The 72,089-nt window shown below is 33.9% G+C and overlaps 1 long non-coding RNA gene and 1 pseudogene across 1 annotated transcript; one reads left to right on the forward strand and one right to left on the reverse strand.

Moving 5' to 3' along the window:
* Positions 1-21,337: 21,337 nt before the first annotated feature.
* On the forward strand, positions 21,338-21,982 carry LOC141512248 (casein kinase II subunit beta pseudogene; annotated as a pseudogene).
* An 11,224-nt stretch (positions 21,983-33,206) lies between these two features.
* Positions 33,207-39,287, reverse strand: LOC141511757 (uncharacterized). The gene is made up of 3 exons (XR_012475389.1): positions 39,239-39,287; positions 33,654-33,715; positions 33,207-33,334 (listed from the first exon to the last, which is right to left on the reverse strand). It is a non-coding gene; the product is annotated as an uncharacterized LOC141511757 (long non-coding RNA).
* Positions 39,288-72,089: the final 32,802 nt, after the last annotated feature.

Below are 72,089 nucleotides of genomic sequence, written 5' to 3' on the forward strand. Positions count from 1 at the left end.
TTTTGAAATTTTGCCTGATTTGTAAAGTTTTATTTTAAAAAATAAAGTCTATTTAAAAATAGAATTATTTTAGTTTTGCTTTCTTTAATCTGATGACTAAAATTAATGGATGATATGATTGATGATTTGCTAAATGTTTGCCTGAATTTTTTTTAATTTAATTCCATGTGAATGTGATATAATGAGATGTTGCCTGGGTGTCAAAAAATAATTAGACAACTTTAGCTATATCATAGAATTTGTTAATTTGAGTAACATGAAGATCTAGTTGTGAAAAGTTTTAAAGATTAATGTGAAGATAAAAGGAAAAAATCTCATTGGTTTGTATAAATGACATTATTTATTCTCTGATGAGTTACATCCTAGGTTGCTAAAAGAACTAATAGATCTCATTTTTGACATGTTAAAGAGGACCAGGAGATTCAAAGTCAAATGTAACCCTATTAAAAAAAAAAAAAGAAAAGAATGGTTGGAAGCTATAAATTGTAGATCAGTGAGTTGGAACTAGTGACATTTAATCTAGAGGAAAGAAAGCATAAGAAAGAAGCATCTATTAAAAATGCCCACTGGCACTAGGTATTTTACAAGTATTCTCTCATATGATCCTCACATCAACCCTGGGAAGTTAGTGTTATTTTTATGTCCATTTTTAATTTGAGTAAATTGAGGTAGACAGAGGTTGAATGATTTGTACAAGGTCACAGAGCTAGTAAGGGCTTGAGTTTAGATTTAAAACCAAGTCTTTCTATCTTGAGAGGGAAAGAAAGGAAAAAGGAAAGGAGAAAGGGGAGGAGAGGGGAGGGGAGGGGAGGGGAGGGCAGAGAGTAGGAAAGAGGACAGCAGAGGAAAGGAGAGGAGAGGAGAAGAGAGGAGAGGAGAGCATAAGAAAAGGAAGGAGAACAGAGGAGAGGAGAGAGAAAAGAAGAAAGCAGGAAGAGGAAAGGAGAGGAGATTAGAGGAGAGAAGGAAAGGAAAGGAAAAGATCATAATAAACATGATTAATACCATGGGAAAAATTTTCATATTGTCCATGCCTAAAAATGTATGGGTGCCTCTGTTTCAGTATTTTAGATTCATTGTCTCCCTATCAAGAGGTGAATCATATGTTTCACTTTCTGTCTTTTGAATTTGTGGTTTATTATTGAATTGATCATGGTTCTAAAGACTTTCAAAATTGTTTTTCTCCATAATCTTATTACCACTGCATAAATTGTTGTCTTCATTCTATTTTGTGTCAGCTCATAAAGGTCTTCCAAGTTTTCTGTGAAATTATTCATCTCATCATTTTTTATGGCACAATAATATTTCATTACATTCATGTACCATGATTTATTTAGCCATTCTCCAACAGAGGGATGCATTTTGTACATATAGCCGTCTTTTCTTCTGTCTAATACCAATGCTGTTAAGTACATAAAAGATGAGCAATATTGGTGTGGAAACACATTTTATAGATACTCATTTGTTTGTGTGTATGTATATGAACCTTTTGATATCAGGAGTTGACCTGGTATACAAATTTCTTCTTTGCAATTTATATTCTTAGAGAGCTGTCTAGAGAGTTGAGATTCTAAACTATTGACAGTCTATCCAGGGTCATAGAGTCAATATTTTTCAGAGACAGGACGTGAATCTAGATCTTTCTGATTAAGGCCATCTTCCTATCCACTAGACGGTGAGGACATTCAAACTGAGAAACAAACAGATAAAAACCTACATACAGACACATGCCACAAATAAACATAACTCCCAGTAGAATTAAAGCTAGAAGGAGCCAGAAATAGTTTAAGGGGTTTTTGTTTGTTTGTTTGTTTAGGTTTTTGCAAGGCAAAGGGCATTAAGTGGTTTGCCCAAGGCCACACAGCTAATTATTAAGTGTCTGAGATCAGATTTGAACCCAGGTACTCCTTACTCCAGGGCTGGTGCCACCTAGCCGCCCCCTAGTTTAGGGTTTTTTGGTACAGTTCTCTGAGTTTATAGATATGGAAAGTGAGGTCCCAAAAGGTTAGGTGATTTTTCCAAGGCTAACCAGGCAGTAAAGATCAGAGTTGGGGCTACAACCCAGGTCCTTGGATTTCAAATGTGACTCTCTTTCTGTTGAACCCGTTCATCCTCTCAGATTTGTCACAAATAATTAAATATGACTTGAATACTACTTAGCTACATAAATACATAAATTATAATAGAAAATGTCATTTAAGTGAAATAAAAAAGTATATAAAATCTAAGGACCTGGCTCACCTTATTTTCCCCCCATTTTTAATAACTACTGGATGAAAACTTGGCTTGTTTCATTATTTTCTGAAGCTTTTTAATTTTCAAAGACCCAGATTCTGGCAATACAATGGTACATTTCCCATGTTTACAATATCCCTCCTGCTGCTGCTTCTGCTATTTGCCCAAACATCACTTCATCAGGATAATAACATCTCTTTGAGTTCTATAATCCATACAATGAGTTATGAGGAAAATAAAACTCTCCATCATCTTCACAAGGTCTTTCTGAATTGCCCCAGGAATTCCCCTTCTATAAGACATCAGTGATAACTGGGATTTTACCTGGGACAAGTTCATTTGAGGGATATAAGACATGATGGAGTAGTGGAGAAGGACCTCACTGGAAGATGGGTTGGTAAATCCCTGTTTTCATCCATCCTGTTTGGTGTCACTATCTGCTATTGCCGGGTCAACATATTGCAGCTCAGGAGACAATCAGATAATGGGTATAGTACAGCCCGTGGACAATAATCTTGAAATAGTCAAGGCCTTTGCCTCCAGGAAACCATAAAATCAGATCTGGGGCAGGAGCAGAGGAGTGAAAAAGTATAGATAGAAATCCTCATTGGAAACTCTTATAAGGGTGGTCCTCTATGCCAAAGTCCATTCAAAGAATGTAAATCTTGTCTCTTTTACCTTTTTTCCTCTATCCTTGCTTGAGGGATATATTAATTATACTATGGTATGTCTTTGTGATCTATAGTATCTACCTAATCTATTTCTGCATCTGCCTCTTTCCATGACATCATCTTAACCACTTGGTCTTACTGTTTACCTGTCTATACTGTGAAGCAGTCCACATGAAAGGGCACCATCTCTGACGGCTCCCAAGTGCTAAGCCTCTTAATTCATATGGTTAATATGGAACATTATTTATTCCTTTTTCCATATTCATTCTAATTCTTTATATGAAATGGAATGCACAGTCTATTCAAGGCATGAACATGGAAAAACTAGCCCAAAAGACAATTGAGGCATAACAGAATGTTTCATTTCAATGAATATAATTCAAAATTTGTAAATAAAGTGACCAGAAGGATATATTTTGGTTTACCAAAACTATGAAAAATGTTTGTTTAATTTCACATGAGGGAGAAAACACTATTGTGTATAATATGATACAACCATAGTAATTTTAACCACAAACATTAAAAATTATTGGCTACAAATTCTAAATTGCTGGATAGTAGAAGTTGTAAATCAAATGTCTACATTTTTTTTCCTTTTTCATACGATTTCAGAAAAGAATTTGCATTTGCTACTTTCCTAGTTCAAAATTCAGAAATATCATAATTTAAATCATTTGCAGGTTGACCCAGTAATATCAGATAACAACCCCAAACAGGATGGATGAAAAAGGGATTTATAGACAGCTAGGCAAAGAGACAGAGAGATGATAATGATGATAATTATGATGCTGATGATGAAGATAGATATGGATATAGATAGATATGTCAAGTTATGATTACATATAATATATGCATACACAAATATATGTACACACATTATATATATATACATATATATAGTCAGATAGTCAGACCTAATCAATATTCACTTTGATTGTTTTCCATTGTTACTGAAAGTGATAATAATGAAAAATATAAATAAAATATATATTTTTAAAAGTTCATTATATTCATGGATTCTGTCCTCCCTCCCTCGGGCCATAGAAGAGGAGTCCTTGTGTCTGAATAAGATTTATTGTTATCCTTGATATATTTCACTCCTACTTCCTCCAGAATTTGGCTTCAGGAGTCATTTCTTCTCTCAAGCATTAACAATTGCTTTGCCACTGGCTCCTTTTTATCATCCTACAAACATTCTCGGATCACCCATAACTTTACAAATAAAAAAAAGTGTTCCTTTGGTTATTCTAGCCAATCCAGGTATTAGTTCATCTCTCTCCTTTTCACTACTATACTTTTTGGGGGAAAAAGTTACTGATATCCAAAGTTTTTAAATCCCCACTAACATTCTGATCTGTGTAGGGGCTTAAACAAAGCATCCTCTGAATATAATTTGAACTCTAAGATACTATTAATTCATAACTAGATTATAAAATTCTTGAGTTCAAAGGCATTCTAACTCCTTTAAAATTTCTATAATCATACACTAACTTGGACGGTCTTGATACTGTTTTCTCCATAATTAACACATTATTTTGTACATAGGAGGTGATCAATGAATCATTGCTAGGGACAAAGATGGACTAACTAAGGGTTCTTGTCGCTCATTAAGTATTTAATCAAATCTGTTTAATTATTGAGTTGAATGAATATATTAGTGATTTTCTCTTGATCAGGAGAGCACAATGAAAGGAATGTGATGCTTGGAGTCAATTAAGATGAGTTCAAACAACTATGGGACCAATCCTCTACAAGTCAAAAAATATAACTTCTGTTCGCTCAGTTTCTTCATCTATAAAAAGGGATAATTACCCCAAATTCCAGGGTTGTTGTGAGGATCAAGCGAGATTATAACTGTGGAGCACTTAGCATGTAATCTGGTTCATAGTAAGTACCATATAAATGTTAAATTTTGGTAGTATTAAATATTATTATTTATTCTAAAATTTAAATTCATTTATACCCTTACAGAAAATAATTCATTGTGCATATATAGCCAAGAAATTCACTTCCCCTATACATAGCACCCTGCCCCCATCCATCCAAATTCATGGTGACAGAACGTTTCATTCCAGCATATCATCAGCTACCACATATAAATCTATATTCCGTGAAATTTTCTTTCTAATGAATATTTTTAAAAGATCTCTTCATATCAGTTGGCTATTTATGAGCCAGAAACCAGAAAAACAAACAACACAGAAAAAAACAGAAAAAAATCCTGCTGCTCCAGGTACTTCAAATTAAAAAAAAGTAAAAAATGCTTCCTTGCTCCACACAATGCCCAGATATTCAGAGCTGACATGACGATTTTAATACTGTAGCTCTCACACTAAACTGAGTTTTTATTCAATCTGAATTATAGATGATAAAAACAAATTTCAAATGTCCTACTTTTGTCAATGTCACATCTCAAAATGATTTCCACAGGACCATTTTTCAACTAGTGTTTCATATTTTCTGACTTTTAAAAAAATATATTCTTCAGGGAATATGAAAGTAACCTTTTTGCAATGTGGTTAAAAGTTGAACATGAAATAAACAAGAATTGAAAAAAAGAAAGAAAGAAGGAAAAGTGGCAGGTTAATACACTAGTATTTCAGCATTAGAAATATAGGCTATAATTTTCAACTTGTTTCTGCTCTCAGATGAAATGAGTTTGGTGTTCAAAGGTCATTTATCCACCTTAAGAAGACAGCTCACAATTCTCCACAATTGGAGGGTTTCTCCCAGAGGTGATGGACAATATTATAATCCAGTACAGAGTCAAGAGGAAATATACTGAATGATCCTTTGTGTGATTCTTGTCAAACACTTCTGTCCTGTCTTTTGGAGAAGAATGAAGCCCCCACAACTTCCTGTCTCTCTCCTGATTTAAAATAAATAAATAAAATAAAAACAAAACAACAAAAGTCTAGCACATACTACATTAAATTGTCTAATATATTTCAATCCTGGTACAACTGATACACAAGTAAGACCATCTGGATTAATTTATCTTTGTTCTGACTCATTCTTTCAGTGCCTCTGAAAAAGATTAAATTTTATTGATTTTTAAGTTAATGGTATAGTCTGGTAAAAACTAGTTACTCTCCTCAGAAATTTGCTAAACCTTATCTTTCTTTTTTTTGGCTGCTATGAATTGAGTCTGAATAGAGTAGAAGACCTTCTAATTCACCAACAACTTCTTTTTAGTCAATGCAGAGTAACTCTAGAGGAGAATGTTATGCCAGTTTTTGAATATGTTCCCTGAAACCAAGGTAAGTCCTAAAGAAGTAATTCTTGTACTGTTTGAATTATTGGTTCCCTCTTATCATTCATGTGGGTATTGTGCATATCTCCAAACTCCATGTGATATATGTCTATAACTTTGACTATGAATTCACTTTGATTTGATCTATTACATTAAGTTGCCTCTAGTGAATTAAAATAATACGTTGAAAGTAAGAATACTTATGAAATAAACAAAAAAAAATGAGTGAAGAGCGGGGGGAAAGAAAGGACAAATTGGATCAGAAGCCAGTGAAAAGAATACTGTATTTGTAGTCAGCTTCAAATTCCACTTCTGCCATTGTATGAGATTAAACAAATTATTTAAATTCACTGATCCTTGATTTCATCATATATAAAATGAGGGAATTCAACTAGCTAACATTTAAGGTGGCTTCTAGTTCAAATAAATGTGCTTTGGAAGATAGACAAAGATGAAGATTGTTGATTCCCCTAGCTTGCCAAACATTAGCCCTTATTCTAATAAGAAAATATTCACTTACAGTGTAGTAATGTTCAAGTTAGAGAAGTACAGAATAGTTCCACAGTATGGAAAAAAAAGACCCATACATGGACGAGAAGTTGGTACAGATGGTTGAAATTATCTTTACCACTTTCAGTAGCAATTATTGAGCCAACTACACTTGCATTAATCCCATATGCAGTGTCAATTCAACTTGTGGCTTCCACTTCAGTGAGAATTCCTCACTGCCTCTGTATAAACCAAATCTATGAAGATATCAAAGCTATGTAGACTAGACAGACAGACAGAAAGACAGAGAGAGAGAGAGAGAGAGAGAGAGAGAGAGAGAGAGAGAGAGAGAGAGAGAGAGCAGGAAAAGAAATGTGTGTATATTCATAGATAGACATATGTATATCTGCCTACACATATGCATATCTGCCTTTTTTGTGTGAGTTTTTTGTTTATGGTTTAAACTTTGTGGCACTATGTCATGAAATAGATTGAAAAAGGATAATTGTTTTCTCATTGAAAATATTTTTCTTTCTTACTACCATAGTTCCATTTCAAACATTTGTACTAGCTATAATGCCAGACTTTGTATAGAGAAAGCATTCTTTCAGTAAATAAACTGAGTCACAAAAAGATGAAATGATTTACCCAAGACAGTATGATTAATTAAAGATAGAACTAAAATAAAGCTCAGACATGTTGATTCAAAGTTGTACTGTAACCTTCCTAAGAGAAAAGAGGTAGCAAATACAAAGCAGAAAATCCACTATCACCAAAAAGTATGATCTTAACAAAGAATTTTTTTAATTCAAATGCTAAAACAATCCTCAATAGTTCAGTCTCATCATTTTACAAATTGAAAAACTAAGGTCAGTTAAGTTGACTGATTTACAGGATAGTCACAGAAGTAATGTGATAAAGTCAAGATTTCAACCTATCTTCTGTAAATTCAGAAACAATTTCCTTTCTTTCTACCACTATTCCAACCTCTCTGTAGTTATTGAAAATCTACATGAAAATAGTTGAGTTCTTAGTTTTGAAAAGTATTGCTTTATTCATCAAATCTTTTTATAGAATGATTCCTGTGTATTTAGTGTTCTCATATACAACTCTGTTCAAAACTCTTATGGGAAAAAGATTTTTTTTTCCTTTTTCTGATAAAAGTTGATAGTACATGGGCAAATATCATTTTTAATATAATGGCATGACTACCATGTTTCTCCACATTTCCTTAATATAAGGACATTCTTTATTGGTTTAAAATATCCATCATCTTATGGATTTAGTACAATTTTGAGACTTGCTAGAAGGATCTTTCATTCATGTGAATGCATACCCACTCCATTATTGTTTGTGTCTCTGATTGAACATTAGAGAATCTCAACATACACTCAGTGTTTGAAATAAAATTTAAAATAACATATGCAGTTAAATTATTTTGACATTTTACCCTGAGCACAGAAAACATGATGATTCTGGAGGGTTGAGATTATAAACCTTTTAAGAAAGAGATTTGCTTTATAACAGAAATATTGATATAATCATGGCTATAGCACTGGAAAACAGTACCAGAAAAAGAAACTGGAAATAAACAAAAATATATTACATAGGAAAGATATATTTCAAATATCTGGGGCACAAAGAAACTTTATGCAACAAAGTATTGCTCCTATTGTCTCCAAATTTCCAATTGAATCCAAACCCATAAGCATTTATTAGGTGTGGTAGCATAAGGAAACGAAAGACTAAATGAAAAACAGTCCCTAAACCAAGGAACTTATCCTCTATTTAGTTAATAGGAGTTATAAATAGTTGAGTATAGAAAAAACAATTTGATGATTTCAGAAGGGAAGGAGTTCTAACAAACAAAGGGATAGAGTATAACCAGAATGATATAAAGATTTACTATGCTACATCATCATGCATTTATACAATTCAATCTGATCCTACATCTTTAAAAGTTATCATTTATGTCTGAAGTTCATAACCTAAGGTCTATAAGTTTAACAAAATTAGAATATATTTCAATATAATTTGATTCCTTTGTATTTCTATATATTTCATTTAAGCATTTTAAATATTATACTGAGAGAAGGTTCATAGGTTTCAGCAGATTACCAAGGGATCACAATGCAAACATAAGTTAAGCACTTCTAATTAGGTGATTATATACATATTTATGAAAATATGTGTTCATACATGTGTATATACATACAAGTACAAATCCATACATGAATCTGGCATACATGATCTTGGCATAGCAAGTATATGAATATATGATGTGTTACATGTTTCACATGTTTGTGCCTATACACATTGTGTTTTGTGAATTGCATGTAAATATTCATTGCAATCTATGTTCCTATGATTGCATGTTTTATTTACATGTATGTGTTAGATACTGCATTTATATACATATTTAATACATGTTTATATATTTAGATATGAATTTTCTTGTAAATATAAGGAGATTCTGTTGAGGAAATGTCTCTACTAATCCTTACTTGTTCTGCAATTCTAACTTTAGCTGCTTGGAGCAGTGAGAGATTGTGTCTTGACCAGGGGATTCACAGTCAAGATGAGTCAATGTTGGTTTTCCTGATCCTGAGGTCAGGTCTCTATCCATCAAACTGAGTGCCTGGTCAAATCATCCATATCTAATGGGATGGGACTTGACCTGGGATTTCACTGGTCCAGAAAATTGCCATTGAGGAACCTTGCTCTCACAATTCCAGTTACTTCTTTCTCTAAAAATTTCTAGGTGAAAGGCATGCCCTAAAGGATTAGGGATTTGAGTGATTGGCCCCAGATCACAGAACTAATAAATGTCAAAAATGGGGAACTGTAACCATGATCTTCCTGAGTCCAAGAAATACTCTACCACCTACACTGTGTCTTCGCTTATGTGATTATTTATATTGTATAGTTGAAGCAACTTATAGTGCCCAGGTTCACTTAGCCTATGAAGGCCTATAGCTGATTTTCAACTCCGATATTTATGATTTCATGCCCAGGGAGCAATTCATTGCTCTGCCTAGGTGTCTCAAGGCTATGACAGACAGATAGGTAGATAGACAGACAGACAGGCAGACAGACAGTTATAGACATGGATATAAATAGAGATAAAGAGAAAAATATATGTATTGATAGATATAGATATTGATATAGATATATATGCCTGTATATATAACTAGATCTAGCTATATCTAGAGATATATGTATATCTATAGATATATCTAATAGATCTATATAAATATATATAAATATAGATGCAGATATATATATATGTTTGTGTGTGCATATGTGTATGTAGCCATATATGCAGTTATTTGCATATTATACCATATTTATAAACATATTATGCATGTGCATATTTATGTGTTCATCTTTGCCTCGTATGTGTATTGTGTGTTTGTACATGTGAACAAATATGCATATTCGTGGCTGTTCATATATAATGCATATATATGCATGTGCACCTATATCTGCAAATGTCTATATATAGATCCGCATATTGGAATATAAGTTTATATATGTGCGTGTGTATATGTGTGTGTGTGTGTGTGTGTGTGGTGTGTCCATATTTTTTACTATAATAGTCCAAAGTATACTTTTCAAAATTATTGTAATGCTAGTTTCTTCAGGTATTTTAGTTCTTTGTGATTTTTTAAATCCTTTAGAGTGGTATAGTACTATGCAAAATGTGGTTTGGATGAATTCCTTTTAAGTTGAAACATAACATGGACTCTAAGTTTCCTCAAAGTTCTAAAATTTATAATCCTCACTGTGATTCTATTGATAAGAAATGATCTGAAGTTCTTTTATTTTTTTCTTTTCCTCACTCTTTATGGTCTTTTCCTTTCATGGTCAATCAGGGAATGAATTAAACCTGTCAGATTTTATAGGTTTAATACATTATTGGTGCCATCCTAAGTCTGCCATTGTTAGCAAAGGAAAAATTTCATTACATTTAGTCCTAAGGAAAAAAGATGAGATATACCACATAATGTTGTGTCAGCTCCTCTCTCCTTGGGAACTCTAGACATGGTGCTGTGCACAATTCTTCCCTCCAGCATCCTTTAAATAGGCAAGGACTTCCAGAAGTTAATGCTTTTGTAATGTTCTTAAACAATTTTTTCATAAATTCAAGCAATTTCAATGAAATCAAAGATGGCCTGCAACAGAGTCTGCTGGAAAGAATATCATTTTACCTATAAATATATTTTGTACTGTCTCCTCTTAATAGTTTACTCAATAGCTAAAAGTGCAGAATTTTGAAATATCTATTTAATCTAAGACTATACTTAGAACAAGTTGGTTCATTGTGGTATTCTCAAATTGTTACTGTTAAATCCTATCTGTGGTTTTAAAAAAGAGCCACTTCTTGAAACACTTTTTTTCTCTTATTTTAAAATTTTCTGAATGAGTTCTTTTTTAAGTATTGACTATAGAGTTCAGAAAAGCAAATATATATGAAGAAAATATTTAGCAATAAGAGTTGATCAGTGGCTGAAAAACAACTCTTTTAAAAAAAATATTGCCTATTAAAAGCAGTCAGTGACCACAAAAAAAGCTTTTTTTAATCATATTTAACTTTTTAAAGTAGTCAGCATCTGGAAAAGAAACTGCTTATAAAAAATTTTAATGCATACAGCTGCTGAGTATTTCTTGGGAGTGTTATATTTAAAGCTGAAATGGGAACATCTGGGGTGGGAAGTCTTGTAAAATAATCATTAATGTTCTATTTCATATGTTAAATATTAAGGCTATATTAGTCTATATGGTCAAGAAAGAAATTAGTTTAAAACAGTTGAAGTAGCTCGGGGAATCAGAAATTGTTGGATAATTTCATCAAAGGTCCATAACACAACAGACAACATTTTGGAAGAGAATAAGTCAATATCCAAAGGTGTAAGTAGTGACAACTTTATACTCAAACTTGTTTGTGATTAAGCCAAAGTCAAATACTTTCCTCCAAGAACTGTTTTTGACATTGTCATTTAATAGCATTGTAGCCAAGCTGTTGTTGTTTTAATGATTGTAATTTAAAGAGTTTGTCCAAATGGCGGTTCTATTCTTGCTCCTCAATCCTTTTTGATGGACTCCATAGAACAGCATTTATTTTAACTTTTTGATCTTAAAACATTCTTACAATTTTAAAATGTATTGAGAACCCCCTCACCTCAAGTACTTTTGTTTGTATGAGTTATAGTTATTGCTGTAATTCTTATTAGAAATTAAAATATTTTAGAATTATTATAAAAATATTTTTGACCTTACAGACCCCATGAAATGATTTTAAGGACTTCCAGACAAAAGAATGAGAACAACTGCCATAGAATATTTTACCAATATCCTGTTAAATATGTGATATCTTTGTTTTCTATAGAGACTAAGAGGAATGGTTTCTGGACCCAGAGGAAAGAGACTGTGCTTGGAATCCTGCCCTAATTATTCACTAGCTATGTAACCATTGGCAAGTTACTTAACCTCTATGTTGATTCATCTATAAAATGAGACCCATAACACTCATACTACCTCCCTACCTCACAGAGTGGCTGTGAAGGAAAGCACTTTTAAATCCTTACAGGTCTATCTAAAACAGGAGTTAATATTTTGTTTAACATTCTGTGGTATCATGTTCCGCAATGTGATTGAGAATGATCAGTATGGTGAGAAGAATAAAAGTCATGTTAACAAAGACCCATTAGGGAGATAATAGAGAGGAAAATCCAATTCAAGAATATGTGAGACAAGAATACCTCTTAGGTCTCTTCCAAGTTGGCTTATTAAATGTTCCATCTGTCATATGATAAAAGTAACTTGGAAATAATGTTATTAGTATTATTTCTGTAGTTAAAACATAGTTAAATATATCAAAAACATATGAAAACTGGATTTAAATAATAAAAAATACATTACTCAATTCATGTCTTCTAGAACTTTCAAGTTAAGATGTTTCTGGTCTTTTGCCTCAAAATCTAAAGTCTCTTCTCTGACTTTTTATGAATCCAACTTCCTAGGTCACAGAAGAACCCACTGGGCACTACTGACTATTTTCCTGATATATTCATTACCATGATGGGATTTCTTGATCAAAAAATAAACTCATAACCGAAAAACGGTTATTCACCCTCTAAACCAAGAAATACTTTTTTTAAATGTAGCTTCCCAACATTCAATTGCTGTGGCTAACCACTGCTGAGTGAGCTTGACTGAAAAATGGCCTACATTACTAGTTGTCAGATCAAATATAAGTCAATGCTAAAGGAAGATCCAGAGATTTTATATAATTATATATATTTTATACATAGACATATATACATGCATACATATGTACATATATATCTATATGTATATATAGATATATTTCAGAATGGAAATAATACTTTTTATTGCTGCTGAAAACAACTACATATGCCAAACACATTGGAGAGCTAAATGAGAACTTAATAAAAAATAAAAGGTTTAAAGGTCCTGCAGTAACATGGAGCCATGAGTTTCCTTTGCTTTTCATGTATCTTACATATTTTCCTCAATACCACTATACATAATTTTATACTCAAATTTGATATGTTTGTTTAATGATATGTGAGGGAATGCATCCCAAGTATGGAAGACAAATGTGTTTTAGTTTCAATTTTTACTTTTGACACTCTTTCTTCAGAATTGATTGTCTATTGCCTTATTGTTGATATTAAGTCCATCAGTGGGGGGTTGTGAAATGTATAATTTTTAAAATGACACATATCACAAAAACCCAATAGTAATATAACCACCCACTATAAGACTCAAACTGATGTCTATGGCAAAGGGTTATCCAATCCTTGATTGACAACCTCTGGGAAAGAGGAAATCCACCCCCTTCAAAGGGAATGCTTTCTAATTTTGACATCTCTATTTATTAGTTCTTCTTTATGTCAAACCCAGATCTATTTCTTTTCAGTCTTTATATATTACTTTGACTTCTGGAGCCAAATGGAACAAAATTTATATTTTTTCCAAGTGATAGTACTTCAAAGAATTTAAAATGCTATCCTCCTTAAGCCTTAATTTTCATTTGTAAACTTGAACTACTTTATTGATATATTTTGTTTGAAATAATATACTTCCCCCTGTAATGTATGTGCATTGTAGATATGTATATGCACATGAATATATAATTCCATAAATTATATAAAAATAGTATTGATATAGATTTTGCAAAATACCACATATAGCATATTCTAGCTATCCAGCACCTCACTAATCTAGTCTATTATAGATTTTACATTCAGTAAAATACATTATGTATTATAACTCCTGACTCTAGGTCTGGCACTCTATCCTCTGTGCCATCTTGTTGCCTTTTCTGGTATATAATTGGTACATTTTAATAATTGTCTAATACCTGATTCATTCATTGATTCAGGTATAGTCTACAGGTGAGATCTTTAGATAAAAGAATATAAATGATCTAGGATCATTTTTTGATTTCTAGAAAGGCTGAACCAATTCATACCTAAACCAGCAATGAAATAATATATCTCATCTGCCTTCTCTCAAATCTTTCCCATCCTTGACTCCTTGCTAATTTGTCTGGTAAAATCATAACCTAGGACTGGTTTAATTTGGATTTTTATGATAATGGTTGTGAAGCATTTTTTCAAGTAATTAATGATCATTTGTATTTCTTCTTTTGGAAACTACTTCTCTATCTTTTGTGACGTCATCCTGTTCCCACCAAAGACACCACTAACCCATACAAAATATACCTGATTTCTTCAAGAGATATTGGGGATGCAGCTAGGTGGTGCAGTGGAGAGAGCACCATCCCTGGAGTCAGGAGGACCTGAGTTCTAATTTGATCTCAGACACTTAATGCTTACTTGGCTGTGTGACCTTGGACAAGTCACTTAACCCCATTGCCTTGCAAAAAAATTTTATAAAGATATTAAAATAGTATGGTTGACAAACTGCTGTCAATCTAGAAGGAGGCATAAATGTTATGATATACTTCTCTATCCTTAATCTTATCTTTAATATTTGCTTTTTATCAAAAATAAAGACAAAGATGGAATTTTCATCAAATCTGGGTTTCTCACAAACATGGAGGGCTAACATCATGATAGTCTAAAAAATATCTCAGATATTATGGACTTTGACTCTCTTTTGTCAAGCTAACTCTACTTTGAACCTATCTGCTACTAATTCTCTCTTTCTAGACTACTCCATAGTAGAAAACTGGTATGTCTCAGGCCTTCAATAATTTGGACATCACTGGTCTGTTTCCAAAAACAGTAATATCCGAGGTAGAAAGCCAATTGAGGACAAAACCCTATCTTCTTCCTATGGAATCCATGATTATTACGGGTCATTGATTTTCTGTGTTATAGAAGTAACAACCAATCCATTAACTCAAACCATCAGCTAGAAGAAGTGATGAGAGTTTTGCATATTCCTGAGTATTGCATGTATCTCCATAATCACAGCAACAAAAATAATAATAATAATAATAATAATAATAATATCAGCAGTTCATCTTTAAATCGTACTTCAAGACTTGCAAAGCACTTTAACAAATTAATATTATTTTAATTAATTTGTTCCATTTTGATTAATATTTTACCATTTATTTCATCCTCATAGGAATCTTGGAGAATAGATGCTATTCGTATCTTCATTTTATAGATGAGGAAACTGATGTAGACAAAAGTTAAGTGACTTGCCTAGGATAATACAGGTAATCAGTGCCTGAGACCAAATTTGAACTCAATTCTTGCTGACTCCTGACTCTAACAACTGAGAGTTAATGACAGCCTTTTCCCCAAAACATCTCTTCCCCTATGTGTCAGTCAGTGAGCTCTGTTGTGATGTTTCCATTCTTATTAAGATATCTACATTTGCAAGCCAAGTAGAGACAATTTGCTTCTGTCTGGCAGATAACTGATGTATAGTAAGTTCTTATTAAATTACTGATTAAATAAAGGAATAAAAAAGTAAAATAAAAATAGAAGAATGGTATTAGGATAGGTCATAAGACTGAATTGATCAAGGATTTGGAATGTATCAGCCTTACCCCTAGATGAAGAAAATATTTAAGAAGACCAAGTTATTCTAAAATTAAATTTGTTTTTCAGCCATGTCTGACTTCTTATGACCCTGTGAACCATACTTTCCATAGAATTTTCTTAACAATGATATTGGAGAGGTTTGCCATATCCATCTGCAGTCAAGGCAAACAGACATTATATGACATTCCCAAAGTCACACAGGCAGTAAATATATAAGTCTAGATTTCAGCTCAAGTCTTTCTGATACCATGCCAAGCACTCTATCCACTGAAGCTCATAGTTTTTGGTAAAAGCATTCTGGAGAAGAGTGGAATGAGCTCTTTATTTGGTGTCAGAGGACCTTGGTTTAATGTCAAAATCTGCTTCTTGCTAATTTTGTGATCATAGATCTGTCTCCTAATATCTGAGGGTCTCAGTTTCCTTACCCATCTATTGAAAAGTTTGGACTTCATGACTTCTAAGCTCCCTTAAAAAAATATCTCTGTTCTTATACTTCAAAGTCTGAAAGCACAAATTTGGTCTAGTTTCCAAGAGATGAATAAGGTTTAGTACTAATATTTAGTTGAGGTAATGATTCAGTCCTCTATTTCTTAAAAAAAAAGACAATCAAAGAAAGTTTACAAATGAAATTGTAAATTCATTTTAATCAAAATTCACATAAGAGTATTTGCAGTGGATACTGGTTTCAGTTCACTGAATCACTACTCATTTATTGGCTTTCACCAAGACATTTTCTAGTACTGAAAAATAGCTAACATTTATATAACACTCTTATGTTTGCAAAAGGCTTGAAGTATATCTGCTCACCTAATTCTCACAGTTCTGTGAGGTTGGGTCTATTGTTATTTCCATTTTACAGATGATGAAAATGAAGCTCAGAAGTTAAAAGATTTTCCCAGAATCATATTGTTATCTATTGTCAGAGATAGATACAGATAGAATTAAAATAATTCTTTTCAATGGTTCTGAATTGTACCTAAGTCTACAGAATTTCTATTTGACCCTTCAAAATAGAAATATCTCTACCCACTGCCACACACTCCCCTCTCTTATATAGATAAACTTAGCACATTTTTGAGGTCTTCTAGATTAGATTCACCAAAAATGGAACTCACCTGAGTGATGCCCTCCAAGATAATGTGAGACTTTTAGGTCCCCAAAATATAAAATCGGTTTAAAATCTTCTTTGTGAAGAGATACAAAAGATTTAGATACTTTTATAAGTGCAAAACACTATTTTATAGCCTTGAATAGTTGCCTCAGAATCATTGAATTGGAGAGCTACCAATTTCCCAACAAATCAAAACACTAAGAGCTCCTGGAGGCAGCATGTTACAATGGAAAAGGACACTGGTTTTAGAGTCAGAAAATTTGACTTCAGGTCCTGTTTTGTACACTTGAATGACCATAAGAAAATTGATTACCTCCTCTCAGCCATTTTTCTTCATCAATAAAATGGTGGGGTAGGGAACCTCAATAGAATATTGTCCTATAGCTTAAGGACCTGTGGTAATGAGAAGGGAAGTAACAACCTCTCTGGATCTTGCAATTGTCTTTGTGCATATGAATGAGAAGTACTTGTTCAACTGTCTTCCATGTTTTGAAAAATATGAAAATATATTTAATATGATAATCAGACCTATATCAGATTACTGTCTATCTTGGGAAAGGGAGAGGAAGGGAGGAAAAACTTGGGATTCAAAATCTTACAAAAATAAATATTGAAGGGGAGGCTAGGTGGCACAGTAGATAGAGCACTAGCCCTGGAGTCAGGAATTCCTGAGTTCAAATCCGACCCCAGACACTTAATAATTTCCTAGTTGTGTGGCTTTGGGCAAGCCACTTAACCCCATTGCCTTGAAAAAAGCTAAAAAAATGAATATTATAAACTCTCTTTACATGTAATTGGAAAAAAGATAAAATACCATTAATTGAAAGGAAAAACAACAGACTTCCAAATTATTGTGGGAATTCCTTTTAGGTGGGAGATGGTGTGTGGCCCTTTTCAACTATTAGTTCTTTGATCATTTTTATGACCTCATTCCTATAGCAAAACAAAGATTTGATTTTCTATTTCTGATTCTTAATCCAACTCATTGATTTTTCTTAACAATTTCAAAATCATTTGAATTCTTTATCCCACTTTCCCTGTTTCAATTTGCCCTCCAGTCACAACTGCACAGTCACACACACACACGCACACACACACACACACACACAGAAACACAGTTCCCAGCAGCAAATTAAAATAGGAAGGATAATGCATGCTTCCTTTTATTTGACTTTTGGGTACTAATTACAACTAGTTTGTAATTAATTAACCACCCCTGGTGCCTTCTTACAACCAATCAGGCAACAACTTTATTGTAATGTCTTTTATGATCAAAGCAATACATTCAGTAAAGATAAAGCTATGACATTTGCTATCACTCAAAGGTTCCTATTGAGAGGTTATACTCAATTTCCAGTGGGGGAATCATTTAAATTAATCAAGATTGGTCCTAATTTATACATTCAAAGTCTAAATGGATTTTAAAAGATTGAAAGTAAAGATGGAAATGAACCTACAGGAAATTTAACATTTAAAACTTATAATCCGTGTATTCTCAGGCAAATCCATAGACGTCAGTTTCTACATCCATCAAATGAGGGAGTTGGCCTCTAATGTCTATAATTCTATAATCTATGAATTTATTGAATTATAGGAAGCAAATCTGTAACAGCTGTACTCCAAAAATAGTTATAGAATATGCAAACTGTTTTTTTTTAATTGAGTAAAGGGTACTTCCATCTGGGACCAAGGTATCCCAAGTAGGACAATGACCCCTGTGTTTATTGAGGAGACAGATTTTATTTATGAAATGTCACAGAATCTAGATTAGAATGAAAACACTTGGATTTTAATCTGGTCTTTGCTTTTTGGTGACAGTGAGGAATTAATTTCACTTCTTTAAAAATGAGAGGATTGGATTAATAAATGCTATCCCTTTCACTTATTGAACTATAATTTAATGAACTTCTAGGTAAGATGTATATCAGTGTAGACTAGTCATGTTGAACTCAAATAGAAATGGGGGTCATTTATTCATATATACCATATATGAGACATTTGACTGTTTGAAAAATCTATGTTTTATTATATGTATTAGTTATGCTCAATTTTCCTAATTATATTTTAATCCAGTTCAGGCTTCATTATCCCACAGAACACATTTAATACTTCTAGTGAAGACTAGACTTATAAGGACTGTTTCAGCCATTGCATTTTATGTCTAAAGTCTAGCATGGTTTGACATATTGTAGACATTTAACAATCCCTGTTTTTTTATTGAATTTCTTGTAAGATCAATAATATCACAGACCTTTACCTGAGTCACAAATCCTCTCAATTACATCCTCAAGCAGAAGGGCCCCACCTGAAGTCTTCCAAAATCAGGGAATATACAGTGTTCCTTTAATATTCAAGCTGCTGTATGCATTATGAAGTTCTAGTTATGCAGATTCATACAATCAATGTAAGAATCTCAGAATCTGGGAGTTGAAAATGCCCTCTTAAGTTTTAAAATCAACTAGTACCTGCATAAGTTTTCTCTCAATAATACCCCTGATTTAAGGCATGGGGACCTGAGAAGTAGCAAAAAGGAGATGGTATCTACAGTGGAAAACAGAAAAAAAAGATGGGGAAGGAATTCAAAGGATCAGAAAATTAGAATTCTCCTTGAGACACCCCTGCAGATGACAACAGAGGGCATTTATCTTCTCTTTGCATGAGACTTTGGTTAGAATCCAACTGCCAATCATCCAACTGACATTCAAAGGCAGCTGAGAAAATTATGTTCATATAATTTTAAAAAAGAGTTATGAATAAACAAGCTCTTCCTCAAGTGCCCCAACAACAATCAGCAGGCAGCAAATGGGCGTTTCATCAATTAGTCAGTCAGATAACATTGTGCTAATTACTAAATAGGAAAATGTATTTTAATATTTCAACAGTGTGAGAAAGACCATTATCAGAGTCCATGTTAACTATTAGTTGAAACTGCTAATTTCTTCACAAGCCTCCCAATTCAGGGTTCTCAGGAAAGCACTTAAAGTCTGTTCTTAAGAATGCTCTTCACAATGTTTCTTCACAAGAAAACTAGAAGATGGTGAAGAGAAGCCAGGCACTGTGCTAAGGTTTCCTGGCTTTTCCTCAGGACTAAGCCTCTTAATAGAATTTAGATCTTCAAACCCCAGGAAAAATAAAGAACCTAAGAGAAGAACATCTACCAACAAGGTCTATCTCTGGGGAGCATGGGTGAGCTGGGGGCAGAGAGCAGAGAGCCAACTGGGGCAGTGGGAGAGCCAAAATAACCTAAGAACAGCTCCATTGGCTGTGTGAAGAGCAGGCGGGAGAGCCCCAGCATGGTGACCAGACATCAATCTGATCAGCTCAGCTGATCTGGAAGACCAGGTCTTCAAGCCCCCTTATTTTCAGTAGAGTCCCCATGTTTCCAGTTTACTCCTCCCCCATCCCTGTGGGAAAGAGGGACTTTTCCCAGAATAAGTACAGTAATAGTCCCCCCACCACCACCTCCCCAGGCTCAGGTGTGGGCAGCAGATCTCCCTCAGGAGTGAGTGAAGAATAAAGAGGTTAACACTGTAGCCTGAAAGCCCAGCACAAATTGTTCAAGGATAATTCAGAGCCTCCCTGCTCCCTCCACCTCACCCCCAGACCTAGGGACACAAATTAAGGTCACAGACACTCCAGAACCAGAACTCTAGAACTCTAGAATTCCTACTGGTTGGCCTACTTGGAGTTAGGTCGATGAGCCAGCCCCTCCCCCAACACAAGATCCTAGGAAAATGAAGATAAGCCAGTGAGAGAGTCGGGGTCCATTGAAAGCTACCTGAAAAACAAAGATCCTAACTCAGAAAGGGCTAGAACTTCTGAGGGTAATATGAATTGGTTTCCAGAGTAGAAAGACTGCTTTGAAGACATAAAGAAGGAGTTTAAAAATCAATTGGAACAATTGGGGAAAGAAATGCAAGAGAGAATTAACACCCTGTACCAAGAAAACAAGTCCTTGGAAAATACAATTGAGCAAATGGAAAACTCCTTTAAAAATAGAACTGACCAATTGGAAAAGGAGTTGCAAAAGGTAAATGAAAAAATTCTTCTCTAAAAAAAAGATTAGAATCTGTGGAAGCTAATGACTTCATGAGACCACAAGAATTGTTAAACAAAACCAAAAATATACTAGAAGAAAACACAAAATGCCTCATCGGTAAAGTGGCAGGCCCAGAAGAGACAATTTAAGAATCATTGGGATTCATGAACACATTGAGGATATAAAAAGACATGAATTAGATATTTCAGGATTTAGTGATAGAAAATTTCCCTGCTATCATGGAACCAGAGGACAAAATAGTTATTGAAAAAATACTTTGAGATTTCCTGTACCTGAGCTTTTCCTACTTTCCCACTCTCCCATTTCTTTTCCCCTTTCCCTTAACCCTTAAACCCCACTATCACTTTTCCTGCCATGATCAGGTCCACAACCTTAACTTTATGGCTTTGTGGCTGCTGCTGCTGCCATCCCTAAGAGCAAATTCTCCCTCTCCCTCCCTAGCCTGGCCCAGTAGCTGATGTAAAGATGAGTAGCTCGGAGGAAGTATCATGGATCTCCTGGTTCTGTGGGCTTAGTGGCAATGAATTCTTCTGTGAGGTGGATGAAGACTATATCTAAGACAAGTTCAATCTCACAGAATACAACAAAGGTGCCCCACTATACACAGACACTAGACATGATCCTCAGCTTAGAACCTGATGGAGAGTTAGAGGTCAACCCCAACCAGAGTGACTTGATCGAGCAAGCAGCTAAGAAGCTATATAGACTGATTCATGCCCACTACACCCTCACAAACTGCAGCATTGCCCAGATATGAGAAAAATACCAGCAGGGAAACTTTGACTGTTGTTCCCATGTATATTGTGAAAGCCAGACCATGTTACCCATTGTATTATAGACTTACCAGTTGAGGCCATGATGAAGCTGTACTGCTCCAAGTGCATGTATGTTTTCATTCCCAAGTCATCCAGGCACCACCACACAGATGGTGCTTACTTTGACACTGGTTTTCCCCACATATTCGTCATGGTGCATCCTCAGTACAGACCCAAACAGCCTGCCAACCAATTTGTGCCCAAGCTGTATGGCTTCAAGATCCACCCTATGGTATATCAACTGCAGCTTCGGGCAGCCAGCAACTTCAAGAGCCCTGTCAAGACCATCTGCTGACTTGTCTCCTCCTTTCACCCCAGGTTGTGACACCATTCCCCTTACCCTCCAGTACATACACACACTTTTTCAGAACCCCTAATGGTTTGAAGTTTAAATTAAGAAGTCATTATTGTGGTGGTATGGTGGGAGCAAGAAATAAAGTGGAGGAAAAGGCAAAATAAAAAAAGAATATATTGATCTCCTCCTGAAAGGTATTGCAAAATGAAAGCACCAAGGAATATTGTGACCAAACTCCAAAATTATCAGTTAAAAGAGAAAACACTGAAAGCAGTCATGAAGAAACAATTTTGATACCAAGGAGCCATAGTAAGGATTACACAGGACCTGGCTGCAACAACATTAAGGGAACAAAGGACCTGGGATACTATATTCTAAACAGCAAAGGAGCTTGGAATGCAGCTAGGAATCCACCATTTGACAAGACTGAACCTTCTCTTCCAGGAGAAAAGACGGACATTTAACAAAATAGGAGACTTCCAACTTTTCCTGATAAAATGACAAGAGCTAAATGGAAACTTTGGACTTCAAACAGGAGACTCAAGAGACAAAAGAAAAGGTAAAACACAGAAAAGAAAAAAAAAACACTGCTATCCAATAAGATGAAACTGTCTATATTCCCACCTGGGAAAAAGATTCTCATAATTCTTGAGAATTGTAACTCTATTAGAGAGAATATAACTAACTAGAAGTAATGGGCATTCATGGCTTGTCTGTGACTCTTATAGAATGATTTAAAAACAATATCTCCTTTAAAAGGGAGGCAGTAAAGAGATGGGAGGATGAAGGAGATTAAATGGGGAAAATCACATTACATAAAGAGATACAAAGGACCTATTGCAGTAATGGGGAAGAAGGGAGGAGGTGAGAACAGCCTGAATTTTACTCTCATCCAATTGGCTCAAAGAAGGATTAACATACACATTCAGTTAACATTCAGTTAAGAAACTTATCTTACCTCTCAAGTAATCAAAGAGGAAAGGGGGTAGGAAAAAAACAAGGAACTAACACAAGGAAGGAAAGGAAGAAGGGGCAAAGGGAAAGGAGACAGAAAGGGGGAAGGAGTTGAATATAGGAGGGCAAATACACTGAAAGAGTGGTATTCAGAAGCAAAATATTGGGGAATATAGATAAGGTGAAAAGGGGGGGAGTACAAATAGAGGGAAGATAGCATGGAGGGCAATAAAGAGTTATTAATTATAACTTTAAATGTGAATGGAATGAACTCTCCCATAAAATGTAAGTGAATAGCAGTTGATTAAAAACCAAAATCTTACAATATGCTGCTTACAGGAAATTCATCTGAAGCAGAGAGATGCATATAGAGTAAAGATAAAAGCTTGTTGCAGAATATATTTTGAATCAGCTGACGTGAAAAGGACAGGGGTAGCTGAAAAAATAAATCTCCTTAAAAGAGATAAGGAAGGAAACTATTTCCTCCTAAAAGATACCATAGACAATGAAGCAATTTCAATACTAAAAATGCATGCACCAAGTGGTAGAACATCTAAATTCTTGAGGAGAAACTAATTGAGTTACAGGAAAACACAGACAGCAAAAATCTACTGGTGGGAGATCTCAACCTCCTACTCTCAGATTTAGATAAATCTAGCCATAAAATAAACAAGAATTAAATTAAGGAGGTAAATAGAATATTAGAAAACTAAACATGATACACCTTTGGAGAAAATTGAATGGGGAAAGAAAGAAATCTATTTTTTTCTGCAATACATGACACTTACACAAAAATTGAACATGTATTAGGGAGTAAAAACCTTATAATAAATACAGAAAGGCAGAAATAGTGAATACTTCCTTCTTAGATCAAAATGCAATAAAAATCACTTGCAATAATGGGCCAGGGAGAGATACACTTGAAACTGATTGGAAACTTAAAAAAACCTCATTTTAAAAAATGAATGAATCAAATAGAATTAATCAGATAGAATTAATTATTTCATTGTGGATAATGACAATAATGAGACAAGATCCCAAAACTGCCAAGGCAGTTATTAGAGGACATATCATACATTTAAATGCTTTCATGAATAAAAATAGAGAAAGAGAAAAATCAATGAACTAAGTATGCAATCAAAAAAATTCGAGAAAAACAAATTAAAAAACCCAATTAAAAAATAAAATTAAAAAATCAAAAAATCCCAATTAAATACTAAATTAGAAAATCTAAAATTTAAAGGAGAAATTAATAATATTGAAAGCAAGAAAACATTTGAGCTCATAAATAAAACCAAGAATTTGTTTTATGAAAAAAACCAACAAAATTGATAAACCTTTGGTTAATTCGACTTAAAAAGGAAAAAGAAAACCAAATTGCTAGTATCATAAATGAAAAAAGTAAACAAACCATTAATAGAAATGAAATTAAAGTAATAATTTAGAATTATTTTGCCCAACTGCATGCCAATAAATTTGATAATCTAAGTAAAATGGATGAATATTTACAAAAATATAATTTACCAAGGTTAAATGAAGAGGAAATTAAGTACCTGAATAACCCAATCTCAGAAAAAGAAATTCAACAAGCCATCATTGAACTCCCTAAGGAAAAATCTCCAGGGCTAGGTGGATTCACAAGGAAATTCTAGTAAACATTTAAGGAACAGTTGATTCCAATTCTATATAAACTCTTTGGAAAAATAGGTGAAGGCAGAACTCTATAATTCCTTCTATGACATCAATATGGTGTTGATACCTAAACCAGGAAGAGTCAAAAGAGAAAGAAAATTATAGACCAATTTCCCTAATGAATATAGAAGCAAAAATCTTAAAGAAAATCTTAGCAAAGTGTTTATAGCAAGTTGCCACTAGGATAATATACTATGAACAATTTTTATGTATGCCAGGAAAACAGGGTTGGTTCAATATTAGGAAAACTGATAGTATAATTAACTATATCAATAACAAACCTAACAGAAATCATATGATTACATCAATAGATGCTGAAAAAGCCTCTGACAAAATACAGCACTTTTTCTTACTAAAAACCTTAGAGAGTAAAGGAATAAATGGATTATTCCTTAGAATAATGAGTATCTATCTGAAACCATTAACAAGCATTATATGCAATGAGAATAGGCTAGAGACATTCCCAGTAAGATCATCAGTGAAACAAAGATGTCCATTATCACCACTACTATTTAATATTGAATTAGAAATATGAGCTTCAGCAATAAGAAAAGGAAAAAAATTGAAGGAATTAGAAATGGGAAGGAAGAGGCAAAATTCTCACTCTTCAGGTGACATGATGGTATAACTAAAGAATCCTAAAAACTCATCTAAAAATTCGTAGAAACAATTAGCAGCTTTAGCAAAGTCACAGGGTATAAAATTAACCCTCATAAATCCTCAGCATTTCTATATATTACTAGCAAGATATAGCAGCAAAAGTTAGAAAAAGAAATTGCATTTAAATTAACTTTAGTCAATATAAAATACTTAAGCATCTACTGGCAAAGCAGACTCAGAAACTCTATAAAAACTATAAAACACTTTTCATGCAAATAAAATCAGATTTAAATAACTGGGTAAATATCAACTGCTCATGAATGGCCAAGCTAAATAATAAAAAAGACAATTCTACCTAAATTAAACTACTTATATAGTGAGTTACCAATCAAACTTCCAAAAAACTACTTTAATGAGCTAGAAAAACTTGTAACAAAATTTATATGGAGAAACAAAAAGTCAAGAATATCAAGGCATTTAATGAAAAAAGTGCAAAAGAAGGTGGCTTAGCCCTACCACATCTAAAATTATATTATAAAGCATCAGTCATCAAAACTGTCTGGTACTGGCTAAGAAATAGAGTGGTGGATCAGTGGAATAGACTAGGTACAAAAGACTAGGTATAAAAATAGACTAGGTACAAAAACAGGAAAAGATTATAGCAATCTGCTATTTTATAAACCCAAAGAGTTCAGCTTTTGGGATAAAAACTCTCTCTTAGATAACAGCTGTTGGGAAAATTGGAAGTTAATACGGCAGAAACTTGGATTAGACCAACATCTCACACCTTAAACAAGGGTACAATCAAAATGGGTACAGGATTTAGACATAAAAGACAATATTATAAGCAAACTAGAGACCAGGGAACAGGTTACCTGTCAGATCTATGGAAAGAGAAACAGTTTATGACCAAGGAAGAGAAGGAGAACATCATTAAAAACAAATTAGATAATTTTGATTACATTGAAAAGCTTTTGCAAAAACAAAACTACTGTAACCAAGAACAAAAGAAATGTAGTAAATTGGGAAACAATTTTCACAACTAGTATTTATGACAAAGGACTCATTTCTAAAATTATTATAGCTGGGGCAGCTAGGTGGCACAGTGGATAAAGCACCAGCCCTGGAGTCAGGAGTACCTGAGTTCACATCCGGTCTCAGACACCTAATAATTACCTTGCTGTGTGGCCTTGGGCAAGCCACTTAAGCCCATTTGCCTTGCAAAAAAAACCTAATAAAAAAATAAAATAAAATTATTATAGAGCACTGAGTCAAATTTACAAAAAAAAAAAAAAAAAAACATGCGATTCCCCAATTGACAAATGGTCAAAGGATATGCAAAAGCAATTTACAGATGAGGAAATCAAAGCTATCTATAGTCATATGAAAAATTACTGATTAGAGAAATGCAAATTAACCCATCTTTGAGTTACCACCTCACACCTCTCAGATTGACCAATATATTCAGGAAGGACAATGAGCAATGTTGGAAGGGATGTGGGAAATCTAAGACACTAAAACATTGTTGATGGAGCTGTGAACTCATCCAACCCTTCTGGAGAACAATTTGGAATTACACCCAAAGGTTGTACATAGAAAGCAAAGGAATAAATAGTTGGAGTACGTTTACTAGGTCCATACCCTGAAGAAAACCTTACAAAAAATGATAGATAGAAGCAACTATTGTATATAATTGGAAGACAAATAATGTACTAAAAAGAACCCCAAATTATATATATATATATATATATATATATATATATATATATATATATATATATTACATTTGCAATAAAAATTGGTTCAGGTTCTCCAAAACCTTCTTATAACAATGATATTTATCAGAACATGCTAAGATTACACAATATATTTCATATAGAATTAAACATCAGTGTATCTAAAAAAAGTATTATTTCTTTACAAGATACTCATAGTTCTGAGAAGAACATAAGAGGTAACGTAGTTTGACCTCTTCATTTTCACACTGAAGGAAACTGAGGCGGTGTTAAATGTTTCCAAGCTCACAGAGGCAGTAAATAACAGTCAGGATTTGATTGTCTGATCCCCAAGTCAAGGCTCATTGCTCTTTATCGTACTGCCTCCAGGTATGTCTCTTCAACCTCTCTTCATTGTGATAACTAATTTCTTTTGCATCTGAGGAAAGAAATTATTTTATTCTTTGATCACTGTGCTTTACTCAGTTTCTTTTAGACATAACAGTCAACTTTTCAGGGAAAATTTAACTGACACTTTTTCTATTAGCCTTGAAGATGGAGTTATAATAAAAACAATAAAAGAAAAATCTGTTTTAGTTATTCTAGGGTCAAGAAAAGAAATGGCAATGGAAAGAATGGAAACCTGCTTACAGAATGTAGGTGGGGACTGTACTGATATGATAGCAGAGGACAGAAGGCAATTTCCTGAATCCAAGGTAAGTGATGTGGTAAGATGCCTTCAATGAAATCATAATACATGGACATGAATAACAAAATTTCTTATCTGATGGTCATTTGAAAAATCAGGGATAATGGAAGAGGTCAGGAGATGGGTGAATATTCTGAGTTTTAAAAAAGTTATAACAAGGAATTCATCAACTTAGAGGATGAGCAACTTGATTTTGATTTATATTAAAATCCTACGGGGGCAGCTAGGTGGCACAGTGGATAAAGTACCAGCCCTGGAGTCAGGAATACCTGGGTTCAAATCCGGTCTCAGACACTTAATAATAACCTAGCCGTGTGGCCTTGGGCAAGCCACTTAACCCCATTTGCCCTTGCAAAAAAACCTAAAAAAAATCCTATGGAGAATTATTGAAAGATAGGTTTTGTTTTATTTCAGAGAAGCCAATCAGAAGAATCCTGAAGCATTTCTATAACTGATAATTGCATAACAATCTTTTTGGATAAGATTATTAGAATGGTAGAAAAGGAAAACAGCTAATATAATACCCCCAATTGCACCATACTATTTTACAATTCTTTCTTCATGGACAAATTAGAAAGATGTGGCTCAGATGAAAACACAAATTGATTCAAACCAGATTTAATAATATGACTCAAAAAATAATAATTAAAGAGACCGTGTCAAGTGAGAGAGAGCTAGGTCTCCTCCCACTGTAGACCTTTACAGGCTACCTGACTCCAGACAAATCATTTAACTTCTCTGAACTTCAGTTTCATTATCTGAAAATGGAGATTGGATTTCATACAATTCCAATTCTCTTACTGACTCCAAGCCCAGCATTCAATCCATTATACCAAGTCTTCAAGCAGAATATAGATGAACCCTCATCAGGAATTTTGTGAAAGGCATTCTTATTAAAATACCCATTGTACCATCTGTTGTTCCTTCTAACTTTATTGTTCTATGAAAGACTTCATTATATTTTTACTTATTTTCGGCGGCATACCTCTGCAGAGAGGTCTACTAACTCAAATGGGGCTTTATACAATTTAGTGTGAACATGGCCTGAAATTCAGACATACTTCTTAACTTTCTTGAGCCAGTTTCCAAATGCTCAAATGGTTATTAAGTGGGGTTGACCCCACTTAACAAGATCAAGTTTAAAGATGAACTGATCCTAAGGGATCAGTTTTAAGGAGAATTGAGCCCTGATAATCAATCATGGACTTATATCCAAAATAACTACATCATCCTTTCAAACATTATTCAAACAATAATATACACACACAAGCACACACACACATACACACACATATACACCCACATACACATACCTACACATAGACATGCATAACATAATTTCCTATTGTACTAAGCATCAGCCGTTCTATATGATTATTATATAGGTAATGATATATCATTATCTATATGATTATCATACCTGAACTAGAAGTACAGAAAAAATTTTCAACCTTCCCCTATTTCCAGGCTTCCCACATCCTGCCCCTAGGATTATCTTGTGGCTGCTGCTAGCACCAGCCAGTACATAGACTGTATACTCCAAGGCAATGGTTTTTGAGTAAGAGTTCTCCCCCACTAAAACTCACACATAAACACAATCACAAAGACAAATTGTACACTTGTCTGTGGCAGTAGCACAGAATGAGCAGGTCTGCATAGGTTGTGATCTCCTTTACAGTGATTCATTATGTTTCTCCTTCTTTCCCTCACCCACAGTCAACCCAACTCAGTAAAGTTGCCAATTTCCTCAAATTGCAAGGTGCAGTAAGAAACTAAAAGTTGTGAAAAGATTGCAAATTTCAAAATTTATGGAACTTGTTTCAGTTTATATGCTTCTTGATCTATCATATCTGATAGCATCTTCCTGGTTATTAACTCCGCCAGAGTTGGAAGTAAGTACGTTGGTCATAAGATTTATGGACTTGTAAGTTTGTGTATGTTGGGAAGGGGGGTTGAGGTAAGAATAAAAAGGGCATTAACATTAATGTAGTTAAAAAAAAAAGAAGAGGAGGGGGGTGGCTAGGTGGCGTAGTGGATAGAGCACCAGTCCTGGAGTCAGGAGGACCTGAGTTCAAATCCAGCCTCAGACACTTAATAATTACCTAGCTGTGTGGCGTTGGACAAGCCACTTAACCCCATTGACTTGCAAAAGAAAAACCAAAAAAAAAAAAAGGAAGAAGAAAAGAAAAGTTCATTAAAGCATTAAGAAAAACGCAGAAGGAAGCTCAGACAAGCAGGACAGCTTCTAAAGTAACATTGAATTTATTATATCCCTTTTTAAATGAAAGATACCTATAAAATTACAGTTTTAAAAATAATCCACTTTTACTCTTCTATTTTGCATATGGACATTCTCTCCTCTCTCTCTCTCTCTCTCTCTCTCTCTCTCTCTCTCTCTCAAAAAACCCCTATGGAAAGGGGCAGCTAGGTTGGGCAGTGTATAGAGCACTGGCCCTGAAGTCAAAAGGAGTTGAGTTCAGATCTAGCTTCAGGCACTTAATAATGACCTAGCTGTGTGACCTTGGGCAAGCCACTTAACCCCATTACCTTGCAAAAATAATAAATTTAAATAAATAAATAAATAAATAAATAAATAAATAAATAAATGAATGAATGAATGAATGAATGAAGTTCTTTAAAAAAAGCCTATGGAAATTAAATTTTCCAAATGAAATTTCAGGGTTGGTTGGTCCTGAGAGATAGATGGGCACTGTTGCCAAGAGATGGGCTATGGCCTTCTCTGCCTTCAACTCATCAAAATGGAGTCAAGTTCAGATTCCCAAATCCAGAATGGCAGAGGCATCCACTGCAGTAACTTAACTGATTCTGGAGAAGCCAGAGAGTCCAGACACAGTTCTCTTTTATTTGTGAAAGGCAGAGTCACCCTGGAATGGGTTCCCCCACTCATCCACTCACCATGAGAGGAGCCTAAACCTTGGAAAGTGTTATAGTTCCAGTAGCATCTGGTGAGTAAAGATAGGTCTGAGAAGAAAGACTGTACTGACAATTAGTCTATCAAGTGACAGGTTAGGATGTTCCAGATTGTCATATATTATCAACACATAGCATAGACTAGAGTTTTGCCTGGCATTGCTATCATATTGATACAGAAGGAATTGAAACCATTTAAGATCAAGAGACTCCTGAAGTAGCTAGACCATCTCCAATAGTCTAATAATAATAATAATATTAATAATAATAATAATAATAATAATAAATAATCCTAAAAAGCAGACCCTGGGGATGGAATGATTCTGGTAAAGGCAATTGAGAAGGATATCTTGCCCAGAAGACCCCTCACTATAATAAACATAATTGAGCAACAAATACAACTCCAATGATTTGGTTGGTTGGTGTGGTCTTCTTCATTCCTCTAAGGACTAGTAGTAGTAGTAGTAGTAGTAGTAGTAGTAGTAGTAGTAGTAGTAGTAGTAGTAGTAGTAGTAACTGTAGTAGTGGTAGTAGAACCCATTTGTGAAAATATTAAGAAGAAATGTCTTCCAATTAGTTTGTAATATTGCGTGATTAACTTTAAAAAACATGAACTCTATTTTAAAAAATCATCAAAATATTTTGAGAGTGAAAATTGAGTATTGTGATTGAATACACACAGTTTAATGATGGACATTTCATTTTGACCCAAGTTGTAATATGTTTTACTTAGTCATCTAAATAAAGACTAGAAATAAACTGAATTTAAAATGGGAAGAGAACTTAGAATTTTGACACCAAATTTTAAACCAAGATTTTCAGTATTATTAGAGAATATTATTGCAACAAAATATTATAAATGATAAAATTTTTACAAAAGAAAAGGTTTTTAATGTTAATAAATAAAATACTTCATTTTATATTTTCCTTTTAAATTTCTTTAATTTGACATTGATTATTATACTAATACACATATACAATTTCTATGTATCTATAGATATTAGATATAGATATATATGAAGGTGGGGGGAAAGACATAATGCATATTCCTTAAGCCGTAAAAATCCATGAATAATGTGGGTTTCCTAGCAAAAGTATCAGAGAAAGTCTTAATAATAATAATAATAATAATAATAATAATAATAATAATAATACAGAGTCCTTATCAATGAAAGCCATGAATAATATAAATCAAGATCAATTAATACAAAAGAAAGCACACTATGGCATGACCACAACATGATCAGTATTTGTTTAGTCCATAGCTTGTCATGCTGGGACTGTAGTCCAACAATCACTGATAAGGCACCTTGGTGTCTCCAACCCAAGCCCAGAGCTGAGCAGAGTAAACCTAAAAATATCAGCCATTCCACATTAACGTACTCTACAATTCCTCCTCTCTTTTTTCTGTTTTTTATACTTGTCACATGAATTTTGGGAATCTGTGAGGGAATCAATACATTGTTGTCTGGCAGCCATCCCAGACTGCCCTAATGTTAGTAGTCCACTTAGATTATTACACCATTTATATAATCACTCAGTGTCTCTCCAGTTTCTCTCTTTGGTATCATGTAAGACCCCTTGTTTGGGGAGAGCATTGAATATTTCATTACAGAAAGTTTTCTGGCAAGACAGTGTGCATTCAATTCTTCTTTTATGGATAGGAACATATGATTAAAATTTCAGAGACCAATGATTTAGTTGCAAATAGGTTAACATTCACTCAGGACTTTTAGTTCAGTACCAGATATACATATTGCATGTGTGAGATGAGCTAGAAGGCAAATATTTGTGATTAGAACCGAAGGTTGTGATGGAACCAATTAATACTGACTTCTGACTGTTAAAATTGTGTGAGCATTTATACCTTAGTGATCACCAAAGACTGATCATTAGGATTTAACATTATTTTTCAGACTGTAAAGACTTAAGAAAATGCTGAGGAAATGTTACTAATGCAGATTAATCTTGTACAGTATTTGAAGGCCAGCATTAACCAATATATCCAATAAGACATTTCTGTGACATTTTGAGAAGTGAGCCTCCTATCAGTACTCTGGGAATATGAAAGTTTTCTTTTCAAGGGTCAGTTATGTCTTCACCTTTATTTCTTAAGATAAAGGACTTTCAAAAATAATAAAATTCTCAAAGATAAACTAGAGCTTACCACATTCATTCCCAAAATACTGTATATAAAATTCCATGGAGATCTATCCATCCTTAATCAGATAATACTCAAATTTCCAAACCTCCAAACCCCCCTTTTTACAAAAGCTTTCATAATAAACTTAGCTACCATAATCAGGTTAATTGTCCTTTTCAGTAAAAACACACAGTATACACCTGTACTTATGCATTGGGTATAAAGTTATTTACTTAATTCAAGGCAATTTAAATAACTGAAGTTATCTTTTTACTTTGTACAGTAAAGGTGCCAAAATTTAAACTGTCAGATTAAATAGAAAATCTCAATATTCTTAAATACAATTTCATTGAATATACTAAATATTAATGTGAAATAATATATCCAGAATACTGTTCTTATGAAGCAATGTCTAGAAATTTCTTCTTTATTCTTATGACCTGAAACTTGCTTTGAGCTTTGTTAGAAACAGGAAACCTCAGAGTTTTAGTTTAAATCAAAGAAAACCACAACCAGTTTCCAAGAGGAAGTCTGTATTGCAGAGATAGCAAATTTAGGGAGGTTAGGATTTTTCTTCTCTTTTCTGTTCTTTTCCATGTGATATTTTCCTATAAGAGAATTTGAAAATGGAATTATGCTTTAAATAGTGATAAATATCCTTTTGTGAAGATTGCAGTCAGTAGTAACACATTTATCCTGAAATTTCAGACTGTCTGGCACTTTTTAGTGATTTCCTCATGGAGTACTATATCCAATATGATTTCCTTTGGAATCTTCATTTAAAAGCCTCACCCTTAACTACCTTAACTATTGTGTGAAACAATTTCTAACATTAACATTAATAAGAGATTTACACATTATTTTGTTGGGGGGGGAGGATTGTTGCTATTACATTTTTTTTCCTTTCTGAGTTTTACAAATACTTACAGAAAAATCCAAAGGGCCAACCATTAGATTTGGCATTTCTAGCCAGCAAAAACTAACAAATCCTGTGAAAATAAGAGGATTGATTTTACCTTTTTTATCAGAAGACAATTTGAGGTACATAAAAGCCCACTAAGTTTGCACAAACACATGCCCAACAAGAGATTGGAGAGCTTTGCAGTGTCTGATAACTGAAATCATATGATCAGAGATTTAGACCTAGTAGGCATCTAGATTTAGGGCTTCATTTTCCATTAACTGCTCTGCTTGGTTTCCATCCCAAAAATATCGTGTCTTCCCCAGGATAAACTATGAACCTGAAATCTTATCAATATGGAAATTGATCCAGTTTTGATACTCAAAACCTCAACCCTTCAGTTGCCTCTCAACTCTGATTAGAAGGGTGGATGGTGGAGTAATAAACTTCTCCCAAAGTCTTTCTTTAATAGAGACTTTTTCCATTTAATTTTACTTTCCATCAGTGGCTCTGATTAATTTCTGATTAACATTATACATGTCCCTGTAGCAAATATGCTCCAGAAAAGATCTCTCTCTCCACCTTTTTAATTTCTGTGTGTGTGTGTTTGTGTGTGTGTGTGTGTGTGATATTAGAACAAAAACTCCCTGAAGGCAGAGATTGTCTTTTTTTCTCTTATTTGTATCATCAGTGATTAGCACAGTCTGTTTATTGATTATTGTCTTTTGACTGGAGCTAGAAGAGACCTTAAGGGTCATTCTTTTTTCATTCTTCAGATGAGTAATCTGAAGTTCAAAAAACCCAAGTGACTTGATGGGGTCACTTGATTAGTAAGAATCCAAGATGGAATTTGATCCAGATCCTCCTGGATAATTCCAAGTTCTTACTCACTAGTACTAGTCATGCTGCCTCTACTCCAACTCTTCCTTGTGAGATGTAGAAAGAAATTGTAGAAAGAGGACTTGTCCAAGGTCATCCAAGTAGTAAATAAAAGGAATAACATTTCAATTTAAATATTCTGCCCCTAGACCAAATAAACTGCGCATTACCAAGTCTTCTTTTATCTGTCATGGAGGCAAATGCCTCATTGCTCTGCTCTGCTCTTCCCTGCTTCAACAAAGTAGCTCTCATTTTTTCATCTAAGGTAGCCTGAATAAAATGTTTTCCCAATAACTTGCTTAATATTCCATCTTCTAAGCTGAAAAGAAAGAACGTGAACCATGCAATTTTCACTGATAAGCTATAATTTTTTTTTTTTTTTGGAAATAGAGAAACCATTTGTCTCTGAAGAAATATTGTCTTTTGTTATTCTGTAATGGATAAGCTAAAAACATACTGATTTTGTGAGTAAAATATCATGTAATGTTTCTTTTAAAAAGTTCATTGTGTTTAGAATCTCAGAAAAAAATTAGTGCCTTTTATTAACCGTAAGTATTTTCATACTTACAATGATCCTGGGACGCATGTGTTATGATTATTCTTTTATAGATGAGGAAACCCAGGCTGAGGGGAAATGTCTAACTGGGAAATGTCTGAAGCAAGATCCAAATTCAGGTGTTCCAGACTACAAATTCAATGTTCAATCCATTTTGCCACCTAACTGCCTCAAAAATAAAGTAATAAAATTTTCTCACCTCCCATAGATCTGAGCCATGCTCTCATAATGCAAAGGAGTATCAATAGGAAAAAATGGGTACATATTCAGAGAAAGGAGTAGGGGAACACATATATAGGAAATATAATAAGACACACATCTCTTATACTGTGGGGACTCATCATCCTTTCCCTTCATGCCTTATCCTTATACAACTCATTCTAAATTCAGATTCTCTGCTGAGTATGTTGTTCAACTGGGCTTCCCTATATACTTCAACTTCATGCATAGGGCTATCTTTTTTTCAAACTACAGAGGTTTTTACCAAGTCTTTTGTCTTGATTCTCAATTGAGACTGATCCCTGATAAGTATATCTCCTATACATCCTCTTAAGTTCTTGTAGTCAGTGTGGAAAAGAAATGGATAATGTGTCTATTGCCTTTCCCATAGGACAGGAGGGTTCCATCTCAAGGGATGTTTCTTTCCTCTATTGCCAGAGGCCATCTTCCTCAGAGGAAACTCCTCCCTGATTCTCTATTGAGTGCTACATTTTTTCCAAAAGACCCTAAGACATGGACAATTCTTTGCCAACCAATGACTGTCAGTCCCTAATTACATCAATTTTGATCAAAAAAACATTTCTCATAAAAGGGTAATTAAGTGTAACCTCTTTTTAAGACTAATTTCTGACATTGTCACTCCATTTTCTTTTTTTAACCTGTTTTTTTAATCTTCAGATTTTGAAACTTGAATGAGAAAATCAATTGATTAGGATTTTGATTGCTTTATTGCTCAGGTATTATCCCTCAGCCAAGTAGGATATATAAATTTCGTGAAGATATATATTGTTTTAAATTTTCTCTTAGTATTCCCAGAACTGGTTTGGCTTCCTAGCACACAAAATGTTTGCTGAATTGCATATTATCTTACATTTTTGCATTTCCTTTTTGTTCTTTCTGGATTTAATTCAATGGATAAATTATTTCCTCAAAGACTTTTTACATTTTGTAGTCCTTTTGAGAAGAATTTCTCTCCCCATCATTTCCTAATGCTCTTTCATAGGACTATATTAAAATAGAGATGCTTTTTTGTGGATTCATTTTGATTCCTCCTAGTTCATTAAGGCGATTATTATTAAACCTCTGAATTCAGTTCTTCATTGATTCTCTGGACCTAATGAAAGTTAACTGCTTAAAGGAAAGTTTTAGGGGCAGGTAGGGGGCACAGTGGATAGAGCATGGGCTATGGAATCAGGAGGATCTGGGTTCAAATCTGTCCACAGACACTTAATAATTACCTAACTGTGTGATCTTGGCCAAGTCACTTAACCCTACTGCGCTGCAAAAAAAAATTTAAAAAAAAGCTTTACCCAAGAATGAGAAGGTGGTAACTTCACTGATCAGGTCACATTTTTTTTAGATATTCACAGTCAAGAGACCATATTTTAGGCACCAAACATTTTAAAGGACATTTTATCTTGGAAATTGTGTAGAAAAGGATAGCCAAGATAGTGTGATGCCAAATAATTAAATGACATGTGAGACTCAAATTTCAATTTCTCTAATTTTATTCTCACCACCTGATCTATTTTGCCTAGAGAAAATCAAACCTTTGCTCATTTCATTTTCTTGTATGCCATTTGAGTTTATGGCAAAGGACTAGGAAATGGTTAACATGTACAAGAGAAATCTTGAGAAAATGATAGCTGTCTTCAAGTATTTAAATAAAGATATTGAGGAAAGATTTCAAAGAAAAGCAAATGCACCATAAGATGCCATTTTTCACTTTTCTATTTTTACCTTGATCTCTTTTATTCTACGTAGATAAAAGAAAATCTTTGTTCATTTATTTTTCTTCATATAGTTGTTTTTATTCATCCTTCTCAAAGAGGAGCAATGACATCATGGGTGATGTGTTGACATGCACATGACTTGCATTAAGTGAAGCAGAGCTGTGAAAAAGTTGCCAGCCTCACTTTCTCCTCCAGTCATCAAAATTCAAAGGTAAGACAAAAAGTCAAGATAACGGACAATGGTCCATGATGCAATGGGTTCTCTTTGCCCTTCTAAATCAAGGTCTTTTCCAAGTCTCAGTTTATTTGAAGCAATACCCATTCAATCACTAAGGGTTAGGAAAGTATTGAACCAAAAGATAAACTAATTTGCCATCAGAAAATATTAATCTGGGAAGGGAAATCCCTCAAAGAGTTTTTGGTCAGAACAGAAAACAATCGATTAAAAAGGTAAACCTCTGGAGAAACTTTTATGCACATCACAAACAGAAGTTTGGAAAAGTAAGAAAGCTGATGCAAAGTCAAAGAAGCAGCTAATTTAGAAGGAGAAAGAACTTTGAGACAGGCAATTTTGGAATTCCTTTATGAAACCTACTACACTTTTTTTTTAGAAGTGGTTATATAAAACAGAATGAAGAACGTCTATAAAATCAAACACGTGGATCTCTCTCCCATCTTTGTATATATGAGTGACTATAACTGTGGAATAATGCATACAGTGGAAGACTCAGTTGACCTGTTAGTTACGCTAAGCTTTTTTTTCCTTCCTTGTATTTTTTTTATTCTTTGTTACAAGGGATAGTCAATTCTGTCGGGAAAAAAAAGCCTATACTTAGAAATAAAGGTAATATATATAAAATGAAAAATATTTTTAAAAGTCAAAAAAGCACTTAAGGAAGGGAGTTGCAAGTAGTAATCTGGCTAAAAATTTTACAAGCATATGACAATTATTATCTGTGTTAGAATGTGAAAATAACCTTTCAAAGAATCAATCAATCAGTAAAGACATCATTAAGCATCTACTGTGTACTTAAGTACTAAGGTAAGTACTGAGAAGATAAAAAATTTCAAAAGGCAGTTCCTGTTCTCAAGGAACTTATAATTAAATAGGGGAGAAAATATGTGTATGTATGTATATGTATATATATATATTAATATTATGTATATAAATATTTATACATATAATTATATATGCTGTTATATTCTGTAGAGAGAGTTATGTATATGATTAGAGCATAAAGTAATAGGGGATAATGGTTAACCTAGAGAAAAGAAACTTAAAGGCAAAAATGCCATCTGTATTAAATTTGTTAAACATCTATCATATGGAAGAGCAAATTGGCCCCAGAGGGTTGAACTAGGAGTATTGGATCAAAGTCACAAAAAGACCAACATAGACTTGACATAATAAAAACAATTCTTAAAAATAAAACCAATCAGAAAGGAGAGTAAGCTTCCCCAGGGAAGACTGCCTGTCAGTAATGGTCTTCAAGCAAACACTGAATGACCACATCAAAAATAGTATGGACTAGATGACTTCTGACATCCTTTCCAACTCCTAACTTCTGTGATTCCAATTCCTACAGTTCCTTCCAGTAGCTATTTTGGGTGAGGGGGGGAATTTGGCAAATTGGAAGTCTAAAACTTCTTTTTAATTTGTAAACAGAGTAGAGGTCTTTGCAACTAATTATACACTCAGTTCCATCAAGGAAGATAAAATGAACCATTTGCATGTTTCTTAGACTAAGGGGATTGCTAATAAGAGCCAACACTAAGATGGCAATGCCATTGCTAAAAGCTCATCCAACCCAAATGGCTAATATCCATCGAAGATCAGCAAATGAATAGACCTCATCTGTGTCAATATCTCTGTTCAACATAAGGGTGCATTTATTTCATTTATCCCTACTGTCCTCATTATAGGCTTCTAGAGCATTGCCACAGTGCTTACTAAGCCTCATAAAGTGATAAATTGTACTGATGTGCTTTGCTCCCAAGGATAATTGCCTCCTTGTCTCCCAACAATCCTTTGATTAAAGAAAATAATCATTGGGTTGAAAACAGAGCTGTCAACTTAGGCAGCAATCTACTTGCCACTTGATGGACATAATCTAATAAACATATATATATATATATATATATATATATGAACATATATATATATATGAATATACTTCTCTGAGACATATATGCTTTCTTTTTGAAAGAAAAAAAGTAGCCTTACCTTGAAATGTCTGTGGTATTCTACAAAGTGTCACTTCAAAGTTTCTAAAGAATAGAGAACATGTATAAGACTCTAAAATGTATACCATGTTAAATTTATAAAATCATTAGTCTTAGGAGAGAGAGAGAGAGAGAGATGGATGAATGGATGATAGATGATAGATAGATCGATAGATAGATAGATGTTAGATAAGGTAGGTAGATGAGAAAATAAAGAAGAGAGAGAGAGAGAGAGTAATTTATTTTTTGAAAGTAAAGAAAACATCAACCTTAATGGACATGCTCATTCCATCAATGCAATAATCAGGGACAATTTTAGAGTACCTGGCCCAGAGAATACCATCTGCACCCAAAGAAAGAACTGTGGAGTTTAAACAAAGATTTTTTTTGAGTGTCTTATGTATTACATCATTTTTCTATCTCTAATATTTTGTTTTCTCCTCAAGGATATGATTTCTCTCTCAACACATTCAATTCCTATCAGTGTACAGCATGGCAACAAATGTAAAAATTATCAGACTGTCTTCTGTGTGGGGATGAGGGGAGGGAAGGGAGGGTAGAGGAAAAATTTTAAAATTCAAAAGCTTACAAAAGCTGATATGTAGAAACTACTACTGTATATAATTGGAAAACAAATAAAATATTAATGAAAATTGAAAAAAAGAAAGTAAAGAAAACAGAAAGCTTAACTGAGTCTATTTAAATAGCTTCACGCAGGAATATAAAGTTCATCCATATCTATCTATCCTGTGCAACTCTTCTCAATTTCTTCTCATGGATTTACCAAAAAAAATTTCAACACTAGAGATTTTTGTTGGTTTTTAAGGTAGTTTTTAATTGATAAATTCTACATAGCCTAAATTTCTCCCTATATTCCTCTTCCTTCTTTTTCCTGGAGAGTCATTACATATATATATATATATATATATATATATACATATATAGGCTGTCAATATGTGCAAATTTTATGAATCTTTACAAAGTAGTGAGAGGAGATCTATTTCAATATCTTGCTTTTGAGGAGGTCAAGTTTGTTCTTTTTAATTTTGCAACAGTCATCCTTTGTGTTGTAGTGGTTTGTCTTTCTGTTCACTCCATTATAATCCGTTGTATCTTCTTAATATCAAAAGGTTCCTAAGACAGGACATGGTTCCACAGTTGTAGCAGACACTCAACAGTTCTGTGACTAAAGGGAAGTTGTTTAAGCTCTCACCACCTTTTGTAGGAACAATATTTCCCAAGTTTCTGCCTGCCTCAAAATGGGGCTGGCTGGGGGTCACCCTTCAGAAACAGGTTAGGCTTATTTGTCTTTGTGTACTTACCTTCCCTTAAAAAGTATTGAGATCATCCTTAGATGCCACTTCATAGTTATATAAGGACTGAAAAGAGGTCAGCCTATGAGGAATTAGAGCATTCAGATTTGCCATGAAAATCTCTTCCCTGCATGCTTCTAAACAGTTTCCACGGGGAAACTAGAAATTGTGGGAAACAATATAACTGTATCCTTTTCATCCTAGGACTAAATAAAACATACTATTTTTTTAAACTAATCTAGTAGTGCCTTATTTTGTTCCAATCTCAAACTTGGCTACCAAATTAGTCAGAGTTAACCCTGAGTTATATATTTACAAAAGATGAAGAAGATTGTTGGTAATAGATATCTAACAGAATTATAATTTTAAGGCACTCTATGGGCTATGACACACCATATAAATTATCATAATGATTTTTCTTCCTTTATGTAAAATACAGAACAGAAAAGAGTTTCATTGGGGCCAAGAAAGGATCAAAAGTTTGGTCAGAGAAACATTAAATCTGGATTCTGCCTCTGACATTTACTAGCTATTAAAAACACCTTCAGTTTTTCAAGGCTACAACATTTCACAATGTCTGGCTCATGAACTCCTCATTATTTGACCATTTGTCCATTCTTTGCTTGAATTTCTAAGCAGTTTTAACTTCCTTGACTCTATGGAAGTCTTATCTATTTGTCCTGAATGGCATCTTGTCAGAAGCCCCTCACTGTCCTCCTTTCTATCGAAACCTGGAATCTGCATAATTCCAACCTCCAGAGTCTTTCTTAGACAGCAACAACTCACTTATTTTATAGATGAGAAAACTAAAACCAAGAAGTTAAGTGACTTACCCAAGGTAATAATGTTAGAAGAGTTATCTTTCAAAGCCAAGTCCTCCATTAATGGCTTTCCATATTTTAAAAGTTAGTTTCATTGAATTTTTTTTTTTGCTTTTATATCATATTCACTTCTCAATACATTCCTATCCTCTTCCACACTCAGAGAATTGTTTCTTGTTCAATCATTTAAGTTTTAACTAAGTTTTTTGTGACCTCCTTTTGGATACTGGAATGGTTTGACATTTCCTTCTCTATCTCAATTTGTAGATGAAGAACTGGGGAAAATAAGGGTAAATGACCTGTCCAGGGTCACACAGCTGGTGAGGATCTGAGCTCAGTTTTGAACTCATGAAGATGAGTCTTCCTGACCCCAGTCCCAACATTATCCACTCTACCACTCAACTGTCTCGTCCAATTCTTACACAAATGAAAAAGAAAGCCTAAATACAATTCTACAAAAAAAGATCTATTTTTCAATTATGTATGATAGTATATTCAGTGTTCTGTATTCATGGTTCTCTCACTGCCTATACAAAGAAGAAAGGAGGGCTGTTTCTCCTTTTTTTTCCTTTTTTCAAAAATAGTATGATTTTTTTTTGACTATGATATTTTGTGAAATATATATAGTCTTTTATGTCGGGTAAGGGACAAATCTCGTCCTTACTGTTAAGCTAAGAACATAAAGTTGTTTCAAAGGGAATAATGAGGAGTTTTTAATGATTTCAGTTAGACTGGTTAAACTGAGGACTGATTTTCATTGCTTATAATTAATCTTCTGTTTCGTATAGAATTGCCAATAGAACACAAATAATTTATTGAAGCTTCATATAATGCCGTTTTCCAAAAAAGGGTTGAATGCTTCTTTGAAAAGATGAAACATTGCAGATCCCTCTTTAAAATGCAATTCAATTTTCGTGAGAAAAATAGAATCACTCTCCTATAGAGAGAGATGATATACTCCGGGGTCCATATTCAGCCTGTCTGAATGGACCAGAACAAAGGACAAAGTTAGCCATTGTCTGGTTAACACAATTGCTATAGCCAGTCAAAGTGATTGTGTTTGATATATTTTTTTAACCTACAATGAAGAAATTAACCAGAAATTTGCCAGATGTCCACTTATTCCTTATTTAGCAAATGAATTAATGAATGAAGGAATGAATGGCTAAAGCATTTTGTAAGTACTCTCTATTTTTAAAGTATGCTGATGAGTGCTGGGGATGCAAATAAAAAGGAAGCTATTCTAGTATGGATATAGCCAGGAATACTAAAGGAAATGATTATAATAGAAATGTAAGCCTTTATAGAAATGTGAGTAGGGCATTCAGCTACTTACAGGAAAGATAAAAATGTGTATGTAGACATCATTTGGAAAAAATTTATCATCTTTACATAACTGAATTCCAACCTCCTCCCTACTAGTACCTAGCACATCTCTAACAACAAGAACCTACATAAATTGCATGTATCTATTTATTTATTTTGCATATATTTATTATAGGATACTTGTATACATATATGTTGTCTCCACCAAACGGACATAAGTTCCTTCAGAACTAAGGTTGTTTCGTTTTTCAACTTTACATCTCCAGTACAATCTATGAGGGGCAGCTTGGAATATTGGAGAAAGAACTGCCTCCCATCTTCAGGAAAATCTAGATGCAAGGATATTAATTATTTTATTAATATACTCATATAATATTATATTCTAATATAACATATGCAAACATAATATACATATACTAATGGCTGCATAAGCCTGGGCTAGTGACAATCACTCATTGCACTAGGGTCTATAGACATCTCTCTAAGACAATAAATTTCAGTAAAGGTGCCAGCCTCCTTTAATGACCTGAGAGTTTTTCATTCCAAAGAAACTCCAGATCCAATATCCAGCCTAGTCTTTGAATTCAGTAAGTACTTGATAAGATCTTGTTGATTGATTGAGTCTTTCTAGGAAAAAAGAGTGTAATTACCCTTTTTTCAATTTTTCATCCCATGAATTTGTATTAAAGGAAAAAAAAAACCTGATGAATGAGTCATTTCTGATAAGAAGTACATTTGTCGTTTTCAAAAAGTGAAATCTTTGTAGGAAAAGATTCTCAATGAATGGTGAGTAAAAGAATATGTCCTTTTCTTTAACTATTTACCTTATGATGAAACATTCTAATGAATGAAATGGGATTTTAAAATGAAAAAAAATTATATAACAATGAAAATAAGTGACTTTGACCACATTGCCTCAATATCTATTTATAGATATTCTATTTATTACAATTCAGGCAACCAAATGTATTAAAGAAGTATTTTTAAGCATATACCATATTCAAAGCACTGTAGCAGGGACTGAAAATTCAAAAACACACATATGTAAGCACATACACACACAACAACATAAGAAAGTCTTTACTCTCAAGGAGTTTATTCTATTGGATTCTAGAGATAATGTAAACATGATAAAAATTAAGCTTCAGTAAATTAGGTTTCATTCAGCTGAAATCTAAGGTCAAGAAGGGTTTCATTAAGATAAGAAATGTGTTTTATGCTGACTTCTTATATCCCTTTTCTGATTACTGTTGCATGAGAGGGAAGAGGTTTCTGGCTCTTTCACTGTATCCTTTTAAATTGGATTACCCATGAGCTGTTTGGGACAGAGCTTATCTTCAGAATATGGAGAATCTGATGAAAACAACTTAATAAAAAGGAAAAAAAAGTGCTGATGGGAGCAGCTAAAAGTGTAACTGAGTTTTCAACTGGAAATATGATGTTGTAAATACATAACCCACACATTTTCACCTCTCAAAAGGGAAGAGTTTATGAAAAATATAAGTGAATGGAGGGAGAGATGTGAGTTTGAATTTGAAACCCTTCCTTCTATTAGTAACTTCAAAGTACCTGATGGGATTTAATCATAAATATAATTAACATTCCTGAAGACTCATAGTATCATCAATCTAGAGCTAAAAGGAATCTTTTAAAAATTCTTAAAAAATAATCAATTTTCATAATATTTTGAGGTCTATGAGTTTCATGGGATCAGCTAGCTAATCTTTAGAACTGGACATCTTCTCTCAACTCCCAAACAAAGTCTTCTCTACATAGCTTAGAAATCTTCATTGAGTTGAATGAAGAAAGATATCAATGGAGTCCATAGCCAAGGTAGAGTAGAATAACGTCTTATCATGTTAGATGATGTGTACATTTCTTGCAAAGAAAGAAATGTAGGAGGGGAAAAGTTTCTTGTGTAAACATATTTTTAATAGCAGAATCTGTGCACTACACAGTATCTTAGTTTTCTAAAGAGAATTTTAATAAGAACTGTGAGAACTATTAAAGATAGTATAGTTCAGTGTATAATGGACCAGAATTTAATTCCAAAAGACCTAGGTTTGAATCTTGTGTCTGACACACTCTGACTGTAAGGCAATAGGAAAATCATTTATTCATTCATTGCCCTAGGTAACTCTCAAAAACTATGAAATAGTAGATAGAGCACTGGCCCAGAAGTCAGAAGGACCTAAGTTCAAATATGACCTCAGACACTTAATAATTACCCAGCTGTGTGACCTTGGGCAAGTCCTTTTAACCTTAATGCCTTGCCAAAAAAAAATTATAAATGATTTAAAATTTGCATAGGAAAAATTTTCCTAATCCAATAAAATCACAAGTTCACCTTTTCTCCCTCATAGCAAGGGAAAAGCAAAATAAGACCAACAACTAATTCAAAAAGGAGGAATTATCGGCAAATACATGGAATGCTAAAAGAAAAAATAAAATGCTTCCCTTTCCCTTTTGATATTTAGAAATATTAAATTTTATAGGAGTCCTAATTTCAAACCCTTAAAAATATAATCAAACCACATAGACTCATATGCAGCAGAAATTAGTGACTGGTACTTTCTACTCATTTAGACAACAACCCACTGTATTGAAAAAAAATCATGTATAAATGACTCAATAATTACCCACTTCTTGGCATTCAGCTTATTCCCTGAACACTTTCAAGCACATCAAACGCATCACTAGTAGTCACTTACTAACTAGGGAAAAGTTAACACAGCGGTGGCTGCATTTACCTTTGGGAGAATCCATTTGATGCAATCTCTTGAGTACTCTCAGCCTCATTATCAGGCATTTAAAATAATGGTAAATCTCAAGAAAATAAAAACTCAAAATATTTAAAGCCTTGGAAGAACAGTAGACTGTCAAAACTTTAAAACTGTTTTTGCTTAACAATTTCAAAATAATATAAGACATGAAGATCGATAACTTAGGACTAGTCAACAATTTTTGTGAAAAGAGTCTAGGGGTCTTAATGAACTGCAAGTTTAGTCTTTCCATTAACAATGCAAAATACCAACCATGTAAATAAAATGATCTTAGTCTTTAATAAGGGATCCATAGTGTCCAGAAAATATGGAAGAAGAGTTTCACAATTTATTCTGCCCTGATTACATATTATATGTAGAGTATTAAGTACCAAGTTTCACATATTTAAAGGATAATGATACAATGGAAACAAAAGAAGCATAATCATGATGCTGAAGAATCACAGGAATTGGGGTTGTTAAGCTTAAAGAAAAGGAAAGCAGGAAGTACATATTCTCCATCTTCAAATATTAAAATAGCTAACATGGGAAAGAGAGGATAAAGTAGCTCTAATAAAAGAGTAAAACTAGGAACAATTAATAGTTGTTATAGATTTGCATGTAATGTAGGGGGGGGAAAGCCTTCCCAATAATTAGAGCTTTCCAAAAGAAGAATGAGCTTTCTTAAGAAGTACTTAGTTACTTCTCAAATGGTTCTTTTAAGCAAAATTGAATAACCATTTGTCAAGAACATGGTTAGCAAGATGCTTATTGGGTAGTTGAACTGACCAGACAGACTCTGAAATCTCTCCAGGTCTGAAAGTCTAAAATTCTAGAGATGATAGAAGAATTACAGATAGAAAATAAGTCCAATGAGCTTAGAAAAAAAAACATGAATGAATTTGCACTAAATAATGGGTCTTTTTCTTCATAATATATGAGGTGGTTGGACTGAATTACCCTCAAGATTCCTCCTAGTCTTGCTCCTATGAAAAATAATCATAAGGTTAAGAATTGGACTTTGATATGATTGATTTAAGGATTCCTAGATGAGGAAGTACCATCCACCAATCCAAGTTTGTATTTTAGCTAGAACTAATGAACTAAGTTAGTTATATAGAGCACTGAGAAATAATTAGATTCAAAAGGCGATATTTGAATCCACGTCACCCTAGCTCTGAAACCAACTCTCCATCCACTATACTATTTGGCTATTCCAAAGTAACTGTTAATAGAAGACAAATTTTAAAAATATATATTTTTCCATTCCCTTTAAGTTTGCTGATACAAGATATTGGTAGCAAGATTGGTTTGGGCAGTGATATTTTAGAAAATAATGATGGTAGATAAATCATATGTTAGCCTATAAACCCATTCTGCTTTCCCATCTATTTTCTGTCCATTAAATTTTCCATGTCAGTATTTACAATAGTCCACATGTCCATTTACTTTAATGACTATAATTTTTAAAGAAGAAAAACATTAGTTTATGTTTCAAATAGATAGCCTCAGTGTCCTACAGTTAAAACTTCCAGATGGATGAACAAGACGGCGGAGTGGTTTGGCTTCATTCAATGCCAACACTGGCCCAAGAAAAGCACTCTCCCTGAGTATTTTGTGGGTCCTCTTCTGTCTGAGTCAGCTGGGATATATCAGAAAAAGCATAGCTAAGAACAACAAGATGATGGGAGATCTTAATATGAATACATACTGATGACTTTGTTGGAAGTACCGCTGCCAATTGTCACTGAAAGGATTAAACAAATAAATTTATCAATTATATTGACCTGTCAAAGCACTAAATCTTTTCTTTTTCTTCAAGATTTAAGTGACATTGGGACACAAATATGCAAGAGTACATGTGGTTTTTTATCGTTTCTATCTTTGGGACTATTTGGATATCTTTTTTAAAATAATCTTCATTTTTCGGATGATATGTCTACTGACTCCATAATAAGGAAAATGTATAATTTTATGTCTTATCTTCTCTGAATATTGTTGTAGAATCATAGGACATCAAACTAGAATCATAAAGGACAATTAGCATGGGTACTTCATTTTATAGGTGGAGAAACTGAGCTCTACAAAAATAAAATGATCTGTCCAAGATCACAAACAGAATCAAAAAACTCAGAAGTCATCTAGTTCAATTCATTTATGAACAATATTCTACAACATCTCTGAGAAGTGAGCATATTCACTTCATAGGTAGAAGTCAGAAAACAGGTAGATTAAATACATCAAATAATCAGAAATAGAATTGCACAACGGAAATATTTGAAGCAACTTTTTTTGATAGAACAAAAAAAAAGGAAATAAAGGATATGCCCAGTGAATGGAGGATGACTGAAAAAACCATAGCTAATGAATATAATGGAATATTATGGAATTATGAAAAGAATGATTTCAGAGAAACCTGAAAAGACTTGTATGGACTCATACAGAGATTGTAATAAGTAGAACAAGGAGAAAAATTTTAAATCATGCAACATTGTTATAAGAGGAAAATAACTTAGAAAGGCTTGAGGTCTCTGATCAATGCAAATGCCCATAATATCTATCTATCTTTCTATCTATCTATTTATCTATCTATCTATCATCTATCTATCTGTCTGTCTATCTATCGTCTATCTAGCTAGCTAGCTAGCTAGCTATAAATAGATATTTTCCTTAAAAATCAAACTGTATAGGTTACAGAAATTTGTGGCTTTGAATTTAATTTTTCCTCCTACAACAGCCATTTAAAGAAAGGGCCCAGGCTGGCCATGTGTCATTCTTCTCCAGTTTACTTTCTGGACTCCTTCTACAAAGTCCAAGCTCTTCATTCTAAAGCCTTTCTCCAGTCCTGGAATCTATTCTTGTGTCTTCTGTCCATGCTGGTCTCTCACTTTCATCGGATGCCTCTTCCAGAATCCCCCTCAGATCAGTTGGATCATATTCCTCTCCAAGCTACCATGACCATACACTAAATACCTTTGTTCCTTGCTTCCCACCTTTTCCACCACTTTTTATGCTTTGTCTTCCCCCCACCCTTAGAATGTAAACTCTTGGAGAAAAAAGAACATCTTTCCTGCTAATTGTGTTTGTATTCTAATCACATAGCACAGTGAGAGAAATATAGTAAGTGCTTAATATCTGTTTGTTGGGTCACTGAATGTTGTATACAGAAATATTATTAATTGTGTGTTAGGTTCAGAATTTTTTAAAAGACTCCAAAAAAAGGACAAAGCTGATATTCAAAACTACATCTTTTATTGCTAGAGTCCCTTCCACTAAGCCAAATTAAACAGTGTTTATCTTCCTGAGGCCTTTGTAAGACATATTATTTTTTAAAATATATAGTCAATAAGTATTGTCTTAGACAGTAGAAATGTCATGCCAAGAGAAGATAGTACAGTAGAGAGAGGATAGAGATCCAGTCCAGAAACAGAAATCAGGAAAACATATTGCCATGTGCCAAACATTGTATGTGTATGTGTATATATATATATATATATATATATATATATGTATGTATGTATGTATATGTGCATATGTATATATACTTTATAAACATTATCTAATTTGATTATCACAAAGCATGTACTTTTATAGTCCCATTTTATAGTTTAAAATTTCATGTAGGGGTGGCTAGGTGGTGCAGTGGATAGAGCACCGACCCTGGAGTCAGGAGTACCTGAGTTCAAATCCGGCCTCAGTCAATTAATAATTACCTAGCTGTGTGGCCTTGGGCAAGTCACTCAACCCCATTTGCCTTGAAAAAGCAAAAAGAAAAGAAAAGAAAAGAAAAGAAAAGAAAAGAAAAGAAAAGAAAAGAAAAGAAAAGAAAAGAAAAGAAAAGAAAAGAAAAGAAAAGAAAAGAAAAGAAAAGAAAAGAAAAGAAAAGAAAAAGAAAAGAAAAGAAAAAGGAAAAGAAAAGAAAAGAAAAGAAAAGAAAAGAAAAGAAAAGAAAAGAAAAAAAAAGAAAAGAAAAGAAAAGAAATTCATGTAAGCATAGGTTAAGTGACTTGTCCAGGGTCACACAGCTAGTAAGTATCTGAGGTTATATATGAACTCAGTTCTTTCTGACTCTAGGTCCAGTTTTCTAGGTATTGTGCCAGGAAAACCCAATTTTGAGTCTGGTCTCTGCCTCTTCCTGGGGAGGTGTCCTTGGGTCAGTCACTTAGACTCATGAAATTCTTGAAGACTATAAACTTTGGGCCTGTTTTATTACCAATTGACAGCAAGCTTTCTCATTGAGACTTTTATATACCAAAGAAATCAAAAAATCTCTCTCTCTCTCTCTCTCTCTCTCTCTCTCTCTCTCTCTCTCTCTCTCTCTCCCCTCTCTCTTCTCTGACACATACACAAATACTTACAAAAATGAATACAAATTTCTTCTCTGGATGATTAGTGACTAAAACAAAAAATTACCAATTAATAATTTAAAAAAATAGAATTGAAATCAGGAAGACTTGGATTCAAATCTTGCCTTAAATATACTGTACAACTTTCAAATCTTTTCAGCTATAAGACCTTAAGCAAATTCTTTAATTATGGGGTGGCTAGCTGATGCAGTGGATGTACTGGCCATGGAGTCAGGAGTACCTGGGTTCAAATCCAGTCTGAGACACTTAATAATTGCCTAGCTGTGTGGCCTTGGGCAAGCCACTTAACCCCATTTGCCTTGCAAAAACTTTAAAAAAATTATTTAATTATCCCTGTGCTCCAGGAAATTACTTATCTAGAAACTAAAATAAGCTTACGATGTGTTTAGACAGAGTAAATCAAAAACCATTATTAAGCACTTATCATATAGTAGTTGTAGTGTTGAACACTGGAGACATAAATGTAATGAGAAACTGGGCCCTGAACCCAATCCTTGTGAGCATGTGAAGAGTGTTTCTGCTGCCAAGTCCTACGTGGTTGAGACTAGAGAGTCTGCTTCTGAGAAAGTAATGATGATACCTTGGAGGGATCTCAAATCATGAGTAGATGTTCTATAATTGGTTCCAACCTATTAACAAATCAGTAATGGTCCATAGGTTCTTTGATGGGCTTCTACTGTGGGACAAGAATTTGGGACACATTATCCTCTGTCTTGATTTGACTTGTCTTTGGTTGGTTTCTTCCTGACTCTTGACCTTTTGGTGAAAGAAGACAGAAAGTGCTATGAAAGGAATTCATTCTATTGAAGCTAACATGTGACCCCATGAATATGAGCCTTTGGTTCTCTTTTCTTGTGTCTTCTGCCCCTGTTGTGTCTGGCTTTGATTGGATGACTCCTCCAGAATCCACTTCAGATCAGTTGGATCTCATCCATCTCCAAGCTGTCCTCCAGATTTCCTCTACCGTGACCCTACACCAGATACCCTTGTCTCTTGTTTCCTACCTTTTATTTTAGTGGAAGTCGGAGGCTATAACTGTGCATTTCAAAAAGCTGGGAGAATTAGACATGGGAGATTTTCAGGTGTCAAATCCATGATGGGTTGTGTAGCTAGCCTGGGATCAATGTGCAGAGAAGAATGGAATGGGCTTTGGGATCCAGCTCTGAAGCACCATTGATGGCAGTGATGGCACATTGGGATATTGGAAAAACTATGCTAAATCTAAGCTCACTCTAGAATGAGAACAAGGTAGCATATAGGAGACTATACCCCTGAAATGCTGGAGAAGAGGAAATACTTCAACTTTTGTTATTGTCATATCTTTCATAGGATTCTCCCTTCATAAGATCCACTTGATATTAATTGGTTAATTGGAATTAAGGTGCGAGTTACTGGTGGTTGATAGTAGAGCGAGCATATCTGAAATGGGGATTCTAGTTGCTTCTAATAACAGAGGCTACCCCAATATTTCAGGGCTACCCTCTAGGGCTGTGTAGCTAATCTAACTCTAAGAAAATAAGTCCAGAGAGCATAAAAAGAAATTTTTAAAACGTCTCTGCCCTTGAAAAATATACATAGCAACTGGGAAAACAGCACACAAGCTAAATAAATACGTGATGCTGCTATTTGTCTAAGGAATAAGGAGTTCATGGGGAGATGCAGAGAACAGGGAGCAAAAAAAGACTAGAAAAACAGGAATGGGCCAGATTGTGAAAAGTTTTAAATGCCAAAGGTAGGGGGGCAACTAAATGATGCAGTGGATAGAACTCTGACCCTGGAGTCAGGAGGACCTGAGTTCAAATTTGACCTCCAGACACTTAATAATAATTGCCTAGTTGTGTTACCTTGGGCAAGTCACTCTTAACCCCATTGCCTTATATAAATAAAAAAAATTTTAAAAAACAAACAAATAATTGCCCAAGTTATCACATCGAGAATCCTCTACCCTGAGAATATCTGTTCCTGTGGATGCTCAATAAACCCTAATTGGTGATGATAATGTGTTTTCACTTCCACTTATGGATGCAATATTTTCAACTACAAACACAAACATTCATGTTTGTATCTCTCACTGCCAAATTATCAATGGTCTTTGTTTATAACATTGTCTAGGGAACAAAAATTCATAAGCATACATTTATATTTTTTTTAAATCAGAGCCTTCAAAACTTTTTCAATAAAAAAAACCAATAGCCAGAGAGTCTTCAGAGAGGCACAACTCAAATATCAATTTTAAAGGAAGTATTCTAGGACATGACACTATTAAATTTTCTTACAGAATCCCATAGGATATGATTGGTCTAAAAACTCTTTCTATTTCGGAGTAATGACAGTTCCTTTCATGTGTTGTTCTGAAACAATGAATATCCAGGATGAGGTTTTATATCAGGAACTTTTGATTTCAACATAGATGAATGGCCTTTGAAAGTTGCCATAGCATTTGTGATAACAGAAACATTAATTTTGCTCTGTAACACATAAAATGAGTCTTATCTGGTGTCCATTTGACTAGCACTCTATCAAGCTGCTACAGAATTTGATAGAACTTTCTTGTATAGTCCCATTTTGACTCATTTTTGCTGCTTAGCTGCGAAAGGTTTGCCTCAATTGCACATTTGATTAGAATAAGATTTCACAAAGTTGCTGCACTTGATTGTAATTGGGATTCTGAAGAATAAAAGCATTTTGGTAGCAAAGATAATTATCTGAGTAAATAATTAATTGAAAAAAATCCTGGTATTTGTTCAAGCTTCATTGCCAAAACAGAATATAGAACACCAGCTGTGAAGTCAGAAAAACCTGAGTTCAAATCCACCTCAGATACTTGATACTTATTAGTTGTATGACCTTGGGCAAGTCATTTAACCCTATTGCCTCACAAAAAAACAAGCAAAACAAAATAAGATATAGAAGCCGAGAATGGAGGAAACATAACATAGAAAATAACACAGTGGGCAAAAGGGTATAAAGTAAATTAATAATAATTCACACACAAAGTGATTCACCTTATATGACTTTGGATGTCACTTCACCTTCCAACTCAAAATTTATATTTCTAAAATTTTCCATAAATGTTGGCTATCTCTACCTCATGCATAGCTATCACTCCAATATCTTGTTTTTGTGTGTCTAGTAACTTCCTGATGAAATCTAAATGTCATCTCCCCCAGCAGAAAGGATCAATTGAAAACATGGACCATTTCTACTTGCTACATTGTCTTTATTACCATTCACAATGTATAGAATCTAGGAAAAGTTTAATAAACATATTTTCATTTATTTATTCATGACCTTTGCTCTTACTGCACTATCCCTTGTTGCATCCTTCCTCAGTGGAAAGAAAAGTGGCTGCAGAAATATAATCCAGATCCCCACAACTCGAACAAAGACACTTTGGTCAACTAAATTTTATCTCATCTGTTAAAAAAAAAAAAAGTAAAGACAAATATAAGGGACATTGGATTAGATGGTATTTAAAGTCATTTCTATCTTTTTGGTCTAATATCTTATATAATCAGGCAAAAAGCAATTATTAAGTACTGATATGTTACAGACATGTTGCTAGGTCTTGATGGTACAGAGGCAAAAATTAATGGCCTCAAAGAGGTTATATTCTATTAAGGGAAACAGCATGTACCTATATGAGTACAAACAAAAAATATACAAAGACAAATTGGATGCTGTAAGGGAAGGTGCTTCTAGTTTGGGAATCATGCAAGAGGTGGTGCTTGAAGTAAAATAGAGATTAGTAGAGAAGAGGCTGAAGTGAAAAGATGATACATTTCAGGAACATGGATCGAACTAAGCAAAAGCACAGAAACATATAATTAAATATTTGGATGAACAGAGCAAGAGGGCTAGTTTGGCAGGAGCAGACTATACATTAAAGGAAATAATAAAAGATAAATAAAATAACAGAATATAAAGAATATAATAAAGGAAAATATTAAATGAATAATAGAATATAATAAAGGAAATCAAATCAAATAAATAATTGAGTATAATAAAGGAATATAATAACTTTTTAATAAAGGAAGTAATATAGAATAAAGAAGTCAGAATAAGTATAATAATCTAATAAAGGCAACAAGAATCTATAATATAATGGAAGCAATAATACATAATATAATAAAGGAAATAAGAATATATCACTAATAAAATATAAAATAATATTTTAAATAATATATAAGTAAAGAACAACAATATTAAGGGTAAATCGAATTAATAAGGATTTAAATACCAAATGTGAGAGTTTCTATTGCATCCTACAGGCAATAGGGAATCACTGGAGCAGGAAAGTGACTGGGTCTGGCATGTGCTTCAGGAGTATAAGAGTGGATAATAAGAGGAAGGGAGGGCATCAAAGTAAGAAGACCAATTCAGGGTCGATCCCTATAGTCCAATGTCAATGTGAGGTGTGGTCCTGGATTGTAGGTGGAGAGGTAGATTGTGTAAGTATAATTAACAAGACTTGGTGATCAAAAATGAATAAATGAGACAAGGAAAATTGTATCTGAGGCTGCAATTTGAGGGAGTTATGAATAACTGCATGCAATAGAAGTAGGAAAGTTCAAAAGACATCTTTGAAAGGAAAGAAAATTAATTCTACTTTGGAATGTTAATTTTGAGATTCTTATAGGATATTCAACTGGACATGTAGGTAATGTGAGACTGGAGCTCAGAAGAGAACCTAGAACAGGATATTTAGGTCTGGAATTCATCCTCAGAGGGACAGTTGACTAAGAAAGAAGTTAAAGAGAGAGAAAAGAAAGCCCAGGACAGAGCCTTGGGCAACACCAACAATTGAAGGCAATGATCCAGCCCAGGACAATAAGAAGAAAAGACCAGATATCAGTTTCATGAAAACCCAGAGAGAAGAGCGCATCCAGAATTGCAAAAGCAGACAACTGTATGAAATGCAGCCAAGAGATCAGATAAGGCTGAGGCTTGAGTAAATAATTTGGAAATTAAAAAATTATTGGTAAATTTAAAGAGAACTTGTGTTTGACTTGTGTGAAGTCAATATTTAGATTATTCTTTATCTGTTAAAATATAGAAAATGTATATGATAATTTTATCAATATTTCTTCAAAAGGTTAAAATTGAAAGAAAAAGATTATCAATATTTTAAATTCTTTATGCAAAATATAGGTTTAATCAAATAATCAAATAAATCTGTATCCTCATAAATTAGGATATTCTCTCAACAATGCTGATGCCAACTCCTATGTGACCTATGACCCTTTTCACTTTCTCTTGATATCATGGGGATTCCATTGGAATGCTATTGCAATTCACTTATCATTTTCTCCATCTATAGACAAGACAGTCACTCGAATTTATTTAGTATCTACTATATGCCAGACTGTAAGAAGTCCTGAGGGTACAAACAAAAGCAAAAGGCAATCACAATTTTCAAAAAAACTCAGACTAAAAAAAATATGTACAAGCAAGAAACAGACAGGCTAAATTAGAGGTAATCAACAGAGAGAAGGTATTACTATTAAGTGAAACTCAGGAGAAGTTTCTTATACGAGGTCAGATTTTAGCTGAAAACTGAGAAAAAGCTAGAGAAACCAGAAGGCAGATAGAGGATATAGATTTGAGAGAGAGGGAGAGAGAGTAAGAGAAAGACCAGGACAAAAAGAGATAGAGAGAGTGAGAGTATATGTGTGAGAGAGAGAGTGGAGGAGAGAGAGAGAGAGAGAGAGAGAGAGAGAGAGAGAGAGAGAGACAGAGAGACAGAGAGACAGAGAGAGAGAGAGACAGAGAGAGACAGAGAGAGACAGAGACAGAGAGAGTACTTCAGGAGTGAGGACAAAGTTCATGAAAATTCTGGGAATCAAGAGATTGTCTTGAGCAAAGACCAATGGATCAACAGAGTATATGGAAGAGACTGCAAAAGTTGAATGGGACCAAATTATGAAGAGCTTTAAACACCAGGCAGAATTTTTACATTTGTTCCTCAGAGATATAAGCCAATGCTGAAATGTATTTAATAGAGGAGTTTCATGGTCAGACCTGTGCATACTGAAGTTTGAGAGTTGAGTAGAGGTTAACATGGCAAGGATACCATGCAGAAGGCCACTGTAGTACTCCACTTTCTTTTTTGACCATGCATTTTTTCCAATGACATTCTTAACTCCTTTCTTCTATGAAGATCTTTCATTTTTGGACATTTCAGCTGGGCCAAATCAATCATTTCGTCTTCCATTTCTCTCTAATTGAAAATCATTTCTATTTCCTCAAACACCACAGTGTAGTACCATGCTGCTCTACCATACAACACTAGTAGAATATAAGCATTTAAAAATTAGGGTTTTTTTTTCCTTTGGTCATTAATATTAAGTCTACTCTCCTCCAGTTTAATTCCTGAACCAACCAAGTATTCATATAAACTGCTCATTAGAAATGAGAGAGAGAGAGAGAGAGAGAGAGAGAGAGAGAGAGAGAGAGAGAGATTGGAAACCTCTATAGATTATACATTTAAATGTATGTCATAACCTAGAAAATAGACATCACTCATGCACTTAATTTTTCCTGTGGGAATGATTAGGAAAAATGGATTTTTGAGTTTCTATTCTTCCAAAAGGCTTGGCAACTTTTTTGGAACTTGAGGCAAGCAGCATAATAGCACAATGTCATCCATAAACAGGAACATCTGGAGGACCTCATAATCCATGGGGAATCCCTCTTCAAGTTGGGATCAAGATCTGTTCTATGCTGAATCTCCTCCATCCCAGTGGTGAACACTTATAGGAAGCAAACTATTACTCTGTTTTATACCTTGCCTGATATTTATGATTAAAGAGTTTTCAAACAAGGTTATCTCTATATAGAGGCAAGTTATTTTGAGTTATATAAAAGTTGGAATGGATAAGAAATAATAACTTCTTAAATTTCAATGTAGTTCTATTTAAGTGTATGGTTCATCATTTTGTCTTCTTTTTTCTAGATTGATTTAACATTATGCAATTTTTATCTTTAGCTTTTTTTAACTACAAACACAGCACGTTGACAGGTCAGGAGAGGGAGTCCTGCCTAATCAAGACTCTAAACTTTAAGATAAATGCATATTGGAGGAACAAGAGAAGGAAGAACGGGGAGTAATTGCCTTCAGATTTCCTGACAGCCAGGTCCCCATCTTGACCCTATGGTTGGTCAGTTTTATTGTTCATTCTCTCAGCATCTTCTCTTCAATCACCTTGATCCCCTTCTCCCCAAAAACCAGAGACCATACTCTTAGGCACTCAACTGTTTCAGCCCTATGATTCCCACCTTGTAGTCCTTGCTACCGCTAGGGGAGTGGTTCATAGTGCCTGTTGTTTTAAGCTGACACCATGTCATATTTTATTCCACAGTCATTCTCTTATCAGCCTTTTTTAATGTCACAAGTCTCTGTTGTGCTTTCTGTCTCTCTGTCCAGTTCTAGAACCACAAACAATATCATTTTTTACCATTATTGCTGACAAGAAAATATCAAACTTCTCTCCTATGGCTCCATTCATTATTCCTGTAATGTTTCAAACCAAAATGTTTCTCTACTCATCTCCATTTATTGTGTCCATCTATGTTCCTAGAAGCAAAGGGTTATACTAAATATTTAATGCTTTTTTTCAATTCAATCATTCATCCATTCTGTTTTGTTGTTGCCCTGCATAATCAAAAAAGACCATGCTTTCAAATGAATGATTACATGATATTCGTTTTATATAGATTAAAGTGAGAGAAATGTTGTGCAAAGACATCCTTCTTAAGGCCACCTACAACCATTGCTTGCTAGTATAGAAAATAGGACTACTGGTGATGACCTGGATACAGTGGAAGATCCCATGTAACTGAGGCACCTTGATATTGCAATAAACCCAAGGAAAGCAACAATTGGTAATTTGGACAACAAATTTGTGACATTACTGTAAAGTTAACCTATCTCTTGATGGTCTAAATTGTCAGTACAGTAATTTCTATGGAGAAAATCTTTCAAAAGTTTGGTTAAGCTAAACCTGCCTCTTGATGGCCTAATCATCAATATGATAATTTTATGGTGATGACTTCATCTGTCTCCCAATTGACCAAATCATCAATATGGTTATATTTGGTAACAAAACCTTGATAGTAGGGTCTATGCTACTCACCTCTGCAACTACACTCCCCCTAAAATCCCAAATACTTTGATTTCCTGGAAGCTATCCAATGGGTCCACTAATACACATCATTTAGGATAGGAATTATAACTGTACCTGAATATCTTTGAATCTCCGACTTTCATTCTTGATTACTGAAAAGATTATTGGCAAATGCTTTTACTCTAGTCCATCTTGTGCTGTTCCAAGAAATTTGCCTCCAGTGGCACAAGATAAATGGCCCTGACCATGCCTCTTAATCACGACCCTAGTTCCAAAAACTAACAAAATAGAACAGAGATCCCATTCCATTATTCCCAGATGGTGTATCCAGGAGACTTGAACCACTGTGAACATTCTAATTTTTTTCAAAGTAAACACTTCCCACGTCTCACAAAATACTCAGCTAAGAGCATTTATGGGGTGCCAAGAAGCAAGGACTAAGGCAGACAGGGACTTGTGTCATGCCAGTTCAATCCCAAGATTCAACCATGAGCTTTATAACTGCAAAATCCAACTATGAGTTTTTTAACTGCCGCAACTTTAATATACACTATTGGAAATGTTTTAAGCTTTACAGTCCTATACTCAGATACTCAAAAGCTAAAATCTGTATGTGTATACATATATATATTAGACTAGGTTTGGGATATATTGTAGGATTACTTAACAAACGCTTTCAAGATAAAAGAATCAGAGTACTTCTGCTATTCTTTTTGAATTCTCATGGTCAAGTGAGATACTCATCTCCATTCATTTTCTTAAAAAATTCACATTATAATTGTGTATAAAAAAGAAAAACAGAGGGAAGAAATAAGAAAAATGTCAGAAGTTCAGAATGGAGAGTTTGGCAGGAGAATAGACCAAAAAAATTACAAAATAATTGCCCAGAGGGTACATTTGGAACATTTATTTTATGGGATTCATTAAAAAACTACCCAAGGTTTCTCCCTTTCTATACCACTATCCATTATTGTACTCACATGAAGGAGAATTGACCTCATTTATTACATTTCACTCAAGCATAGACTCATTGTCATTTAAATATGGAGGAGACCTTGGTCTAACTGTTCTTACTTACTTAATAGATGAGAAATCTAAAACCAAAAGGTTCTTGAGTTGTTCAAAGGCACAATCTTAACCAATAGCAGAAGTAAGAGTCGAAACCATTTTTGCAGACCCCTTGGTCAATTCAAAATAAACCCAATCCCATTTATAATTGTCATATAATTCAGTGTCTCTGGACTTCAGTTTTCTGAAAATGAAGAGAAGTGGTTGGTGTCCAAACTCTCTTTTGGCTCTAAATCATGTGACTTTTAAATCCTATGTCATGGAAACTGTGATAAATAACTGCATTGTCTGTATGAGATACTGCCCTTCTTGCTATAGACATGTTATATGAGGAAGGATTAGGCTTATTCCTTTTGTTTCCAGGGGTAGAATTAGGACAAATGAGTGGAAACTGAAGTTAGAGTTTGTCTTAATATGAAGAACATTTCCTCCTTTCAAACAAGCATTTATTAAAAGAAGGGAATCTAAGCATTTAAACTGTATCTACAATGTGCCAGGCACCCTGCCTGCTAAATGGCTCACAAATATTATCTAATTTGAGCCTCACAACTCTGAAGACAGGTGCTCTTATGATCATTCTTTATTCTACTTTGAGGAAACTGAGATAAATAGAAGTCAATTGACTTGCTTAGAATTACACAGCTACGAAGTGTTTGAGTTCAAATTTGATCCAGTCTTCCTGACTCCTGATCCAAAAATCATTATCCATTGAGCCATCTGGCTGCCCAATTTAGTAAGGATTTATTATGGAAAAGGCATAAGTACTAAGTAGTGATAATGCAAAAGCAAAATGAAAGACCATTCCTACCCTCTATTAATTTACATTCTACTGGGTCAAATCCTGTCCCTGCTATGTCTCTGTAATTTTGGACAGGTCACTTATCCACTTGAGGTTTCAGTTTCTTCATCTATAAAATGATTACATTGGACTAAATGTCCTCTAAGGTCTCTTCTAACTCTAAATCCATGACTCTAAGGTTCTTCTTCACAAGAAAAAGAAATATGGGCAACCTCTATAGTTTTTTTCTTTAAGAAGAGGTTGGATGAACTCTTTGTAGAATGGTGCAAGAGTTTAAGGTACAGGTAGGAATTAGAAAATGCAACGACCGAAGTCTCTTCTAATCCTATAACTATATGTTTGGGAACTTGAATTATTATCTTTTTAATTGTAAGAACAAGACCCAAACTCTTTGGTCAAACCATAAAATATATAGCCTTCATTGCTAAGAAGATTTTGTAATTCTTATTTTTTATTTCTAAACACAGCATTTCATGCTATGTCACCTGTTTTCTAAGAGAATGACATCAGTGTTCACTTAGGGAGCAGGACAATATCTTCAATTCTATGTTCAATTAGCCTAGGTTACAAAACCTTGTTTTTTGTCCCTGGAGTTAAAGGCCGTTTTCCAGCCCACACACTTTCTATTTGACTCTGGCTTTAATTTTCTCATTTAGGGAAAACAATGAACATCTGTAAAATTGGACTCCACAGCTGGGACAATATGATATCATCTATTCAGGCTCATACACCTTCTTAGCACTTTGCCTGTCAGAAACAGAGACAAGATAGAGCCAATCCAGCTGGAGCCAATAAACATACTGTTACTCTACGATGAAAGTCTTTGAATACAATGCAAGATCCATGTGTTCACGAATCTCAGGGGACTTGATTTGTTTTAAAATATTTGAAAAAAAAACATCTAAATCTCCAAATGAAATATACAATGGGTCTACTAAAAAGCAGACAAAGCATCATCTTGAATGTCTCTTTTCAGAATCTACCTGGACCAAAATCATTTATGTTTAAAAATCAATTAAGTTGTTATGCCGTATGTCTACAAGTGATCACAAATTTCTTGAAAGGAGCATAATCCTTACGTGCTACTTAAGCAAAAAGAGGGTTTTTCCTCAAACCCTTCCTGAGATCACCATTCCATCTCCATTTATTCTTTTTTATGTAATCCCCCCTTGTTTCCTTATATGTTTTCTCATTAGGAGCTCTATTTTAGATTACCACATTGACAATTGGGTGTCCCAACTCAAGTACATCCCTAGATTTTATTGTGAAATATCTTCCCACTTCCCTCTTTGTTCTTCTCCTCTTAGCTGTCTACCCTTCCCAATTAAAAGTCTCCTAATTTTCCCAAAATCCCTAGCCCCTTTACTATGCTACCCTCAAAACTATCTTCTTACCTAGGACCTTCACAAATTTATAGAATCAAATAATTTCAGAGTTGGAAAAGATTTCTCTTGGCAACTTCCTAACTTTGACAGTTTGTGAACATGGATAAATCACTTCATTTCTCTTGACTTCAATTTATATTTTTTAGCTGTAAGATGGCAGGGGTAGACTGGGTGACATATAAGATCCTCTATCAGCTATCAATCTATGATTCTATGATCCCTGACATCTGGGTATAGAACTTTCCCATAAAGGCCACTGCTACTAGAGATGGTCGTATTATTATTCATCCTTTGTTTTGAAGAACCAATGACATCATGGGACGATGTCTTCACTTGATCATGAATTGGATGTAAGCAAGGCAAAATTGTACAAAGGCATCAACCTTACTCTCCCTTCCAGACAAAACTCCCGTAGCAGGACAAAAGTCAAGACAACTGGCAATGACTTGAGATGCAGTAGTAGACCTTGACATCTTGACACCAAATTCTCAGTGGTTCATATCACCTGTCTCCGATGCCTGCATGACTCTTGGAACAAATTGTTCTCATCTGCCCATTTCAAAAGGGGAAGTCTTCATATGCTTGAGACAGATGTTTCCATCACTGAAAGACAGATTTGAGACCTGTTGGTTACCGCTCAACCTAGTTGAACCCATCTGCAGAGATAGTTATACTGCCACTGTGCGTGCTACAGCTTCTTAGAGTCAGATAAAAGCTGAGTAAAAAATGGAGACTAATTGGAATATCTCTAATTGTTAAGAGGCTGTTCTTTCCCAAAATTCTAATTTTTGAGGTTATAAATCTAGCTACTAATCTTTTGTTTGAAACTAGAGACTAAAACAGACAAACCTAATCTGTCTTTCATAACATAATCTGACAGTCACTCAGATCACTGAAGGTGGTAATCTGAATATATTCCCCTGTAAATCATCTCTTTTTCGATCTAATGATTGGGATTCATCTTAACTGATCTTTAAAAGTCATGATGTGACTCTGAGGCCATTCACCATACTAGTTCTCCTTCACTGGGTGCTCTCTAATATATCAATATTTTTTTTCCTGGAAATGTAATCCCTAGAACTGAACCAGGATGTAATATAGTATTGATACCTGCCTAGTTCTAGAATTCATGATTTCCCTAATGGAGTCAGGGTTCATGTTAGTTTTCTTGCCTAACATATCATTCTATTGATCCATATTGAACTTTTGTTCCCTTAAATCCTTCATCTTTTTCGGAAAATAACTCTATTTAACCACTCTTCCCCCATGAACTATAGCAATTCTCAATCCTATGAATCATTATATAAATGCATACTTGAAAATATTAACTCCTTATTGGGTACCAAACAATGAACCAGTCCCTGGGAATGCAAATACAAAAAGGAGAAAGTTCTTTGCCCTTAAGGAATACATATTTTCATCAGGGAAAACAAAATATAAAAGACTCGATCAGGGAAGGATGTTTTATACACATAGAGTTATTGAATGTGGCCTAAAAACAATTGACTGATATATCTCATCCAAGTTAATTTAGTGTTAATTTAATTACTATTTAAGAATTAAATGGGGGCGGCTAGGTGGCACAGTGGATAAAGCACCGGAACCTGGAGTCAGAAGTACCTGGGTTCAAATCCGGTCTCAGACACTTAATAATTACCTAGCCATGTGGCCTTGGGCAAGCCACTTAACCCCATTTGCCTTGCAAAAAAAAAACCTAAAAATTTTTTTAAAAAAAAATTAAATGAATAGGGGTGTTGACAGGTGATTTAGAATGCTACAATGATAGCACAGTATGAAAATGGAAAACTATTAACGAGTAAGGTAGGGATGTTTTGGACTAGTTATGTTTATTAGGCCAGCTAGGTGGCACAGTGAGTGACTAGAGTACCAGACCTTGAGTCAGGAAGATCTGAGTGCAAAACTGGTTTCAGATACTTAATAGCTGTGTGACCCTGGGCAGGTAAATTAACTTTCATTTGTCTCAGTTTCTTCATTTGTAAAATGGCAATAATAATTATATCTAATTCTTGAGGTTGTTGTGATCAAAAAAGATCAAAACTGTTAAGCACTACATACTATATAAAGCACATGGTAATTATTATGTAAATCTTAATTGATTTTGATGTTATTATGAACTTTAACCAATGAGGAAAATAACAGGACCTTGAAATTCAGGCCAGAAGTGAAAAGAGTAATAGCAATTGATTCTAGGATGTTAACAAAAGAGGAAATGAGGGGCAGCTAGGTGGTACAGTGGATCAAGCACCAGTCCTGGAGTCAGAATGACCTGAGTTCAAATTCAGCCTCAGACACTTAATAACTACCTAGCTGTGTGATTTTGGGCAAGTCACTAACCCCATTGCCTTGTTAAAAAACAGAGAGAGAAAGAGAGAGAGAGAGAGAGAGAGAGAGAGAGAGAGAGAGAGAGAGAGAGAGAGAGAGAATGAGAGAGTTTGGTTTGTTCATTTCTTGAAGTCATTCTGATCCTGTCTGATCACTGCTTGCTTTTCCTAATTTTAACTAGTCATCTTTTTAATAATGCTTTCTAGAATCTTCCAGAAATTGAAGAATAGTTCCCCATTCTCTTTCCTTTTTTGGAAAATAGGATATTTCCTTCCTTATCTATAAATCTCTCTTAACATGCTTCAAAGATTATTTTAGTACTTCACTTGGAATGAAAGTCATGTGAGCATAGTTACCGAATTTAATAAAGTCAATTAGGTCTGCCTTTCACAATTTCCTATTTGGATTTTATTTTCCTATTTTTAAAATAGGAAACACAATCATTTCTCAACACCTTAATGGACTAATAATATAGAAAACCCCTAAGAATATAGTAGAAAGTCCCCAACTCCTATTAAAGAAGAGATAAAATATAACAAATCATATAATGCCATGGAAAAGCAGTCAGATAATTCCATACATCATTATGGCACCTTCTTGTTGTCTTTGGGTAAGAGACAACTTCAGGTTTATCTAAATGATTACCTCAAGCCAGAAGTTTGGTCTGAATAGATTTCTTTAACATTTTTAAAAGCATTTGGTCACTTCCCCTTCATTCCTGTCCTTGAATGGGAAATGTTTTCTTTTCATAAATCACGGCAAATGAATTCCAAATACTCCCATTTTATTTTCTACCCCTCTTCTTCTGTGAAACATTTAATCATCTATTATAAGTTGGCAAAGAATGATGCTGAATGGCTGTGTACTCTAAGCAAACCTTAGAAGATAGAAAGAACCAAGCTGTACCTGAAAAAGCTAATTCTGATATTTAGAGACGGGAGTCTTCCTAATCACACTAATAAATTGATTTGTTTCAATTTCACCTCCCATCATTGATGAGCAGTGTCAGATCACCTTGCTGATGAGAACACCTTTCCCAAGAGGTCCCATTCCTATTGGATGAGAGAGTTCTCAACATTGCCATTTGAGTTTTATCCTTTAAAGACCAAAGATGAGTCTTATTGACAGAGAAAATAGAAATAAAATAAAAATCGAACAGTTATGCCTTCTTCCTTCTTTCTATTATCATCATCTCCTCCATTCTAAACTGGAAATTTATATTATGCTAATCCTTCTTTCCATATTATAATGTTTTTTTTAATTCACTCTTTTCTCACTCTTAGCTTCCTTTCTAAAATCTGATAAATATAAGTTTTTCCATATCAGGCTTTATTTATAAAGGACCATATCCTATTTTTCTAATAATTTTCCATGTTTTTGCTTTCATCATTTATATATGTTTTCTTCAAAATCTAAATTGGATGATAAATCCTTTTTCTCTTCATCAAGCAAAATATTCCCATTGTCTTGATTGTCCTTTTCTGGATGGTCTTGAATGTATCACTGTCTTTCCTAAAATACAGTACTCAGAACTTGTGCTGTGGTCAAACCAGAAGAGGTTGTAGGGGGATTGTTGCCTTTCTGGTCCTAGACACAATTCTTCTCTTAATGAAAAATAAAAATTTGTCTACTGCTGACTCCTCTTGAGCTTACTATTCATTATAACACCCAGATCATTATAGGAGCTTACATTTGTTATTTGAGTCTGGTCAAATTCTTTCTCTTGAACCCTATTTGATCTAATGATTCCATTTGTCTTTTGTAAACATCAGCTAAAAGAAGCTGTGAAAAATGAGTAGAGCCCTATTCCACTTGCCTTTTGGAAACATCTACTAAAAGAACCTATGAAAAATGAGTAAAGAGCAAACCTTCTGATGTCTGAGAGATGCACCTGAGCCAATTTGGTAATCAAATATCATTAATATCAAGAGATCAATGCAAGACATTAATTTAATTAACAATTGAAATTGCACAGACTTAGCTTTAGATTCTAATTCCCATCATCCATCACAAAATAATTAGAATACTTCCCCAAACAATATAAGCTATAGGTTATTTTCTATGAAAGTGTGCCTAATAGTGATCTGTGATCAGACTCTTTGACACTCAGAGGTAATCATCATTCATTATATTGTTACTTGTAGAAACTGTAATAAATGAACATTCATTGCCAAAGTTAAATAGGGCTGCAATCAGATTTCATTGACAGAGGGAGAAATTGGAAGCAAGATTTCATAGAGTTTCATAGGAAGGAGTCTTGCAACTATATTATAATTATCAGCTCTTCAGGGTAGGCCCAGAATTAACCCTCTAAATGGCGTCCTATGAAAGTCCATGCTTATTTGTATTAATCTTCATTAAATTCCTACTCATGCATTACCATGACATAATTCTTTTTTTTCAAGGCAGTGGGGTTAAGTGGCTTGCCAAAGGCCACACGGCTAGGTAATTATTAACTGTCTGAGGTCGGATTTGAACTCAGGTACTTCTGACTCCAGGGCCAGTGATCAATACACTGTGCTACCTGGCTGCCCCGCATGACATAATTCTAACCAATGGTTCTTAAAGATTAAGTCAATGAAGCATAAATTCTAGCAGGTCCTAACAAATTCTAACAGGGCTGGTAAAGAACTATATATTTGTTCTTTGAGATCCAGACTAGCTCATTTGAAAGCATTTGTGATCAGATGAATTGTTCAAACTTGGAAACTCTCAGACCTGATATACCAGGGTACAGAAATTGTGGTCCTCATTGGTGGTAAGAGTATCAATGATGATAAAATCATATATCCCTGAACTGTTGTCCCCTGGTATAGAGCCAATTTTTTGAATGAACTCTTTAAGTGGATCAATATTCCAATTTAGCAAAAGAAGAAACAGAAGCATATAAAAGTTACATCCAGAGGTCATTCAATAGGGGGGAAAATGTCATTCAACTTTGTTGAATCACTAAGAATCACTAAGAATCACTAGAATCACTAAGTCTTATTATCTCAAACCTGAAGTATCTCCATTCTAGCAACTAGTTTCCCACAACATAGTATGGCCTGAAGTAAAAAGACTTGATTTCAATTTCTCCTTCTGACACATGCTAGCTACATGATCAGGAGCAATTCATTTGACATCTTAGTATTGTCAAACATTTTTTTAGGACATACAAGTTATTCTTTTTTTTCCATGATTCTTGAAAAAGATCAATGATATTACCAATGGCATTCTAACGTATGCATACATATGTGTATTCATATATGAACATGCATATATATATACATGTTTTCATATAACATATATGTGTGTGTGTGTGTGTGTGTGTGTGTGTGTATAGTCTATGATGATGAGCAGGGGTAGAGAACATCCAGCCCACAGGTTATATAAAGTCTACAAAACCATTTGGCCTGGTACTGCCAAAACAACCACAGGTGGAACTCAAAATTCAATGAATCTAGGAACTTTTTAGGGCTCTGCCCTCTTATAATAGATGATCAAATGTTTCACAGAAGAAGAAGGGTAGAAAAAGAGGGGAAATGAGCCAAAAGAGAAAATGGGGGTATTTAGAATGCATTTCCCAGGATTTATGATAAGACAACATTCCCCATTCAAGGACAGGAATGAAGAGGAAGTGACCAAATACTTTAAAAAATGTTAAAATATAAATGTTTGACCAAATATAGCAAGCTAATTTTTAGTTGATAATTTTATATGATCCATGGATTATGTTATAAATATTCAAATTGTCCTTGGTAGGAAAAAAGTTCCCCACCCCTGATATAAACTGTTGGTCTTCATTCGTTTGTTCATTTATTCACTCATTTTTAAACACTTTCTTCTTGTTTCTCTTCTCTTACTTTAATATTTTATTTTCCCAAAAAATATGAAAAAATAATTTTAACATTCATTTCTCAAAACTCTGAATTCCAAATTATCTCCCTCTCTCTCCTTATGTATCTCTCTCATTGAGAAGGCAAGCAGCTTGACACAGGTTATATATGTTCAGTCATGCAACATATAATTCATTATTAGTCCTGTTTTATTCATAAATTTATTTATTCACTTATGTGTTTATTTATAGTATACTATTCTTTACCATACAGAAATTAAAGATCTCTGAATGTTTGAGTTACCAAAATGCAGAGACTTAGACACATGAATAAATAGCCATTTTGTTGAATTTGCCCATAATCTAATATAAGATATATATCTTATAACTGGTATGAGTTGTCTATTTTGTTAATATAATACTTGTCTATCAAGCTTGTCCATCACTATGAACACCTGGGATAGACAAGACTGAAAAAGAATTGAGACTGAAGTTGAAAGGAAAGAAGGAAATACATTTTTTGCCTTCAGAAAAACACAACTCTTTTTTTTTTTTGCCTCCAGCGTCCTACAAAAATGAAGGCAAAGTACATTTTTAATAGATTGTTTAAATTGTTTTCTTTTACATTGAAAACATCCTTCAATGTCCTCCTCCTCCTTCCCTCTCCCAGAGCATCCTCCTTTATTAAAAAAAAAGGATTTTTTGGTTTGTTTAAAAAAAAGGAAAAATGTTCAGCAAAACTGATCAATGCATTATTAAAAATCTGATATAGTGAGCCTCATAATTATTAGTTGTGCATCCAGAGCAAATCACTAACCTCTATATGGCTCAATTTCCCCAAAAGTAAAATGGGAATAATAAATACCATCTACTCCCCAGGGTTAATGTCAAAAGGAAATGATACAGTATTTGCAAAGTCCTTCCCAAACATTAGTCTTGACTAAATGTTGTTGTTATTATAGTAACTGTTCCATACCAGAAGATACTCTCCCTACCTCTTAAACACTTAAATACTCTCATAACACTTTATGATTATTGTTCTATTTACATTATTGCACTTGTAGTCACAGCTTATATGACCTTCCTACCTCTATTCACTTCACTTTGAATCAGTGTATATAAACCTTTCCTTGCTTTTCTGTATTTATCATTTTCATTGTTCCTCATGGCACAATAATATTCTATTTCAATCACTGACCGCAATTTATCTAGCTATTCCCGGCTAAAAAGGCATCACTTCTTTTCAATTGTTTTCTAACACACACAAAAAAAAGGGAACTGTTTTTAATATTTTTGTCGAGGGAAATTTTTTTTTCTTTTTGTCAATGTCTTCTTGGGTGCGTATATCTATCAGTGGAATATCAGGTCAAAGTAAATGGATAATTCACTTATTTTATTCACAAAATTCCCAATTATTTTCCAGAATAGTTATACCAATTTGCCACTCTACCAACAATATTTTTATTAATCCCTATTTCCAAAATTCTTGCAATATTAAATATTTCCACCTCTTATCATCTTTGTAATTTCCTGCATGTAAGATGAAGTCTTATAATTGTTTTTATTTTCATTTCTCTTATCAATGATTTGTAGCTTCCTTTCATATATTTGTTACTAGTTTGCTCTTCTTTTGAAAACTGTTTGGTCATATGCTTTGACCACTTCTTTATTGTGTTATGTATCATGATATTATATATTTCTGTTAATTGTCTATATATTTTAGACATCATACCCTTATCATAGGTGTTTTTTACATTTTTGTATTCAGTAAATTGCTTCTTTTTTATTCTAGATATAATCATTTTAATTTAATCCTAGATAATTTCAATTTCATTTTGGCAAAATGATCTATCTTTTGTAATTACCTGTATAAGAAAAGTATTTTCTTTTCAGAGTTGTGAAAGGCATATGATTAACTTCTCTTTTCATTTTTAATGATATTTTAATATTTAAGTCATTCATCCATTTTGAATTTACTTTATAATATCAGGTATTCATCTAAGTCGAATTTCTGCCAGACTGCTCTCCAGTTTTCCCAGCAATTCTTATAAAATAGGGATTTCTTTCTTAAGTAATAAATATTTTGGAATTTATTGAAACGGTGTTATTATTTCCATTGTTTCTGATTTTTCTCTTGATAGTTTACATTGATCTGTTTTTCTATAGTATTTTTATTAGAACCAAATGGTTTTAATGATTGCTACTTTATAATATAATTTGAAGTCTGAAAATGTAATCCCCCTTTCATTCCTTTTACCCCAATATTTCCCTTGACATTTTAGAATTTTTATTCCTCATTGCATATCCATCTGTCTAGATCTGTAAAATGTATTCTTGATAGTTTTTTAGCATAGAATTAATCTATAAATTACCTTTGATAGTATTATATTTTTAATTTTATCAGCACAACCATAATATGATTGCTCATGGTCACAAATTATATTGCAGGGTCCATGAAACAAGGAGACAATATTTGCTAACATTACTCTTCACTTTCACAAAAGAAAGTCTTCTGTGGAATCCAAATGGAAGAGGCATTATTGAGAGATAGTAAGACACTCTTGTTGCTACTAGTGGGGACAACATTGAGTTAATAAAATAAAAGGCCAGCAATCTCCAGGGAGTCCTCAGGGAGATCCACAGAATCAAAGAATCTCAGAATGAGAAGGAATCACAACATCCACTTACTTAGTCCAGTTCTTCCTTGAATCATCATCCATTCTAAAATACAGCCAACAAGTGTTCATTCAGTTTTAACTTGAAAACTATTACTAAACAGAGTATTCTAGAACCAGTTTGTACTGGACTTAGAAGAAATAATTATTCAATTTTCAGCATAAATATTTACACCTCAGAATCAGAAGTTGATTTATTGTTATCTAAAAATAAGAAAATGTTAAAAATGTTAATAATTAAAATTAAACTTTATAATATGGCATGCATTTTTTTCAGAAAGTTGGTTGTTAAACTTCTAGCATACCACTAGAGTCAACCCAGTCCATTTTAGCTCAAGTTGGTAAGAAAAATTTACCTAAATAAAGCCTTTATCAGGCCTTCTGAAGCTTCTAAACAATTTCTAATTCTGCTTTCTGGGATCAAGTAGCAATAGTCTATTTTTCCCTAATTTGACATCTATTCAAATCTTAAAAATGATTATCTTGAATTTCTACCCCACCAGCTCACCACAAAAGTTTCTCTTTTCCAAGATATTTTTAGCTCCTTCAAATAATTTTCAAATTTACACATTTTGATTGAACAGGATGCTCACTATTTTATCAATATCTTTCATGCAATGTGGAGGCCAAAACTGAAAAAAGTTACTCTAGATATGGCTTTACCAGATGAACTAAGACAGAATAATACAGAATGAACAAATAAAAATCCCAGGACCTTGAATGTTCTTAATACAGTCTAGCATAAAATAAGCTTTCCCTATAGAGAAGCCTTTATATTTGAAGTTGATTTTTGATCTGTGAGAAATGTACATCTTCTTAGATTTGTTCCATTGCTCTAATGAAAGGCATCTAAGGTAGGTGATAGAACTCTAGGCTGGAGGTGGGAAGACCCAAGTTCAAATACAGCCTCAGACTCTTATTAGGAATATGACCCTGGACAAATCATTTAATCTTTGTCTGTCGCAGTTGTCTCCAATGTAAAGGTAAATAATAATAGAATCTATTTCTAAGATGAAATTATAAAATAATATCTGTAAAGTGATTAGCCCAGATATATAGTAAACACTTAATAAATCAATTTTCCCCTATTCCTTCTTGCTAATCAGTTGATATTAAATTGAATAAATATTTACTATATGCCTATTATGTACCATGTTAGGCAATGGAGCTGCAATGAGAGATATTAAATAATTCATGAAAAAATTAATAAAAATTATATATATATATATATATGGAAAGCAAATAGAAAAAAACTTGATAACTGGGAGGGATAAGCAAAGACCTTTTACAGAAGAATCCCAAACTAATCAGTCTGTTTTATCTATCTATATACATGTATATATGTGTGTGCATATTATATATGAGTGTGTGATTCAATTATGTTTATGATGAATGCTATATGTTCATATGTATTTGTATATAGGTGTGTGTAAGGAGACAGATGTGGAATCTTTGAGAAGGCATTAGCAGTAGGGGAATCTATGAAAGAATTCCTACAAGAGGTAAGCTTTAAGCTGAGTCTTGAAACCAAGGAGGCTATGGACTAGAGATTAGACAGAAAGTTCCAGGCATGAGAGAGAGAGAGAGAGAGAGAGAGAGAGAGAGAGAGAGAGAGAGAGAGAGAGAGAGAAGAAAAGGACTAAATGGAAACATTTTTCAAGTTCTTTATATTTTATATTTTGTGAGTACAGCCTTTTGTCAGTCTATCTGCTATCCTTCATTCTCAATATGAGCCCATTACAACTCTTCTTCCATATCTAAATTTTCTCTATGATATTCTGTCTAACCTACTTTGTGAAGTTCATCATTGAAAATGGGGCAGCTAACTTGGGACAGTCAGTTCTCTCTCAATTTTCATTTAGATAAACTGTGGTTGATTCTTCAGAGACAGTGGTGTTCCACATCTTGTGACCATACAGAACCAGTTTGTGAAAGCACTGTGAATTCCAAAATGTAATGTATTACCCCACCCCGGTGTTTGATTGATTCAGGCAATGAGTTTCTCTCTCTCTCTCTCTCTCTCTCTCTCTCTCTCTCTCTCTCTCTCTCT

Source organism: Macrotis lagotis, chromosome 2, assembly GCF_037893015.1.
Source record: "Macrotis lagotis isolate mMagLag1 chromosome 2, bilby.v1.9.chrom.fasta, whole genome shotgun sequence".
Taxonomy (NCBI): Eukaryota; Metazoa; Chordata; class Mammalia; order Peramelemorphia; family Peramelidae; genus Macrotis; species Macrotis lagotis.